Raw genomic sequence first — 72,089 nt, 5'->3', positions numbered from 1 at the left:
TGGCACATATACACCATGGAATACTATGCAGCTGTAAAAAAGGATGAGTTCATGTCCTTTGTAGGGACATGGATGAAGCTGGAAACCATCATTCTCAGCAAACTATCGCAAGGACAGAAAACCAAGCACCGCATGTTCTCACTTATAGGTGGGAATTGAACAATGAGAACACTTGGACACAGGAAGGGGAACATCACACTCTGGGGACTGTCATGGGGTGGGGGGAGGGGGGAGGGATAGCATTAGGAGATATACCTAATGCTAAATGACGAGTTAACGGGTGCAGCACACCAGCATGGCACATGTATACATATGTAACTAACCTGCACATTGTGCACATGTACCCTAAAACTTAAAGTATAATTAAAAAAAAAAGAAGTATCATTCTAGTGTTCAATCCAGGACAATTTTACATAACTTGAGTGATAGCAGAGCCAACTCGATTCATCCAGAATTGATTTCATCCCAGGCTCTGGAAGAAATCTAATGCTCAGGCTATGTCCTCAGAAAGACCTTCATTTTCCTCCTGCTTTGTCGTAAGAGCTGACCTCTACCTCCTTCCCAGGCCCTCCCTTGACACTGAGTTCCAGAAGCCAGGTCTTTGTCCTGCCCCCTCACTCCTACTCCCTACTTCATTCTCTCTCTGGGTCCCCAGTCTGGAGAGCATTTCCTCTGGACTGGGAATCACTAGCTGGGTCCTCTTTTAGCCTCTTGGGGACTACAGCCCTGCCCAGGGTTATCTCAGGTCTTTGCCTGCTACCAGCTTTCTTGGACAGTACCCACCTGTCTGCCCACTGAAGCCAGGGGGTTGCAGTGATAGAGAGCCCACCGGCAGGCTACTGCAGGAGGGGGCCAATGACCTCTATGGCCTGTCCCCGCATTGGAATCATCTTGGATTTCTGCGTGATGCAGACTTATTAAGATTTCTGAAGTCAGTTACTTTTAAGAAGGGAGTTTTAGCCATCATTTCTTGAACAACTACTGTATGTCTGGGTACACCACTAGACGCTTTCCTTATGTTATCTTGTTCATTTCTCACAACAGCCCAACAATATATGCATTTTTGAAACTGTCACTAAGATATAGCATTCAGTAAGATGCACAGATTGTGACTGTACAGTCAGATAAATTTTGATACTGTATGCACCTGTGCAACCCACAACACGGTGAAAATACAGACCGCTTTTGTCACCATAAAGGGTTCCTTTGTGCCCCTTTTTAGTGAACTCTCTCCACCCTAGAGGCTATTACTATTCCGATGTCTATTCCCATAGATTCATTTGGCTCTTCTGGAAGTACATATAAATGGAATCATATGGTATGATACTCTTTTGTGTCTGGCTTCTTTCACTCAACATAAGGTTCACAAGAGGCATTCATGTTGTGTGTATCAGTAGATCCTGCTGGGGTATTTTAATCCCCATGTCACCTGTGAGCAAGTGGAAGACTGGAGAAATTGGCTAACTCATCTTGGTCATAGGAAAAGGGTCCAGGTCAGTCTGACTCAAGAACCATCTCAAACTCCCCTTCAGGTTGGATCTCACCAAATAGTTTAGATTGTATTTTTCTAAATGAATCCCACTCTATTATCCTCTGCATTTGGAGATTCTCTCTAATTCTTACTGCTGGCTGCCCTGCCCTGGCTTTTGATCATGAGTTTCTGTTTTTACCTGGATGACAGTGCGGGGTCCAGAGTTGAATGGAGCCTTCAAAAGTGATTTCATCCAAGCATCCTTGGGAGGAAGTGTCCTGAGTAGAGTCTAGAACAGAGTGAAAGGGGATCCCCTCTCCTGTGGTCCCTCAGAGGTGAAAACCTCCCCCTTCCCCTTGGGGTGAGATTAGGGAATGTGATGGGGTTAATTTTATGTGTCAACTTGAATGGATTGGGGTGCTCAAATATTTGGCTAAACATTATTTCTGGGTGTGTCTGTGAGGGTGTTTCTTGATGAAATTAGCATTTGAATTGGTAAACTTCGTCAAGCAGACTATACTCTTCATTGTGGCTGGGCATCATCCAATCTACTGAGCGGCCAAATGGAACAAAAAGGTGGAGGAAGATTTGTTCTCTCTCTGCCTGAGTGCTTGAGCTGAAACTGGATTTCTCCTGCTCTTGAGCTTTACACCATTGGCACTCCTGGTTTTCAGGCCTTTGAGCTCAGACTAGAACTACACCATGGGCTTTCCTGGGGCTCCAGCTTGCAGCCGGTAGATCATGGGACTTCTCAGCTTCCATAATTGCTCCAGCCAATTCCCTATAATCTCTCTCTATATATATACATACACACACACACACACACACACACACACACATGCACACACATATACACACTATACACATATACACACACACACACACACACACACACTATTGGTTCTGAGTCTGTGGAGAACCCTGACTCAAACGAGGACATTTGAATGTCCTGTTAGTTATGCCCCAATGTTTCACTAATATTTCCTGCAAGAAGGCCTTTATCTGCTAGCAGAGAACCAAAATTCCTACACCCTGTCCCTCACAGACCTCACAGGCTGATCAAATGCAAAAGGAATGTGAAATGATTTGTAAACTGTAAAGTGCTCTATAAAACTAAGGTGTTGTTGCAGCTCCTCACTCTTGGGTTCTGGGTTGCTTCAAAGTGAAACTTAAAAAGTGAAAGCCAAAAGGATAAACTTCCAATCCCCCATTGGGAAAGAAGAATTTGACTATGATGCTGTTGCTATGTAATTTCTTTTTTCACTCTTGGGGCTTTCTTTTATGAATAGAAATACATTCTATTTTATTGCTTTTACCTCCTAGAAGACTTTTCCCCCAAGATACCCTAGCCAACCAGTTTGTTTCAGTTTTTCTTTGAACACTTAAAATGGAAAAGATAGAAATGTAGAATAATTAAAATAGTTATTACAGAATTAGTTATACAAAAGAATTGCTACCAAACCTAATTCCAGGGAGAGAAAAGAATAAGAATAATCTGGAACTTGGGTTGGGTAGAAGAAAATTTTCCTGACAGAGCTAATTATTTAACTAGAATGGATTCATATTAGGAGCATGCTTAGCAAATTTTTAAAATTTGCAATAGTTGATCATCTCCAGTAAGATTAAATCTGTAATTTCTTTAGAGATAATTATTAAATTATTCCTATTTTCCTTTTTGCCTATTGTAAAACTCCTAATTTCTTTCACTTCCCTTCATAGACTTTTTTAGTTAGACTGTTCAATCATCCCTATAACTTTTTGCATGGCCTTTCTGAAATTTTAAATGGTAGAATTCAGAAGAAGATACTTTACAGTGAAAGGATTATTTCAGACCCTGTGTGCAATACTCCTGCTTATATGATCTCTCTTGGACCTTGATTAAATGACAGAGTTACTCAGCTAACATGTTTAGAAGTTAAGTCTGCAGGTGTTTTAGTCATATAAGGCCATGGCTATATTGAGATTTATTGTTTTGAATTTATTTTACTGTATTGAATCCCAGCAATTCTCTCTGTTAATCTCCTTCCTCTTAATTTGTGGCTTTTTCCCCAGTTTTATTAGGGGATTTTGATAGTGTAGTACCCCGCTGCCATGGTAGCTTCTTCCCTGGCTTCCTCCATGGCTAGCATGCCATTATGTGTAAACATGGTAAGCAGACTTACTGTTCATCTTCCCAGGTCACTAATGGAAAGGCTAATATCAAATGGATCCTAAACTGACCTTCAGAGCATTGTTCAAGTGTGAGGGTTCATACTGCCTTGCCAATGGTGGTAGAGCATAGCTGTTAAGAGCACTCACTGTGTTTATTTGTTGAGCTTTGGGCAGGGTATGGGGTGGCTCTTGATGGTCAATTTAGATAAAGATGCTCTATAAATGCCATGCCCTCGTGCCATTTCTAAAATGTCATGAGCAGAGTAATATAAAGGCTTGCATGAACAGACCTAGGCTTTAAAGGCAGGTTCTGCCACTTACTAGCTGAAGAACCTTGGGCAAGTCACTTATCTTCTCTGAGCCTCAGTTTCCTCATCAACAAAAATTGAGATAATAATGGCCACTTCACAGAGTTGTCAGGATTAATGGAGTTTGTAAAGTGCTTGGCATATTCAGGAGACCACTATCTGGTGACCACTCCATTCGTAATGGATCTCTGGGTATAAGCTTTAAGCCTGTGCCCTTTCCAAAAGTTGTGTGGTTTGGAGTACATGGATTTCTCCAGTTTACTAATGAATTTGTCCTTTGAAACCAAATCAAGAGTTCCTTAAAGTCAAGAGTGATTACACACATTGCCTATGCAGTGATTTAAGATTGGAAATTCTGCTGAGTTAATTTCTTACAAAGTTATTAAGTTTCCTTTCCTGTAGCATTTTCTTCTCATAACTTAGCAGCTTATCTTGCTCCAATTTTATTCCTGTATTTTTCAAAACACAGAAATCACATACAGTACTCCCCCCCTTATTTGCAGGGGATATGTTTCAAGACCCCCAGTGGATGCCTGAAGCCGCAAAGAGTACGGAACTCTATAAGTACTATTTTTTTTAAAAAAATCTAATAACTGAGATGGCTACTAGGTCATTAACAAGTGGGTAGCATAGACAGCATGGGCCCGCTGGACAAAGGGGGAATTCATGTCCCAAGCAGGATGGAGTGGGACGGCATGAGATTTCATCATGCTACTCATACGGTGCATAATTTAAAACTTATGAATTGTTTATTTCTGGAATTTTCCATTTAATATTTTTGGACTGCTATTGACTGTGGGTAACTGAAACTGCAGAAAGCAAAATCATGGATAAGGGGGACTATCGTATAAAGTTCTGTTATTTCTCAGGCAATCCCTTTTCACTTTTGTTATGTAAGATTTATACAGGCACTTTTATGATTGTCCCACACAGCCTTTTCAGTCCAGACCTCCTTCCGAGTGGTGGGCCAGTCATTTTCCTATATGTGCTGGAGTGAAGCAACAGGTCTGGCCAACTCCCATGTAACCAGAGCTTCTACAATGAGCTTGCCCGCAAAACCACAACACGTTGCTGTCGCCTCTACATTTCGGGCATGACCTGTCCTTGTTTTCAGTTCAGTGGTTACTCATTCATGGGTAGCTTAATCTACTTTAGGTCATTAATAAAGATGTTAAATAAGGACTTATCTGACAGTAAAGCCCCCTGCCCTCACCCCCACCATAGGTGGCTCTGTTAGAAAGCCCTGGAATGAAGAAAAAAAGGACACTTTGTGTTATCACAACAAACTATCCCCTTTTAGTGAATTATAGAAACCGTGGATCCAGTGAGTGTGGAACATGTCACATGTTTAGTCTTTAATGATCAGTTTGTTCCAAAGACTAAGAGAATGTTTGTATTCAACAAACTAAATTTGGTTTGAATCCGGACTTGGAGGTTGTCCCAACGGATTCAAGCAGACTGAAAAGTCATGAACAAAGGGATGTTGGGATAATGAAGTGTCCTGCTTAAGCTCATCCTTCCATGGCTTTCTAATTTGTGAAAGAGACATCTAACAGAGCCACTGGGGGACACCTTCAGATGAGTCTTTATTTACCATCTCTATTAATGACCTAGAATATCAGCTTGCAACAGGAAATTAATAGATCTAGGCATTGATCATCAATGGTTGGTAACATCATAGAGAGGCAACAAGATATTATGTACTTCTGATAGAAGAACACACCCACCACTTACGAACAAAGTGCAAATCCAAATCTGATCAACCTCTAGATCCTGCTACCAATTTACAGGAAATAGAAAATAGAAAGACAGAGAACATGTTAAATGGTACCATGGAGGTACAATCAACGAAATCCAGACTGTAGGGAATCTGTAGGACAAATAATCCTGTTTCTTTACAAATTGAAGGAAAAAATAGTGATAGAGGAGCCACCTACAAAATTAAAGAGATTCAAGAGGCAAATTATTCCCTTAAAATGTGTTGACTTTATTTAGATACTAGTTCAAACAACAAATAGTTTTAAAAAGATTTATGAGATAAGTGGAAATTTGAGCACTGACTGGGTATTTGATGATATTAAAAAATTATTAAATTTTAAGATATGATAATAGTATTGAGTGTATGTTTAAGAGTCTTTATCATTTAAAGATGCATACTAAAATATTTACAGATGCGATGATCTGATGTCTGTGATTTGCTGCAAAATAACACGGGAGAGAGAGAGAAGAGAGTGAGGGTATAGATGAAAGAAGATTGGTAATTGTTAAAGTTGGCTAATAGGGGCTCATTATACTATTCTTTTTACTTTTGTAAGTGTTTAAAGTTTTCCATAATAAAAAAAGGTAAATCAAGGCACTGTGAAATCCTAAATCTCAAGAGAGAAAGCAAAATCAAGAAATATATGATGGAAGTATGCAGTAGTCTGAAAAGCATTGTAAATTATATTCAATATTCTATATATGCTTAGACAAAGTGGTGGATTAATTCATTTTAGAAAGAATCTCAACAAGACTTGAAGGATCTTGCTTAAGGTTCTGAAACTGATGGTAGAGTCTGACTCTGAACCCCTCTTTCTGCTTTAAGATTTGCACTTTAACCCTCAAGCTGTACATCTTCTGTGTCCAGGTGTAGGAGAGGCAAAGGATGAAAAAAAAACAAACCACCAAAAACACCGTATTTATTAGCTGGTGTTTTTGTGCCAGGCACTTTATATATGGATAATCTCATTTTAATCCTAACTTTAAACCTATCTCAATGCCTTGAGGTCGGCATTATTGTTCCTAGTAAACGGATGGTGAAACTGAGGCTGAGAAAAATAAAATAACTTGCTCAGAGTCATATAGCCAGAAATAAAGAACCCAGAAAGTAAACTACCTGGGTATTTGCCTAACTCAGTCTGATGTCAGAACATCCTGATATCCTGAGCAAACTAACGCAGGAGCAGAAAACCAAATACTACATGTTCTCATAAGTGGGAGCTAAACAACAAGAACACACGAACACAAAGAGGGGAACAACAGACACTGGGGCCCACTCGGGGGTGGAGGGTGAGAGGAGGGAGAGGATCAGAAAAACTACCTGTCGGGTACTATGCTTATTACCTGGGTGACGAGATAATCTGTACACTAAACCCTGTAACACACAGTTTACCTATATAACAAACCTGCACATGTATCCCTGAACCTAAAATAAAAGTAAAAAAAAAAAAAAGGCCGGGCGCGGTGGCTCACGCTTGTAATCCCAGCACTTTGGGAGGCCGAGGCGGGCGGATCACGAGGTCAGGAGATCGAGACCAACCTGGCTAACACGGTGAAACCCCGTCTCTACTAAAAATACAAAAAATTAGCTGGGCGTGGTGGCGGGCGCCTGTAGTCCCAGCTACTCGGGAGGCTGAGCCAGGAGAATGGCGTGAACCCGGGAGGCGGAGCTTGTGGTGAGCCGAGATCGCGCCACTGCACTCCAGCCTGGGCGACAGAGCGAGAGTCCATCTCAAAAAAAAAAAAAAATCCTACTCTCCGGACAGTGGAAAAAGAAATATGCATAAATAGTACGTAATAATTAGTGTGATCACCTCATAATTGACGTTTGTGTGGATGTGCTGCCTTTAAACGGTGGAGGAAGATGATAGCTTCATTTATTCAACAAACTAGGGATCTCCAAACTTTTGTTTTAACATAGTCCTTGCAGCAAATGTTTTTAGTGTTCCATACCACATCCCTTGCGGCAGATAGTTTCCACACACATTGACAGAGTCTTACCGCAGTGTCAGCCGCTTCCGCCTGCTTTCAGGAACTTAATCCTCACAGGGCACACAGAAGTGTGTGTGGGGGGGGCAGAGTTAACACTTCTGAGGGCAACCCTGCACCAATGAGGGGTGGCGGTCAAGAGATAAATGCCCCAGATTTCCATCTTTTGAAAGAACATTTCCGAGGCACATTTGGTAGTTCTTCAGCTGGTCCCTAGCAGGACTAAGCCTCAGTTGCACACAGAGGTAATCAGCTCAACAATGCCGTGACTTTTCCTTCTCTCCTGTCTCATACTCCTTGTCTCTTAACTCTTCTTTCTAGGATTACCAAAGAGATGAAATTTCTGCATCCAGGTTCTTGCCTCAGCTCTGCTTCTGGTAGAACTCGATCCCCTCTCAATTAAAAAGAATCCTGAGCTCACTCCTAATGCATGCATATTTATTTGTTTATAAATTATACTCATGGCAGGGCCTGGTGACTCACGCCTGTAATCCTAGCACTTTGGGAGGCCGAGGTGGGTGGATCACCTGAGGTCAGGAGTTTGAGACCAGCCTGACCAACATGGTGAAACCCCGACTCTACTAAAAATACAAAAATTAGCCAGGCGTGGTGGCAGGCACCTGTAGTCCCAGTTACTCGGGAGGCTGAGGCAGGAGAACCTCTTGAACCCAGGAGGTGGAGGTTGCAGTGAGCTGAGATTGAGCCACTGCACTCCAGCCTGGGCAAGAGAGCAAGACTCCATCTCAAAATATGCATATATATATATATATACACACACACACACACACACACACACACACACACACACATATACATATTATATATATACTTATGATTACTTCATTACATATGCTATAAAACATACACTAAGAAATTCTGAAAGGGTGAAATAGACATAAAATAAGCAATGTTTGTTTAAGATTTATATTTTGTTGCAGTGTACAAAATAGGATAGTATAATTATATTTAATACTTAACAAAACATATGAAAGATACATATGCATTTACTGAGGATGCATACTCTAAATATTTTGCTGATGGGCTGAACATAAAAGAATTGAACAATCACTTTCTTAGACTGTCTGTGGTCATTCTGTTTCTTTAAAGTAGACTTTATTAGGTTCACAGCAAAATTGAGTGGGAAGTACAGAGAGTTCCCACATATCACCTGCCCCTACATAGACAGCCTCTCCACTATTGATATCTTGCACCAGACTGGTACATTTGTTAACAATCAATGAACCTACATTGACACATAATTGTCATCCAACGTCCATAGTTTACATTAGGGTTCATTCTTGGTGTTGTACATTCTATGGATCTTGAAAAATGTATAATGACAGGTATCCACAATTACTGTTTCATACAGAATAGTTTTGTTGCCCTAACAAGCCTCTGTGTTTCACCTGTTTATCCCTCCTTCCATCCTAACCCCTGGTAATCACTGATCATTTTACTGTCTCCATAGTTTTGCCTTTTCCAAAATGTCTTATAGTTGGAATCATACAGTATGTAGCTTTTTCATATTCGCTTCTTTCACTTAGTAATGTACATTTGAGGTTTTTCTATGTCTTTTCATAGCTCGATAGCTCATTTCTTTTTAGCAATAAATAATATTTCATTTTCTGGAGGTACCACACTTTATTTATCCATTCACCCCACTGAAGGACATCTTGGTTGCTTCCAAGTTTTGGCAATTATGAATGAAGCTGCTATAAACATCTGTGTGCATACATGAGTGTGTATGCACATTAGTTTTCAACTCATTCGGGTAAATACCAAGGGGTCCAACTGCTAGATCATGTGTTAAGAGTCTTTTTAGTTTAGTAAGAAATTGTCAGACCATCTTCCAAAGTGGCCATATTATTTTACATTCCCACAACAATAAATGAGAGTTTATGTTGCTCCACCCCCACCAGCATTTAGTGTTGTGGTTAGTATTTTGTATTTTTGCCATTCTAATGGGTGTGCAGTGGTACCTCGCTGTCGTTTTAACCTGCAACTCCCTAGTGACATTATAATGTTGAGCATCTTTTTGTATGCTCATTTGCCATCTGTGTATCTTTGGTGAGGTGTCTGTTCAGTTCTTTTGCCCATTTTTAAGTTGGGTTGTTCATTTTCTTATTGTTAAGTTTCAAGTATTCTCTTTATATTTTGGATAACAGTTCTTTATCAGATATGTCTTTTGAAAATATTTTCTCCTAGTTGGTGAATTGTCTTCTCATTCTCTTGACATGTCTTTTTAAAAATTAAAAAAAATTAATGAATTTAATCTCATCAATTATTTCTTTCATGGATTATGCCTTTGGTGTTGTACCTAAAAAGTCATTGCCAAATCCATGGCCAACTAAATTTTCTCCTGTGTTGTCTTCTGGGAGCCTTATAGTTTTGCATCTTACTCTTTGGTCTATGATTGATTTTGAGTTAATATCTGCAAAGGGTATAATGCCTGCATCTAGCTTCATTTTTCTTGCACGTGAATGTTCAGTTCTTCCAGCACCATTTGTTGAGAAGACTGTCTTTCCTCCATTTTATTGCCTTTGTTCCTTTGCCAAAGATTGGTTGACTGTATTTGTGTGGTTGTATTTCTGGGCTCTCTGTTCTGTTCTATGAATCTATTTGTCTATTCTTTTGAGAATATTACACTGTCTTGATTACTGTAGTTGTATAGTAAGTCTTGAGGTCGGGTAGTGTCAGTCCTCCAACTTTTTTCTTCTTTTTCAACATTGTATTGGCTATTCCGAGTCATTTGCCTCTCCATATAAACGTTAGAATCATTTGTCAATATCTACAAAATTACAGGCTGGGGTTTTGATTGGGTTTATATTAAATCTATAGATCAAGTTGAGAAGAACTGACATCTTGACAATATTGAATATTTCTATCTGTGAACATGGAACCTCTCTCCATTTGTTTAGTTCTTCTTTGATTTCTTTCATCAGAGTTTTATATTTTCCTCAAATAAATTTTGTACATGTTTTGTTAGATTTATACCTAAGAAGTATTTCATTTTTTGAGGTGTTAATGTAAATGGTATTGTGTTTTTAATTTCATATTTTACTTCTTCACTGTTGATATATAGAAAAGAGATTGATTTTGTATATTAACCTTATGTCCTGAAACCTTGCTAAAATAACTTAGTTTCAGGAGGTTTTTGGTGTCAATTCTTTCAGATTTTCTACATAAGCAAACATGTCATCTGCAAATAAAGACAATTTTATTTCTTCCTTCCAAACCTGTATTTTTCTTTACTTTCTTTTCTTGTATTATTGCATTAGCTAGGACTTCCTGTATGATGTTGAAAAGCAGTGATGAGGGGAGATGTCCTTGCTTTGTTACTGATCTTAGTAAGAAAACTTAGTTTCTCACCACTAAATATGGTGTTAGCTGTAGGTTTTTTGTAGCTGTTCTTTATCAAGTTGAGGAAGTTCCCATCTATTCCTAGTTTGCTGAAAGCTTTTAATGATGAATGGGTGTTAAATTTTTTCAAATGCTTTTTCTGCATCTATTGTTATAGTTATGTGATTTTTCTTCTTTAGCTTGTGGACATGAATAACATTAATTGATTTTTGAATGTTGCATGCCTAGAATAAATCCTATTTGGTAAAAATATTTTTGATTCTTATTAACAAAAGGGCCAAAAACCTTTTTCATCTTACTTTTTTATTTTTTAAGTGAGAGCAATGTGATTAAATGTATTTTGTGCTTTTGGAAAATCATAGTTTAATACTTTGTGGAAGTGTGCTTTGAATGTCTGGTTTCAGTTTCAGTTTATTTTGATAAAACTTGGTTTTAATGGCTTGACATGGTTAGCCAAGACATAGATAAAGATATGTAGATTAGATTATTGGCTGCATTGAGTAATCATAATACTCTCTTTTTTGAGCAACATATCAATTGCATTAGTTAGGATTCTCCAGAGAAAGAACCAGTAGGATATACACATATACAGATACAGATCTATGTCCCTTAGTGTACATATACTTATTCATTACAAGAAATTAGCTCATGCGATTATGGAGGATGAGAAGTCCCATGATCTGCTATCTGCAAGCTGGAGACCCAGGAAAGCTGCTGGTGTAATTCCAGTCTAAGTCTGAAGACCTGAGAACCAGAGGAGTGAATGGTTCTTGGATCCCAGTCCAAGAACAGGAGAGACCAATGTCCCAGCTCAACCAGGCAAGCAGAAAGGGGTCAAATCCTCTTTTCCTTTCCCAGTTTTTTGTTCTATTTAGGCCCTCAATGAATTGTTGGATGCCTATCCACATTGGGGAAGGCAGTCTACTGAGTCCACCAATTCAAATGCTAATCTCATCCGGGAATACACTCAGACACATCCAGAAATAACGTTTAATATAAGCATTCTGTGGCTCAGTCAAGTTGACACATAAAAATAACCATGACATCGATTATGTAAAGATTCTTGTTGAAATGAGGCTAGTGAATTTCCATCTTTTAATGTCAAACTGTTCTAATAAAACAAATAGAAGATGCAGCATTTTGAAGATGATTTCATTTGGAAGATACTTAAACAGGATTGAAGATTTCATGTCTATGTTTTCTTTATAAATGTGCAGATATGAAAGTTTTGTTTCATAGTTTCACAATTTTTATTACTTCAGTCAAGAAATGTAGTAATTACATTGTGAAATTTCACTTTCTAAAGGAGGTACATTAATTTATAATTGCCTGTATTGATTTCAGAACTCAATTTCTGCACTCTGCACATGCATTTCTTAATCTATAAATGTAATATATAGAACAACATATTCCAGACATAATACGTTCTGCAGTCTGTAAAATCAGTTAATCAGTTTATAGTCAATGACTATTTTAAATTAAAATCTCTTAACTATCAATCATTTATCTATACAATGCAATGATTTTCTATTTGAACTCTACTTAAGAGATAAAGCAAAATTTAAAAAGTATAATATTTATGACACATTTCTAATTGGCATTAATACAAGATGGAATCTCTATCCTTAAAATTTATAGGAGAAAATCCTCATCAGCATAAGCCAGTCTAAAATATACAAAAGTATGAAATACACAAAAAAGTTCTTCTTTCCTGTAAATGGTCCCTAGAGCACTCAACTGTGCTCTTATAGCTTTCTTAGTCAAACAAATATACAATTTGGAAGAATTCAAAAATATGTTGTGACTAGCTATAAGACAGAGAAACTAAAAAACAAATACTTCAATACTTATCTATATATTTGCAACAAATATTCATTTGCAAATGAATAAGAATACTTACAGAGTCAATCTTTCATAACTTCTTACAAGAATAGGATTGAAGTTTCAGTTACTCATTTATTCTATGTCTTTCACTGTTTATGGAAGAATATATTGATTTCTCCTAGAAATGTGAAAAAACAATCCGGAGCTTAATTAATAATCTCCATGTTTTATTCAAAGTAGTGATGAATATTGATCACTTCTAATATATTTATTTCCCCTTTTTCCTACTTTTTTCTTTTTTAAAAAATTTCAACTTTCGTTTTAGATTCAGGGGTTGCATGTGTAGGTTTATTACATGGGTATATTGTGTGATGCTGAGGTTTGGGACACAAATGGTCCTCACCCAAGTAGTGAGCATAGTACCCAACATGGAGTTTTCAGCCCTTGCCCTCCCCTCCCTTCTCCCTGCTCTAGTAGTCCTCAGTGTCTACTGTTTCCATCTTTATGTCCATATGTACCCAATGTATAGCTCCCACTTACAAGTGAGAAAATGTGATATTTGGTTTCCTGTTCCTGCATTAATTTGCTTAGTATGATGGCCTCCAGCTGCATCCATGTTGCTGCAAAGACATGATTTCATTCTTTGTCATGGCTGCAAAATATTCCATGGTGTATATGTACCATGTTTTCTTTATCCAATTCACCATTGATATGCACTTAGGTTGATGATAAGAAAGTCTTTATACACACTCTTCTGCAACAAAAATAACACAATGAAGGAAACTTCCAGACATCTATGTGCTTTTCATGGCATAGATTTCTTTCAAATAGTAGTTAATTTCTCACTCATTTAAAACACATTAACTTTTTATTTCAAAGGGGTAGATTATGTGCTTTTACAAAAAGTTTCTGCTAAATGCAAAAGTTAGGATCACTTGTCATCTCAGAAAAGGTCAGCACATTTGGAACCCTTATTTAATGTAAAAGAAAAATTCAGGCCGGGTGCGGTGGCTCACGCCTGTAATCCCAGCACTTTGGGAGGCCGAGGCGGGCGGATCACGAGGTCAGGAGATGGAGACCATCCTGGCTAACATGGTGAAACCCCATCTCTACTAAAAATACAAAAAATTAGCCAGGCATGGTGGCCCGTGCCTGTAGTCCCAGCTACTTGGGAGGCTGAAGCAGGAGAATCGCTTGAACCCGGGAGGCAGAGGTTGCAGTGAGCTGAGATCGCCCCACTGCTGCACTCCAACCTGGGCGACAGAGCGAGACTCCGTCAAAAAAAAAAAAAGAAAGAAAGAAGGAAAGAAAGAAAGAGAGAGAGAGAAAGAAAGAGAGAGAGAGAGAGAAAGAAGAAAGACAGACAGAAAGAAAGAAAAAGAAAGAAAGAAAGAAAGAAAGAAAGAAAGAAAGAAAGAAAGAAAGAAAGAAAAAAAGAAAGAAGGAAAGAAAAATGCAAAAGTCATCTGTAAGTGTCAGCCAGTGGAAGCCTCCCGGGGGCATCTCACAGTCTTCCTCTGAGATTTGTTTCCTTCCCTCCCTAGAATGCAGATCTCCTCTATTTCCCCGTAGCTACAAAACGTGGCCCCTTCTGGGTTTCTCTGGCTCTCTGTCCTCCAGGGTAACTGCCTTAAGACACTCCCCCTCTTTTCCCATAGCCCCAGTGTCATGCCACATAGTCAACTTGAGCTCTCCTGCCGCAAGCTTTCTCTTAGGTGAGGAAGCCCAGAGTCTGGTTACCAGCTAGAAATAGAAGAATAAAAGGAAAAATATTTGGGGAAAGGGAGAACATAAATTAATACCTCAAAAATTATCTGGTCACATTAAGATGGAACTAGAACAGTTTGCCTGGCAGAACCATCCCTATTCTGGGATGTGGTAGTAAGTATGCTTTTTATTTTTCAGGTATGGTAATCAGTTCATTACTCTTAGATTCTTCATAACATCCATTATGGAGGAGCCAGTGTTTACTTGTGACAGAACTGCCAATGTTGGATGAGGACAGCCTTGAGTGTGAGCTTGGGACATGGGCTAGGAATGTACAACGCCCAGGCTTGGTTAGAAGGTTGCTCAGAAGAGGAAGTGAAGCCTCACGTATGTTGGCCCAGATTTGATTCTGAGAATCCATGTAGGGAGGCATACACTCCATCACTTACACAGGATGAGAGAGAGAAGAAAGTTCTGGATTAATTTCTCCCAAATCTCCTCCTCTTCCATACTACAAGGCAGTCAGGGACCTCTTGTAGGAGTCCAAGCCAGATGACAGATTCAATTTGCCCTGAGGAGGACTTAAATCACCCTGTGGTCTGGAGTAATCTCTTGCATGGGTGATTCTGGAATAATCTAGGCACTTTCAGACTGTCCTTGGACCATCTCTACTGAAAGCTCATTGAGGTTAGGCCTGGTTCTTGGCCAGCATTGTCTTCCTCATGCTTTGCACAGCACTTGGCATATAGGAGACGGGTAAACAATCTTAGCTAAATGAAGAAAATAATGAATGAGCATGTAAGTGTGACACAGAGAGTAAAGGTGTGTTTAAAAACACAACAATCAAGATAATCTCACTACCCATGGGGATGCTGTTCATCACCAACAGCCCTCTCTCAACAGGAACAGAAGAAAATTTAGTCCAGAGCTCGTGTTCATATTGGGCAACATTACAGCTACCCTGACCTGGCATCTTTAGAGCAAGAAGAGTAGTCCCCAGCCTGGTGGAGTCCCAGCTCTAAATCTCCACCTCTTCCACATCCTGACAATCTTGGCTGATTTATTCCCCTTTGGTTTTATGATCTGAGGCTTCTCACATTGCTAATACATTACTCATTTTAGCTGTATAGACAGCAGGGTCAAACAAATGACGTACTGGAGCTCAGAAGTGACTGACAGCCATGTAGACCTGACTTCACTCAGAGAGGTCACCTGCTGTCTTGCTTTCTTGAGTAAATTTATAACTTTGAAAAATTCCAATTTCCACCTCACTCAACCCCCCACCCCCAACCCCCAGCACCCACCCTCTGCCTCACCACCACCTCCCCTGGCCCCACCCTGGGGGCTGGCTAAATTATACTGCCTACTAATTGAGCATGCTGCTCCTACAGCTCAGTAATGAGTCAGAGGGATTTGGCTGTGTCTGCTCTTCTGGCTTACCCCTCTCATAAACATTCAGAGTGACAAACTTTTTCTTTGGCTTGGGGTCATAAAGAGGAAAAAAACTTTAAATTTTTTTTCCAACTTAAGACTTCAGTGAAATATTTTCCAACATCCTCAGCAAGACATAATGCTTCTTGTCATGAATAAGTTAATGAGAAAAATATGGATGCCCCCCAGTCTCTCAGGGACCTGCTAGGCATTTTGCCCCTCTGAGGACCAGTTACTCTCTAAGCCTTTTGGGCTTTCTGAGAAGTCTCTGGTTTGGGTCTGGTCCCAAGGTACTGGAGATTAGCTTGTCTTTCTCTTCAATGGTCTGCTGGTGCATTTACCATAAACTTGGACACCCCTCCCCACTGAACTACCCTTAGAGCCCCCCGGGAGCTGTCAAATGGGTGAATGGCCCATAGTATGCATGGCCAAGTGTCAACTACCAATTACTTCAATATGGCCCTTTTCATATTTTATTTCATCTCTAGGTCAAAAATGTGCTTACTTAAAGAAGAGCATCCAGACTGTTAGCTAGGCATTTAGCAGGTTCTCTACCATCTGGCCACAACCTGCCTTGGCAACCTTATTTTCCACAACCCCTTTCCAGCTCTAAGCAAACAGTACTACTGCTATTGCCTGAACTCTCTTCCTGCCTAAAATGCTCTTCCCTTCAACCAGTCTAAATCCTTTCCCTTTAGAGTGAGTTGTGAGGACAACAGGTTAATCATTTGGTGCTTTTTCACATTGATATCCTTTAAATGTTTACTCAGCGTTTTTTTAGTGTGTGTGATGGAGGGAAAAGTTAGTTTTTTTATTAATAAAAATAATATAAGGAAACAGATTCACTCTCTAATTCCTTTCCAAGGGCTCAACAGAGTCAATGTTCTGAAAAGTCAACAAAACCTTTCTGTCTTTTAAGTCGTTTTTGTTCTTTCTTTGGTTTTCTTTTATAACTTCCCAAGTCACATAACTTTTTTGGAGGCATATTATGCAGCCTAAAATACAGGTTATTAAAACTATCACTCTTTTCTGGTAGACGATCCCCAGCAAACATTATTTGGGTGAGGAAGTTCATTTGATTATTTGTTCTTTTGATTATAACTAGTCTTAGGTGGTTAGTCTGTGGTTGTTTGTGGAGACTAAAGCAACTCCATCGTTGATGCTAATCCACCGTGTTGACTTCTGATTAACACCAGTTCCGTGTATGCCTCGAAGATTTCTATTGTATCTACTGTTCCTTGTGTAAGAGCATGTACTTACAGTAAATCCTGCCCTTGGCTCAAAACAACCTAGATATTATTGTACTTGCCATAAATCCTGTCATCAGGCAAATTCCCTATGGTATATAAGCCCTGGGTCTGCCGGGTAATGGTTCAGGGACCCACCATCTCCTCTCGCAGCTGTCTAAGACATGGCTTCTGTTTGTAAGTCCTTATTAAATGTTTCTTTCGAAGAAATTGGATTTGTCAGCCTCTTTCTTCAGCCTCCCAGCTTCCTTTAGGGGTAGGTTTGCATATGTCTACTCACAGCAGAACGTGGTTGTACTTCCATGTTTTGATCACAAAACATTCAATGGAAATAGATCAGCAAGTTACTTAACTAATATCATACTAAATGTGTTATGTACATATTAGGATCATACCTTCTTAGGTGGAAGCAGAATCAATTTACATTTTACCAATTTAGTGAGAATGTGAGTGGGCAAAACTGAATTAAGGGCACCATGTTTGTAATTCACGCCAGGATTCTTTCGGGCTCCTGATGGGGCCATTGTAAGTGAGAATCCTTTGTTGGCCTTTGGCTCTGCTAGATGCGAATTGCTCCTAATCTGCATACTTCTTGACAGTCTCACCTTCATTATCTCCCTCACCTTTATGTTCCTACACAAGACTCCAGTATCTTCCACAACTAGAACTTCGTTACTCAAAGTGTGGGCCACAGACTAGTGGCATTAGTATCACCTAGGAACTTGTTAGAAATACAGACTCTTGAGCCCCACCACAGAACTTCTGAATCAGAGGTGATTTGTATGCACATTAAAGTTAAAAAGCTCTGGACTAGAACATGCTGTACAATCTGATGTGCTTTCTTGTCATTTCTCTTGTGTGACTTGTAGATTTTAGAGAGCAGTCACCAAGTCTTCTGATTCTTTTGTCTTTCCCACAGCACTAAACTGGACACACACACAAAAAAAGTGTTAGGGACACTTTCATTGCTAGACTGTTCGATTTTTTAGTTAAATCTAGCCCTGGAATAAAAGAAACAAGAGGAAATATTCCTTTCTTAGCTCTTGCTGTGGTTCAAACTTTACAAGTTCAAGTTTGAACTTTTTTTTCCAGGAAATAAAAGAGCTATTTTTCCTTCAAGGCCTATGATTTCTATGATTCTGTAATTGAGCCCCAAAGGCTGTTTTTAATTTGACCTCAAGTGCAATTCACGAAGACAACTTTGACAATACTCATTCCCCTTTGGGCAAAAATACTTCCACTGGAAATCCAGAAAGTGACCTATTGAGTAAAATGTTTCTTAATTCACTGTAAAAAGTGTATTTAGAAAAGCAAATAGTCTATGACAGAACATAGAATTGTCCACTATTATGAAATCTGATGAAGAAGAAAAAGTAAACTGACCCCTTCAGATTTTTTTAAAATAATAAAACCAACAGCACTCAACTTCCTTGGTGGATCTGTTTGCAGCATGTATCAAATATAACCATGCAAAGAGCCTAATCTGCTATCTACCTTCAGAAATCTGGACTTTCAGGGTAAGACTTTAGTTCTAGTTGCGTGAGAGCCTCATGGCCTCCTGGGATACTAGAGTTAAGGATCAAGACAAAGAGGAAAGAAAGCTGATAAATCTCCTTTTAGATTATGTATAAGGAATTAGGAGTTGTAACTGGGAACTCACTCCAGGGAGGGACAGAGCTGAAAAGTATATAGCTTTCAGATATTTGTCGGTCATTACAGAAATGCTCTCTGGACCTGAGAGTTTGATGGTGGAGTGATAAGGGTGACTTTTGAGGACCTAAAAAGAGTTGTGGTTAAATCATCCAGGCTGGATAAAAACTATGATAATTTGAGAGGGAAATATTTCCCATCTTTGAGGGTAAAACAAAACAGAGACCTGCTCCTAAGAGTCATCCTCAACATGGGTGGGAAGGTGAGCTGGAGCTTTGGAATAAGGATGAAGGCAGCCAATAAGGAGGTCTATGAGCCACTTATGAAAGGGAGTGCCGTCTGGGGCATGGGTCCCTAATGATACTGGGTGGACTTATCACAGATTCCAATGCCCTAGTAACCCCAAACTTTGCCCAGAGACTGATGAGAAATGATGAACCAAGGGTAATGAACATCCATTCATTCATGAGAACATCCATTCATTCATGGAAAAAACATACATTCAGCAATGAAAACAAACATTCATTCATGAGATACCTGCTACACAGCAGGCATTGTGCTAGGTGCTAGGGATAGAGAAAAGAATAAGACACCATCTTTGCCTTTGAAAAGCTCCCAGTTAATGGGGGAACCCAGAAAACAGACATCTAGAAGCTAGTGAGCAAGTACTAGTGTAGAAGCATATCCAAGGGATTATGGCACTCTAGGTGTGGAATTTTAATTTCTTGGGGGAATCATCAGGAAATACTTTCTGATTATTGGTCCTGATTCCTCATCTCTCCATACAGCTATGCCTTTTGTCACGTGACCTTGCTGTTCTTCCCACAGAGTGTGTATTTCCCCCCAGTTTGGTTTAGACTTGCCCATGTGACATGTCTTACCCATGCGATGTTAGCAAATATAACTTAAAATGTGGTTGCATGTCTGGACTTGCACTATTGTGCTTCAGATACTTCCATGAGAATAATATGCCCCAACTAACCACAGGTCTCAGGAAGAAAATGAGACACACTTGGAGCTCACTTGAACCAGCTGCACCTGCAGCTTGAAATGAAGCTTAGCTCTTTTGCTGACTGTTAGCCCTCCCTGCCCCAACCTAAAAGACACATGAGCAAGCCCAGAATAAGAGGTAAAGAAATGGAGGATGAGTTAGGCACATGCAATTATTAAACACTCACTCCATGCAAGGCACTATATCTTAGGGTCCTAAGCATGAGAACAGTAAGAATAGGATGCTAGATCAGAGTATGGCTTATTAATAATAGTACTCACTATAGCTACCATTATTGAGTGCTTCCTTTGGATCAGTCTCTGATACAGTTTGGATGCTTTTTTCCTCCAAATCTCATGTTGCAATGTGACTTTCAATGTTGGAGGTAGGCCTAGTGGGAGGCGTTTGGGTCATGGGGGCAAATCCCTCATGAATGGCTTGGTGCTGTTCCCTTGGTAATCAGTGAGTTTTCATTCTATGAGTTCATGCAAGATCTGGTTATTTATTTATTTATTTATTTATTTATTTATTTATGTATTTTTGAGACGGAGTCTTGTTCTGTTGCCCAGACTGGAGTGCAGTGGCGCGATCTTGGCTCACTGCAAGCTCCACCTCACGGGTTCACGCCATTCTCCTGCCTCAGCCTCCCGAGTAGCTGGGACTACAGGCACCCGCCACCATGTCTGGCTAATTTTTTGTATTTTTAGTAGAGACAGGGTTTCACCATGTTAGCCAGGATGGTCTCGATCTCCTGACCTTGTGATCCACCCACCTTGGCCTCCCAAATTGCTGGGATTACAGGAGTGAGCCACCACGCCTGGCCAAGATCTGGTTATTTTAAAGAGCTCAACACCTTCTCTGTATCTCTCTTGCTTGCTCTCACCACATGACACATTGGCTCTCCTTTGCCTTCTGCCATGATTGTAAGCTTCTTGAAGTCTCACCACAAGCAGATGCCAGTATCATGCTACAGCCTGCAGAACCATGAGCCAAATAAACCTCTTTTCTTTGTAAATTACCCAGTCTCAGGTATTCCTTTATAGCCGTGAAAACAGACTAACACAGTCCCTGTGCCCAAAATTTGGTATTTTCTCATTTAGCTCTCACAACAACCCTTCAGTAAAGACCACTATCGTCCCTATTTTATAGATGAGAGATCTGATGCTTTGCACATTTTGTGACTTGCCTGGAGTCACAAAAAATATAATAGGAGGAATTTGAACCTGACTTTCTAACTCCAAAGCCCCAGCTATTAACTACTTGGCTACAGACAAGTGAGGATGAAGGCCCGAGCTGGTACTTTGCCCAAGCCTCAATAGGTCTGTTGGTCCCTGCCAGCCTTGTCCCCACTTATGTGTGGCCTGGAATCAATGGAGGCTTGGCCTGAAGTGGGAGCTCCCTCACCAATAGTGAGAAGGACTGAATCTAGCCTCTTGTTCTATAAGTAGACATGCCAGGGGGAGATCATTATGTGCCAGGCAATATTCTAAGCATCGTATGTATGTTAACAAATGCCATCCTACCTGTTAACAACTACTCTTTGAGACAGATGCAACTATTATTATACCCATTAGTGTTCTCACTTTGTCAACTGGGGAGCCTCAATTATTTTGTTCATTCCAAGTATTGTTATTGGAAGTATTACCTAATGTGTGGCTGGCCCTGCCTTGAGCACAGAGCACTATATAAATAAGACAGATGGAGCCTTTCATGGGGCTTACAGTCAAAAGTACTTTCTGCCAGCCCCATAAGCCTGGTCCCATTTTCTAAGCTCATTCATCATTAACACTACTGCTTGGGAGCCTCATCACCTCCCTGCCCTACGTTTGGACACACCTAAGTTTGCTATGCCCATTTAGATTTAGAGATTTACCCTGATATACTTTCCCTGGAGAGAGGCACATTTGCTGGCCCCAGGGAGTTTTGTCCCCAATTCCCACTTCAGCCCTTCTTTGCTTGCTCTTTCCTCATGACCAGGAGTTCCCAAAATGCTCTGGGGTGGGGCCCTCTGCAGAGATGGCAGAAGCACAGTTTATCGTGCTTCCTTTGAAAGTGGTGTTCCTCTTTTACACTGTTGGCGGGACTGTAAATTAGTTCAACCATTGTGGAAGACAGTGTGGTGATTCCTCAAGGATCTAGAACTGGAAATACCATTTGACCCAGCCATCCCATTACTGGGTATTTACCCAAAGGATTATAAATCATGCTGCTATAAAGACACATGCACACATATGTTTATTGCGGCACTATTCACAATAGCAAAGACTTGGAACCAACCCAAATGTCCATCAATGATAGGCTGGATTAAGAAAATGTGGCACATATACACCATGAAATACTATGCAGCTATAAAAAAAGGATGAGCTCATGTCCTTTGTAGGGACATGGATGAAGCTGGAAACCATCATTCTCAACAAACTATCGCAAGGACAGAAAACCAAACACCGCATGTTCTCACTTATAGGTGGGAATTGAACAATGAGAGCACTTGGACACAGGATGGGGAACATCACACACTGGGGCCTGTCAGGGGATGGGAGGCTGGGGAAGGGTTAGCATTAGGAGAAATACCTAATGTAAATGACGAGTTAATGGGTGCAGCACACCAACATGGCACATGTATACATATGTAACAAACCTGCACGTTGTGCACATGTACCCTAGAACTTAAAGTATTTAAAAAAAAGCAAGTAACTAATACACATAATTTCTAAAATTATGTAAACTTACTAGTAATCAAATAAATGTAAATTAAATTAAACATTAAACATATTTTTTAAATATTAAAAAAAAAGTGGTGTTCCTGGGTGGAACATTCTGCTCCATTTCATTAGTTAAATTCAGCCCTGGAATAAGAGAAAGAAGAGGAAATATTCCTTTCTTAGCTCTTGGTGTGGCTCAATCTTTACAAGTTCAAGTTTGACTTTTCTTACAGGAAGCAAAAGAGCTATTTTTCCTTCAAGGCCTATGATTTCTATGATTCTGTAATTGAGCCCCAAAGGCGGTTCTTAATTTGACCTCAAGCGCAATTCATAAAGACAACTTTGACAATAGTAATTCCCTTTTGGGCAAAAATACTTCCATTGGAAATCCAGAAAGTGACCTACTGGGTAAAATGTTTCTTAATTTACTGTAAAAAGTAAGGTTGCACCCAGATGGTACCCGTGTGGGAGGACAAGTTTCCCCCACTTTGAGTTGACCCACATTCACCATACAAATGGAAGCAAAATAGATTTCTGTTCCTAAACCCACAGGAAAGAAAGTCACTGGCCTCCACCAAATGCCATTTGGAGTGTAAGAAATATGTACATGGATGTATTCTCAGAGGAATCATAATGTATTTAATGTGCCCTCTAGACCAAATTCCCTTAAAGTAGCTGAATTGTGAGGACTTTGTAATGGTGTCCCTTTTGGAAATGGCTGCCTGCCTCTGATTCACAAGACTCCTCAGAATATTTATATGAGCATGGGCTTTCTCAGAGTTCTCAGGAGCCAGGGCTCTAGGTCACATTAACAGAAAAATGTAGCCTGATCCACAGACTGCTGAATCTAGCTGTTTTCATGAGGAATAATTTAATATTCAAATAAGCAGTAATTAAGGAGCAGCTCTTCCTCAGGCTCTTCACCCTGTCCTCCCTGACCCATCTCGCTGCTAGAGGCAAGCCATGAATCCTGCAATTGTGAGGCTGAGTGACGGACTTCATTGCCAGCGCAGTTAAGCCAGGCAACAGAGAAGAAAGTACAATACGGCTCACTGGTTCATAATACCTCATAAATCAAATCGATTTTTCCCATAGTCAAATGGTTATGCCACGTTCCGGTTTCCAGTTAGATTTATGAGTATGTTCTCCTCATGAGAGACATACCATGATGGACTAATTGGCACAGAACACAAAGAAACAAAGAGCACTTAGGAACTAAACTATAAGGAGCATGTTGACCCCAGTCAGGCTTTCTTCCCTGACAAGTTAGTTCTTTTGATTCCCATCTGGGGACGGCTCAGGTCACTAATAGCTTCTCAGTGCCCTCATGAAATCAAGGGAGGGAGAAGGCACCCAAGTTGTTGGAGCTATCTTCCATGTGATTTTCTTCTTAGAAAGTGGTTTTGGCTGACTCAAGAAAAGTTATTCTGGCCTTCATTGAATAGTCTGGGCCAATAAGGAGAACACAGTCAGTGAGAAGAGAAAATAAGAACACAGACAGTGTGGCTTTTAAGCATGAGCTGAGGATTGCTCGCGTAGCGATCCTGTAGGCTAGTCAGTGTCTTCCTCACCTCCGGGAGAGCCCAGTTCTTGCTTCACACAAGTGCTGTGGGGAGCACTGGAGTGACACCCCATAGCCTACCTGCCAGGATGAGTCAGTACTAATCCTCATTCTACTTAGAGTTCCAGGGATTTTATGAAGCCAGAGATGTAAAAATGCTTTGGGGGTAGGGGCAGTATAAAAGTAATTTGGAGAAAATAGGTACTTTTCTCTTTGAGCTTCTTGAGTGTACATCAAATGCAATCACTATCAAGTTGGAGAATTTCTTTAAAACAAGAAGAAAAAGGAAGAGGTTTAGATGCATTTAGTGACATATCGGCATTTGCTCAGGCTTTTATAATCCTTTGTGTCTTATCCTATGTGTTTCACTGAATGCCTTTTGCTGTGTGCTTTTGGCTCCAATTAAAAAAAATAAATACAGAAAGCCTGATTTAACCCGATCCTGGGAAGCAATTAATAATGCATTATAGGATTGTGACCCATTTTGGATTTACAGCAAGGCCACCATCAATCATACGGCTGTACATTTTTGCTAAAGGCTTTTGTAGAGTGAGGTATTCCAATTTAACCAATTTACTACTTTATGGTTAGTCAGGTAACTTCCTGTGCAAAATTTTCACAAAGAGAAGGATTTGAAGATCTTTGGATAGTCTTCTAGGATGTATCATATATCAAGCAGTACATGATAGAATATGACCTGAAACAATACAGATGACTCAGAGGCAGGGGGTTTAAACCCTGGGACAAAGTATACACTCCTTCCTTCCATTCTTTCTCTACCTTCTAACCACAGCGTTTTTATTAACTTAAAATGAGGCTAAAGTAAGCCTCAAATGGCCTTGAAGTAGATGAAAACCAGAAAAAAGCCTGCCTTTTGGAGGGATGTGCCCTGGGGGAGGGTCAGTATCACTAACCTGGCTTTGGGCATGAGTCATGAGGAGATGGCATAATTGCCTGTGCCTCCGTTTTTAGCCCCGGCTGATAGAGCTTCCTCCTTCTGCTCTCCTCTGACATCCCCTGAGTCTTTCTAGTGCAAGGGGTCCCAGGCTGTTGCCCCCACTGCTCTAGGACTGGCTCTGTTCAGGCTTCTCTCATAATCAGAGAAATCTTTCCTAAAATCACTTTAAAAATAGGAAGTTCTTCTATTAGAGTCTATCTTTTTATAGGTGATTTATGCACCTGAAATAGACTCATGTGGCCCCAATACCCTTATAGAAATTAATCACTTAAAACATTATCTTGTTGTTTGTACGTGCAGGGTATATACAACAAGAAAAATCTGGAAGAACTCATCTGTTTTCCTCAATCTCTAACATCTGCATGGCCACTGAAAGGACAAGGTCTAACTGGTTTGTAACTTTTACTGAGTCCACATGACCCCAACTGGATTGAACATTTTCCAGAGACATACAATAGAAAGAATGATATGTTCATTTGGAAGATTAACTGCTCTGTTTATGCAGTGTTTCTGTGAGAAAGGAGGGTTTGCTCCACTGCATCTCTGTAAATTACCGTCAAGTCACAGAAAATAAGCAAATGTTAATGTAGCTGGATGCATATTTTTTCCTCATTGTTACATAATCTAGAAAATGCAAAACACCAGAATATAGGGATGTTGCAGGCAAGTCAAAGGAATTTTACAGGATCCCTGAGGGAGTTGTGTATACCCTCATAAACAACAGGATGACGAGTCTTTTATTAGAACCAGGGTCTGTGCTCACTGGGCCAGGGAGATGATTGGCTGCCTTGCTGATCCATATCGTCCATGTTTACTCCTACTAGGCTGGAATGCTTCTAGAAGCCAAGATGTGCCTGTAACTTTTCATTAGTTGGTGATATTCTCCAAACCCTCACACATGCATTTTAACTGTTTTCTTATTTGTTGATCATAATCTTAAGAGAGTTCATTCTTCCTTATTCTTTTCACTAGAAAATAACCTCCCTTGAGATTTTTTCATTGTCCAAGGTCAGATTCTCCTCTTCTTGGTAAGATAAGCCTGGTGTTAAATGTCGCTAGTTCTCTTCGGCTGCATCTGGCTAACCTGTCAGTCTCTCAAAGGCAGCTCCTGGAACCCATGGCCCTTGTTAGATCTGCCATGCTCCTTGAGCAAATGTAGGTTGGAGATTAAGACAGAGGACCAGAGACTCTTGGCATTCCTTCTTTGCTCAGCCACCACATCCCAGGATCTTCCTGGGTAAGTAATTTAAACATTTTGCTCCTCAGTTCCTCCACTATCATAGAATTATAATCATGATGGTTACTTGAGAATGAAGTATTTTGTGATCTTGAAATGAAATCAACCATTGTAAGTGCAAAGCCATATAAAGTCTCCAACACTTTAGTGACTTTATATTCAGTGAATAGTCTTGGTCAAAATACTCCTAAGAAAAGAAAATATGGATTGAACTATACCATTAAGGGGACTTTAACATGTTTTTCCCAATTCAAGAAACAAAACTGTCATTGAGGCTAATCCGAATAGTCTCTTCTGCCAAGGTGTCTTGCTTTTGATGAAGGATGCAGGAAGAGGAAAAGGCTGTTGCAAATGACCAAGATGGTCATTTCCACTGTGCAGTTAAAATTTGTACCTTTCATCAGCATCATAAGAAAAGGCAAAAAATATATAAATAAATAAAATTTGTGCCTTTCAGTGTATGTACATCAGACCTTACACACACAAAAAGAACTAAAAAAAATGTGAGGGTGAGGAATGGGTTAAAGCACATATAAAACAAAAATAGCACTTGATTAGTAGTTGCTGATGTTGGGTCAGAGGTCAATTATACTACTTTGTTTATTTTGTATATATTTAAAATTTTCTATAATAAAACACTTGTATAAAAATACTTTTAAAAGGATGGTCATTTTCATCTTCATGAGTGAAAACTCCTAAAGCGTACACAGAGGATGCACAGGTAGGTCTAAATGAAAAGTGGTGTTGTGGCAGGGTGCAGTGGCTCACGCCTGTAAATCCCAGAACTTTGGGAGGCCGAGGAGGGCGGATCACCTGAAGTCAGGAATTCGAGCAGCCTGGCCAACATAGCGAAACTTTGTCTCTACTAAAAATACAAAAAAACTAGCCAGGCGTAGTAGTGGGCGCCTGTAATCCCAGCTACTTGGGAGGCTGAGGCAGGAGAATTGCTTGAACCAGGAGGCAGAGGTTGCAGTGAGCTGAGACTGCGTCATTGCACTACAGTCTGGGTGACAGAGTGAGACTCTGTCTCAATCAATCAATAAATAGAAAAGTGATGTTGTGCAGCCATTATGGAAAACAGCATGGTAGTTCTGGAAAAAAATTAAAAGTAGAATTACCTTATGGTCTAGCAATTCCACTTCTGGGTATATAATCAAAAGGATTGAAAGCAGAGTCCTAAAGAAATGTTTATATACTCATGTTCATAGCAACTTGATTCACAATAGCCAAAATGTGGAAGCAACCCAAGTGTTCATTAACGGATGAATGAATAAGCAAAATGTGGTGTGACCATACATTATCAGTCAGCGTTAAAAAGGAGGGAAATTTGGACACATCCTACAATGTGGGTGAACATTGAGGACATTATGTTAAGTAAAATAAGTCAGACACAAGAGGACAAATACTGTATGATTCCACCTGTCTGAGGTACCTACAATAGTCAGAGTCATAGAGACACAAAATAGAGTAGTGGTGATCAGAGGCTGGGAAAGGGGGAAATGAGGAGCTGTTTTTAAAGGAGTATAGAGTTTCCATTTCGCAAGATGAAAAGAGTTCTGGAGACTAGTTGCAGAACAAAGTGAATGTTCTTAATGTTACTGAACTATACACTCAAAATAGTTAAGATGACAAATTTTATGTTGTGTTTATTTCACCACAACATTTATTTTTAATTTAAAAAATGAAAAACATTAGAAATAAATGGAAAGTCATGGTGTCAGGGGAGCCTTGGGATTTTCCGGCCACAGTGCGCATTAAGTATATGTCCCGCACAGTCCAAGGCATTGCTCTTTCTCAGAGCAACATACTAAGGGTTAAAGGCAATTCTTACAAACTCCAGGGAATTTGAGAATTGACCACAGAAAGTGTTTTTGACAAGACAGGCAATCCAGCTTCATCTCAGAAATTCCTGAACATTCTTAGGTGCCATCCCATGTGATAACCCAGAGTTATCCTCTTCTAATGGAGAAGAAAAAAGGGAAGTCCTCACTCTAAGACCTGAAGGGATAGACAGTTGACTCTGTTAACTTGCTTGCTGACTATGTGAAGATTTCAGGCCCTGCTGGAAGCCTCAACAGTGCCAGAAAGGGCACTTTGTTTTTTTCACAACTTTATGAGGAGAAGGCACCCAAACAGATGGCTTCCTACTCCGATGGTTGCTAGAGTGAGCTTCTGATTTTTCTTCTGAGAGGGTGAAATGAAATGGAATTCCTTGAAGATCCTCATAAAAAGCAGAAAATAAGATTTTATTACTCTCTTTCTGGACAATTTCCTTTGTTTCCCCCAAAGAGAATCAATTCCGGGGTTGGCTGAAAGGTCCTCAGCATTCCCCCACCCACCCCACAAAAAACACATAAAGAAATTCTACTAACTTATCCTAATTAAAAGGAAAATCAAACCAAAAGATTTCCAAGTAGGCTGAGCTCTATAAGACGCCCTGGGAGGGGAGTGGGGGTAAAGGTGGGCAGTTCTAATTTCTTTCATTACCACCTTTCTGAGCCCTGGAGGCAGATGACTCTGTAATAGTGTGACACAAGCATCAAACAAAACCTTTCCCATGGTTCCTCTAAACACAGTCAAGACAGACTGGAACTCTTGCAAAAGCTTTATATAATTCTAAGGAAAAACAAAAGGAAATAAGCATAGATAGTGGTACAAGGTTCACAAAATAGTTTTTTGACCCTAGTTTGGGCCGTGTGTTTCCAGAGCTTTTAGGCCATATTGTTTTTCACGTGCTGTGTTAGGATTTGTGTCCTCAAGCCAAAATTGTCAAGCTCCTGTCTGCCTGTTTTTTTTTCCTTCAACTTTTAAGTTCTGGGGTCATGTGCAGGATGTGCAGATATGTTACATAGGTAAACGTATACCATGGTGATTTGCTGCACAAATCAACCCATCACCCAGGAATTAAGCCCAGCATTCATTAGCTATTGTTCCTGGTGCTCTCCCTGCCCAAGCCCCAGCCACCTGACAGGCCCCAGTGTGTGTTGTTCCCTCCATGTGTCCATGTGTTCTCATCGTTCAGCTCCCACTTATAAGTGACAACATGTGGTGTTTGGTTTTCTGTTCCTATGTTAGCTTGCTGAGAATAACGGCTTCCAGCTCCATTCATGTCCCTGCAAAGGAAATGATCTCCTTCCTTTTCGTGGCTGCATAGTATTCCATGGTTTCTGTGTTTCTGTTGCATGTGGCTGGTGCCGTCATGAAGCCCTGCCACCAAGGGCCTTGTCTAACCTGTAAGACATCTGTGTGTGAACTTGACAAAGGTGCCCCCTCTGGACAGATGCAACCCTGTAGGTTCTTGTCTTGGGGAGCAAAGAGCAGCATGGATTTCAGCTTCTACTTACTCCCTCAGCCAGGCACTCTTGTGCAGTGAACAACTTTTTCAATTATATTTGGTGGCCTTCCCCATCACTCAAGACTTTTCAGGATAACTTGATCTTTGTATAATGAAGATCATACATACCAACGATCTTACATACCAAGTTTCCTCTACCTACCTAGGAACTTAGCATTCAGATCTGGCTTCTGATCTAAAGAAATTCTTCTTGTCTAAGTAACTGCCACTAGAAATGACATCCCAGGATTCCACACCTTATAAAGACCTCCTTGCCAGTCTACCAATATGTCTTAGTGCAGTGACTATATCACTTATACCATAACCACATTTTTGGAGTCATAAAGGGATTGTTCCTGCATTAAGGGGATTTTTTAAAAAAACAAGTTTAAAAGTCATTGGATAAGAAACAGTTGAACTCAGTTTAGACTTCTAAAGGGCAGATGCCCTTCCAACAACCTGGCTCTTCAGCTAAACAGCATTCACAGTGAGCCGATGTGGAGTCCTCGTGTTGATTGCCATCCAATCCTGCAAAAGCTCAGAAATATGTTTTTTTGAGCAAAACAGATAAGCTTTGTGTCTAGGATCAACATACTGATTTTCAGCAAAACATACATCCTGCTGGGTCTTGCTGTACTTACTCTCCACATACTTTGAATAGACTATCTTACAAAAGCAAAGTGTTGTTTCTTTGTAGAAAAGCACACGCCCCTTGAAAGGGCTATGCTCTGACTGTGTTTGTGTTGGTGTATACGTGGTGCTTGGGGTCATCTCTCCTTGCCCAGGCTCTCCTGGAGCTAAAAAGGACACTGAGGGACAAAAGAAGCCCGTAATTTAAACTACTTGATCAACGACATAGACAAGGAGTTCTACATTTGCAAACAGGCTGTGCTGTACAATATTCTCCTATAGAAGTAATGTTATTAGACTGTTCAGGTTTTTAGATTAGTCCGCATCTTCCTCCGGCCCCCAAGAAAACCCCAGCACCCATAATGTACATTTTAATTGGAATTATGTTGGAATATTTTTAGCAGAAAATTTTTAGTGGGAATATTATTAGCATAAATAATCTACAGATAGTTGGAAACAAAGCTTTTGCAAAGTGTTAAGAAAAAAATTTAAATACATGTTTTTAATGACTAAGAATGCTGAGGTTTGGAGTGAATGCATGCTTGGAAGCATTTGAAAGAGTAAAGGGTGATTAGGAGTCTTCCACGCTTGCTTAAAGGGCTATAGGAGTTAATTATAATGATTTTCTCTTTTGCTTTTTTTCACCTTCTGTCTCCCTCATATTGATGCATGACTGGTGTGAATGGGTAGAGAGAGAGAAAGGAGGAGAAAGATGGGAAGAATAAAGAGATTATGTGAAGTAACAGAAAAAGACAAAGCAAAGAGGAACAAAGAAGAAGAGTAAGGTGGCTCAAGGTGGAATGAATTGAAATGCACATAATCTCAAAAACAAGAAAGGAGGTGGCGGGAAAACACTGTTGGCCCTGGTGTCTGTTACATCAGGCCCTCCTTCATGCCAACTCACTGCACTTACTAACCAGAGCAGTCACAGGAGGTGAGCAAGCAAAGGGAAAAGAAAGGAATAACTAACTGGTTGTTTACACGTACATGGGTTTCTTGAATCAGGTGTTTATGGCTGGGGAATCCATTTTTTTTCCCCTAAACAAGTCAATTGTCTGAAAATACAGAGCACAACAGTTTATCGGTACTAGTTGACATTTATAAACCTCTGATCATGAGCCAAACACTCAGCTAAGTGTGGAACACACTGTTTCATTTTTTCTTGTGACCATTCTGTGAGCTTGGTGTTACCACTCTCCTCAGTTAGCAGAAAAGTAAGTTAAGGCACAAAGAAAATACACAGCTGGTCGCAAAGTTACAGAGCTTGTAAATGAAGGAAGTGAGTTCAAAGCAGGGAGTCTCAGTCCAAAGTCATATTATACAGTCCACATGGAAATGCTAGATGGCTAATGATGGTTTGTAATCAAAGTGATAAAATAAATTAACACATTTAAAACCGCAACAGTGCTTTTGCGACTCCAACTGCTTAGCTGTGTTTTTTGGCGGAGGCAGCTTGAGGACGGTAATTCAAGGTCCATCTCTCACTCTTTTTCTCCCTCCCTCCCTGCTTCAATCAATAAAGACTTATTAACCCCCTTTCTCTGTGTTAAGCACTGTGCTAAGCACCAGGGATATAATGGTGAAAGGGCTCCAGGACCTGCTCTCAAGGAGCTCCCAAAGCAGTAAACAGACTCTTAAAACAGAATGTTATCTGGACAGGAGCCTCAGAGTTGGAGGAAAGGAACCTCACTTAGCTTTAGCGTTGGGGATAAAGGAAGACTTCTATACTTCTATATTTCTGAAGGTTGAGAAGGGCTGAGCTGAATGAAGATGGATAGGGAAATGTGTTTGAGGTAGACGAGCCAGTGTGAGCAAAAACCCAGAGGGTTGATCTGTTACTTTTCTTCTGAAACAGAAACTGGCCAGTTTCATATCTTTCATGGACTTGTCCCATGCGAGTGGAGTGCTTGGGGTTGGAGGAGAAAAGGGTTATACTTGGCTCACTGGAGCCAGCTTCACATTTCTTCCTAACTCTGTCTGCAGTGAGGTCAGGTTGGTAGCTTGAAATTGACTAGAGTGGGAGTATTTATACCATGAAAATTGGCAGCCGTTACAGATCAGGGTTTTGAATTTCCTGGAGAGCTGGTTGTTAAGCATTTACCAACATACTACTGGACACTGGTTCCAGAGACCATAGCACTGCAAATATATGCCTGTGATGTGGCTTTACTTCTGCTTCTCATCTAGAACGGAACATATTTTTCCTGATATTCAGTAACACTCACAGGCAGCTGCTCTTGAGCTGAAAGCAGGATGGAGATCAGCAACAGGATGCCACTGCAATAGTTTCTTCACCCAGGTCTTCTTTGACTGCAAATCTTGCCATGTTCACACGTGCTAACATCCTGTGAGTTTTCCCACATTCACAGCTTTTAAAGTCAAACATATGTTAAAAAATAAACTGACACTGTTTCCCTCAGACATTAATACTCGTTAACACGCACCTAGATTCCCACAACTTCATTTTCATACCTGTAATTTGATTTACATGAATAACTAAATCTTTGCTTATATCTACATGAAGTTATCTAGAAGAAGCTACCATTTCACTTTCAGAAGCAGAGTCTTGTGGCATAGACATCAGCCTACTCAAAATATTATCAGAGATGAATAATACATTCAAGATCTATCTTGCCACAGTGACCTAGTTTCCATGGCAAAGGTCATGGGCTATGATTGTATAGGAAATAAGGACTAGACCAGGGGTAAACCAGGTTTAGCATATGACACTTTGTCATTTCCAGTTATTTGACCTCCTCCCTGCTCCCTGTTTATTGATCAAGTATGGATTTATATGCCCAGAGCAGACTGGGCAAATTCCCTTATGCCCTGTGGATGGTGTCTCTCTGTGTCCCTGGAAAGAAAGACAGCAAAGATAGATCAAGTCATATCCACATGGTGAGTGGAGCAGGTTAGAATTGAATTGTCTCCATCTGAGAGGTAGAGAAGAAAATTCAACCTAGTACATGGAATGCTGGGAGTTTGTTTCTTTTTCACATTCGATACAAATTTGGATTTTTAAATTTTATCCATATGCTTTTTCAGCAAGAAGTGGAGCTTAAGCTTTTTCTTCCAAAATTTTTACCAAATATGTTGGAGAACTGCATGAATATCTATACTATTTATTTTTCCTATAGATTTAGATGTTAATGCTTTGATGCCCAGGCACTAAAACCATTTCTCAAAACTAATTGGAATGAATCAAAGCTTTTCCTTTGTAAGAGCCCATCAAGGAATGAAAAGATGAAACAGAGAGATGTGGTTGCATTACCCACCTAACCTAGTGGGACAAGACTCCCTCTTCCAAACCTACCGTTTTTACTCCGAATTAAATTTTTTTTTTGGTCTGTAGTCAACAAGCCACTATTAAAACTAATATAGAGTTGGAGTTAATATCAGTAAATAAAATAGAAGGATTTTTTTTTTGAGACAGGGTTGCTGTTGCCTATGCTGCTAGAGTGCAGTGGTATGATTTTGGCTCACTGCAGCCTAAATCCCCTGGGCTTAAATGATCCTGCCACCTCAGCTATCCCCACCTCCCAGTAGTTAGGACTACAGGCACATGTCACCATGCCTGGCTAATCTTTGTATTTTTTGTAGAGACAGGGTTTTGCTATGTTGCCCAGGTTGGGATTTTTTTTTTAAAGAAAATGTTGAAACGTTTACATAAATTAACATTTTTTAAAATTATACTTTAAGTTCTGGGATACATGTGCAGAATGTGCAGATTTGTTACATAGGTATACACGTCCCATGGTGGTTTGCTGCACCTATCAACCTGTCATCTACATTAGTTATTTCTCCTAATGCTATGCCTCCTCTAGCCCCCTACCCCCTGACAGGCCCCGGTGTGTGATGTTCCCCTCCTTGTGTCCATGTGTTCTCATTGTTCATCTCTTCAAAAAAATCAGTGAATCCAGGAGCTGTTTTTTTTTTTTTTGAAACGATTAACAAAATAGATCGCTAGCCAGAAAAATGAGGAAGAAAAGAGAGAAGAATCAAATAGACAGAATAAAAAATGATAAAGGGGATATCACCACTGATCCCACAGAAATATAAACTACCATCAGAGGATACTATACAGAATTAACTAGAAAGTCTAGAAGAAATGGATAAATTCCTGGACACATACACCCTCCCAAGACTAAACCAGGAAAACCAGGAAGAAGTTGAACCCCTGAATAGACCAATAACAAATTCTGAAATTGAGGCAGTAATTAATAGCCTACCAACCAAAAAAAGCTCAGGACCAGATGGATTCACAGCCAAATTCTACCAGAGGTACAAAGAGGAGCTGCTACCATTCCTTCTGAAACTATTCCAAACAATACAAAAAGAGGGACTCCTCCATAACTCATTTTATGAGGCCAGCATCATCCTGATACCAAAACCTGGCAGAGACACAACAAAAAAAGAACATTTCAGGCCAATATCCCTGATGAACATTGATGTGAAAATCTGCAATAAAATACTGGCAAACTGAATCCAGCAACACATCAAAAAGCTTATCCACCACGATCAAGGTGGCTTCATACCTGGGATGCAAGGCTGGTTCAACATATGCAAATTAATAAACGTAATCCATCACGTAAACAGAACCAATGACGAAAACCACATGATTATCTTAATAGATGCAGAAAATGTCTTCAATAAAATTCAACACCCCTTCATGCCAAAACTCTCAATAAACTAGGTATTCATGACAAGTCCACAGCAAATATCATGCTGAATATGCAAAAGCTGGATGCATTCCCTTTGAAAACTGACATGAGACAAGGATGCCCTCTCCCACTACTCCTATTCAACACAGTATTGGAAGTTCTGGCCAGGGCAATCAGACAAGAGAAAGAAATAAAGCGTATTCAAGTAGGAAGAGAGGAAGTCAAATTGTCACTATTTGCAGGTGATATGATTGTATATTTAGAAAACCCATTGTCTCAGCCCAAAATCTCAAGCTGATAAGCAACTTCAGCAGTCTCAGGATACAAAATCAGTGTGCAAAAATCACAAGCACTCCTATATACCAATAATAGACAAACAGAGAGCCAAATCATAAGTGAACGCCCATTTACAATTGCTACAAAGAGAATAAAATACCTAGGAACTTACAAGGGAGGTGAAGGATCTCTTCAAGGAGAACTACAAACCACTGCTCAAGGAAATAAGGGAGGACACAAACAAATGGAAAAACATTCCATGCTCATGGATAGGAAGAATCAATATCGTGAAAATGGCCATACTGCCCAAAGTAATTGATAGATTCAATGCTACCCCCATCAAGCTACCATTGACTTTCTTCACAGAATTAGAAAAAACTACTTTAAATTTCATATGGAACCAGAAAAGAGCCCATATAGCCAAGACAATCCTAAGCAAAAAGAACAAAGCTGGAGGCATCACACTACCTGACTTCAAACTATAATCAAGGCTACAGTAACCAAAACAGCATGGTACTGGTACCAAAACAGATATGTAGACCAATGGAACAGAACAGAGGCCTCAGAATAACGTCACACATGTGCAACCATCTGATCTTTGACAAACCTGACAAAAATAAGCAATGGGGAAAGGATTCCCTATTTAATAAATGGTGTTGGGAAAACTGGCTAGCCATATGCAGAAGACAGAAACTGTACCCCTTCCTTACACCTTATACAAAAATTAACTCAAGATGGATTAAAGACTTACATGTACAACCTAAAACCATAAAAGCCCTAGAAGGAAACCTAGGCAATACCATTCAGGACATAGGCATGGGCAAAGACTTCATGACTAAAACACCAAAAGCAATGGCAACAAAAGCCAAAATTGACAAATGGGATCTAATTAAACTAAAGAACTTCTGCACAGCAAAAGAAACTATCATCAGAGTGAACAGACAATCTACAGAATGGCAGAAAATTTTTGCAGTCTATTCATCTGACAAAAGGCTGATATCCAGAATCTACAAGGAACTTAAATAAATTTACAAGAAAAAAACAAACAACCCCATCAAAAAGTGGGTGAAGGATATGGACAGACACTTCTCAAACGAAAACATTTATGTGGCCAACAAACATGTGAAAAAAACCTCATCATCACTGGTCATTAGAGAAATGCAAATCAAAACCACAATGAGATACCATCTCATGCCAGTTAGAATGGGGATCATTAAAAAGTCAGGAAACAACAGATGCTGGAGAGGATGTGGAGAAATAGGAATGCTTTTATGCTGTTGGTGGGACTGTAAATTACTTCAACCATTGTGGAAGACAGTGTGGTGATTCCTCGTTTCCTCAAGGATCTAGAACCAGAAATACCATTTGACCCAGCAATCCCATTACTGGGATTTTGGGTATTATCCCAATACCCCAAGAATTTTAAGTCATTCTACTATGAAGACACATGTACATGTATGTTTATTGCAGCACTGTTCGCAATAGCTAAGACGTGGAACCAACCCAAATGCCCATCAATGATAGACTGGATAAAGAAAATGTGGCACATATACACCATGGAATACTATGCAGTTATTAAAAAGGATGAGTTCATGTCCTCTGCAGGGTCATGGATGAAGTTGGAAACCATCATTCTGAGCAAACTAACACAGGAACAGAAAACCAAATACGGCATATTCTCACTAAATTAACTTTCTAAAAATGCCAGTTGCTTGATTCCCACCCCGCAACACATACATTTTTTTCCCATTTAGAAGGCAGTGTAGAGTTGTTGAAAAAGCATAAACCTATGCTCAATTCCAAGCCTCACTACTTTCTGATCATGAGTCATTAAGCATTTCACTGAATCCCTCTATGCCTGTTTTTTTATTTGTAGAACTGAGGTAATAATATCTATTGTCTAGAATTACTGCAAGGATTCAGGGAGATAACGTACGTACAGTATCTGATCTATAACCACATCTATTAATATATATTTAAAATTTCTTTTTCAGTGTCCAGGTTGGGAGTTCTAATTTGTAGTAAGGACATATTTTAAAAATAATGATTTAAGACCTTATGAACCCCAGCACTTCGGGAGGCCGAGGCAGGCTGATCACGAGGTCAGGATATCAAGACCATCTTGGCTAACACGGTGAAACCCCGTCTCTAATAAAAATACAGAACATTAGCCAGGTATGCTGGCACGCGCCTGTAGTCTCAGCTACTCGGGAGGCTGAGACAGGGAGAATTGCTTGAACCCCAAAGGCGGTGGTTGCAGTGAGCCGAGATCGCGTCACTGCACTCCAGCCCGGGCGACAGAGCGAGACTCTGTCTCAAAAAAAAAAAAAAAAAAAAAAAACCAACCAAAAAAAAGACCTTATGGAAGTGATTATGGGATGAAGGAGGTAGTGGGAGTAGAGTCCTCTTACCCAATAACCCAATATTCAAGCCCATTTTCTTTTGCTATGCTGTTCACTGGAGAACGTGGCCATGTTTTTAGAGACTTATTTTTTGAAACCTCTCTATTCAAAATATATTGTATTTTTCCAACAGTTTCTTCTTTTCTTCTTTCCTCTTTTCCTTCCTTCCTTCCTTCCTTCCCTCCTTTCTTCCTTCCTTTCTCTCTTCCTTTTAAAGGTGAGAAAGAATATATTAGAGGTATTATCCTCTCATCTATCCTAACATTTAACTACTAGCATCCTTTCAAATTTTCTGTAATGTAACTCTGCATGTTACACTTGAAAGTCATAGCGAAAAACAACCTCCAGAAATTGAAGTTATCTTTTCCCATTAACCACCCATAGCTAGACCTGATTATATCATTGATTTCAACTGAGATTTAGAATTTATACCCTCTAGAATGGCTTGTGCCTTGCAGAAGAGATTCTAGGTAATCAGCTATGTATTTGTAGAATCTTATTTTATGTGAAGGAGATTTTTAAATAAAAGCATAGACATTTCCATAACTGGAAACATTGTCAACAAAGTAGTTCTCCAAAATCCACTCAGCAACCTTCAGGGATCCAGTCCCATCACATTTTCTTTCTCAAAATTAAATTTAAAATGAATGAAGAGGCAGATTGGCAAGGGGCCCAGCATCCTTTACTTGTGTCAACTATCCCCCACACCCCATCAGTTGCTTACAATCTGTCCTCTTGGACACCTGAAGGCCACTCCTGGTGTCAGTCAGCTTGCTGCTGCATAGCTGCCATCCCTCCTGGACTCCTCAGAGCCTCCAAGGGCCCTGGTCCCCTCTGTCTGCCTGCTGTTGTTGGCTGTGTTCCAGTGAAATCTTGCTGGCCCTAGACTACTGTGACCTATTGGAAGAGCACACTCCCCCAGCTAGCCAGGTGAGGTTCAGGCATCCACCTCCCTCACGGAACTATAAATCCCACTCCTCTTCCCAGTCCTGGGGACTCCATCTCAGAGATAGAGGCATGTCCTCTTCACTCCTTGAAACAGAAAGAAGTGGTCATTTTGTAACTTCTACCTCATTGTGCTCCTTTGCTTGTATGGGTTGGGGGAGGGAAGGTGACAGGGTCTTGTCTGTTGCCTAGGCTGGAGTGTGGTGGCATGATCACAGCTCACTGCAGCCTCGACCTCCAGGGCTCAAGTGATCCTCCCACCTCAGCCTCCTGAGTAGCTGGGACCACAGGCATGTGCCACTACACTTGGGTAATTAAAAAACATTTTTTTTAAGAGACAGGGTCTCACTATGTTTTCCAGGCTGGTCTCGAACTCCTGGGCTCAAGTGATCTGCCTGCCTTGACCTCTCAAAGTACTAGGATTATAGGTGTGAGCTAAGGCACCCAGCCCTCCTCTGCTGTTCACTGGAATGATACCAACTTAGCAACGGGGCTCTTGGCTTTATGTAGGTAAGAAGATATTATTAACAGTTATGCATGTCTCTAGTAAGAAATTGAAAATGTCTTTACAATAAGTATAATTAGTTAGTTAGCATTTTTATCAGTCAAGGTCCTTGAGGAAACAGATGTGACCAATAGGTTACAGATGGCACACTCAAGGGGTGATTGATGAGAAAAAGATCCTTTTATAGAATTGTGGACAGGGTTAATGGAACCACCAAGGTTGGTGATGCACGCCAGGGACTAACAAAAGTAGGAATCCATTACCACCCAAGGTTTAAAGGGGCAGGGAGAGGCCACCGTTACTAGAACCTAGAGAGAGCTCTTGCTGTGGGAGAGGGATTACCTGTCCATAAGGGAGACTGTGACTTGTAGGAAGGTAGGGTGGGGCTAGGATGCACTTCCTGACTACTCTCCTCTATTCCTCTGATTTCCTGCGAGTGCTGCCCCTTGGCCCAACTCAATCAGAAACCAGGGTTCTGGTGAACCCAGGTGCTGCATTACCACAGAGGTCAACCCAGGGCACAGAGAAGGAATGAGAAAGGAGAAACATGGAACTGGAAGAGCAAACTGAGAAAATAGTCAGCAGAACATCTTTTAACACAATAGAAAACACTAAATGGATGAATCAACTGAGTGAGTGTTAAGGGAAATAAAGGCTGGATCCTGGTCAGTAGAAAAGGTAAAGGAGAAAGAGATGAATTAAGGAGTAAGGGATCCTCTCTTCTTGGCTGCTTCCCAGAGTGGAATTCTAGAAGTTGCAGAAAACTAAGTCCTCCTTTAATTATACCTGTATAAGAAGACATGCTTCCCCAAATAACCTCATCTTCCAATCCACAATTTGAAATGCAGATGAAACAACATATCTCAGGCCTTCAGATGCTTAAAACCAAGCAATCAATTTTCAAATGTAAAGACAATTGTTTTCCACTTTCTTAATTTGCTGCTGGGGAAGAGAAGGAAGTGTTTGACTTCTCTTCTGCTGCATAACAAGTCACTCTAAAACTTGGTGTGAAGCAACAATTTACCATTTCTAATGATTCTCAGGGTTGATGAGGCTCAGCTCAGGCCACCTTATGCTTCACATCATATAGCTGAGGTCACACATGTAGCTGAATTCATCTGGGAGCTTGCTTAGGTGAGAAACATCCAAGCTGGCCTCTCACCCTCTAGGATTTCTCTGTCTGTGGCCTCTCAACACTCAGTAGCTAACCTAAGCTTCCTTATACCACGGCAAGAGACTTCCATTGAGTTCTCTAAGAGGACATGTCCCAGTGTGCAAGCATTTACTAGGTCTCTGCTTGCATCATGCTTGCTAATGTCCTATTGGCCAAAGCTGGTCACATAGTGCCTGGTCAAACTCAGAATCATTTCGGGAGGGAACTACATGAAGGCATAAGTATAGGGAAATTCAGGGACCACCAGTGTGCCAATCCACCACCAAATAGTAAGAGAATCCGGTCTCTGAAGAACAGGAGGGTTCATCACCAAAGTGAAATGGCAGAGAAAGGAATCCAGATATCAAAACTTGCTAAGATCATCCTGTTACCTTAGTTTTATGAAGGCAAATCCATGTTATGCTCAGAAGTTTGTTGCTGAATGTGGGCATGGAGTAGTAATGCAGTTCTCTATCCAGGAGAGTCATTACCAGAGAGGTATTGTTACCTGAAAGGGGTCCAGATCCAGACCCCAAGAGAGGGTTCTTGGATCTTACGCAAGAAAGAATTTAGGGCAAGTCCATAGAGTAAAGTGCCTGATTTCAAGCTATACCATAAGGCCATAGTCACCAAAACAGCATGGTACTGGTATAAAAATAGGCAGGTAGACCAATGGAACAGAACAGCGAACCCAGAAATAAGACCAAATACTTACAGACAACTGATTTTCGATAAAATAAACAAAAACATAAAATGGGGGAAGGACACCCTAATCAACAAATGGTGCTGGGATAATTGGCAAGCCACATGTAGGAGAATGAAATTGGATCCTCATCTCTCACCTTATACAAAATATCAACTCAAGAGGAATCAAGTACTTAAATCTAAGACCTGAAACTATAAAAATCCTAGAAGATAACATTGGAAAACCCCTTCTAGATATTGTCTTAGGCAAGGATTTTATGATCAAGAACCCAAAAGCAAATGAAATAAAACAAAGATAAATAGCTGGGACTTAATCAAACTAAAGAGATTTTGCATGGCAAAAGGAACAGTCAGCAGAGTCAACAGACAACCCACAGAGTGGGAGAAAATCTTCACAATCTATATATCTGACAAAGGACTAATATCCAGAATCTACAACGAACTCAAACAAATTAACAAGAAAAAACCAAATAATCCCATCAAAAATTAGGCAAAGGACATGAATAGACAATTCTCAAAAGAAGATACACAAATAGCCAACAAACATATGAAAAAATGCCCAACATCACTAATGATCAGGGAAATGCAAATCAAAACCACAATACAATACGACCTTACTCCTGCAAGAATGGCCATAATCAAAAAATTAAAAAAATAATGGATGTTGGAGTGGATGCAGTGAACAGGGAACACTTCTTCTACACTGCTGGTGGGAATGTAAACTAGTACAGCCACTATGGAAAACAGTGTGGAGATTCCCTAAATAACTAAAATTAGAACTACCATTTGATCCAGCAATCCCACTACTGGGTATCTACCCAGAAGAAAAGAAGTCATTATACAAGAAAGATACTTGCACACACATGTTTACAGCAGCACAATTCGCAATTGCAAAAATGTGGAACCAACCCAAATGCCCATCAATTGACAACTGGATAAAGAAATTGTGGTATACCTATACGATGGAATACTACTCAGCCATAAAAAGAATGAATTAATGGCATTTGCAGCGACCAGGATGAGATTGGAGACTATTACTCTAAGTGAAGTAACTTGGAAATGGAAAACCAAACATTGTATGTTCTCACTTATAAGTGGGAACTAAGCTATAAGGATACAAAGGCATAGAATGACACAGTGAACTTTGGGGACTCCGGGGGAAAGGGTGGGAAGAGGGTGAGGGATAAAAGACTGCAAATTGGGTGGAGTGTGTAGCTCAGGTGATGGGTGCACCACAATCTCACAAATCACCACTAAAGAACTTACTCATGTAACCAAACACCACCTGTTCCCCAATAACCTATGGAAATAAAACATTTTTTAAAAAAGAAAGTAAAGGAATAAAAGAATGGCTACTTCACAGACAGAACAACCCTAGGGCTGCTGGTTGCCCATTTTTATGGTTATTTCTTGATGATATGCTAAACAACGGGTAGATTATTCATGCCTCCCCTTTTTAGACAACATAGGGTAACTTCTTGATGTTACTGTGGCATTTGTGTATTGTCATGGCGCTGGTGGGAATGTAGCAGTGAGGACGACCAGAGGTCACTCTCATGACCATCTTGGTTTTGGTGGGTTTTAGCTGGCTTCTTTACTGCAATCTGTTTTATCAGCAAGGTCTTTATGACCTGTATCTTGTGCTGACCTCCTATCTCATCCTGTGACTTAGAATGCCTAACCGTCTGGGAATGCAGCCTAGTAGGTTTTAGCCTTATTTTACCCAGCCCCTATTCAACATGGAGTTGCTGTGGTTCAAATGCCTCTGACAGTATCAGGGTTGTAGGCTTGCTCTTTAGGTTTGAGGAAAGGGAAAGAGGGGTGGGAGTGGGGAGGGGAGGCCAGAGGAAATGGAAAAATGGAGCTTGAGGTCATTTTGCACAGACTCAAGGTTCAGCACAGAACTAGTGCCTAGCCTTTCACCTCTTGCCCTGGGCCCAGGAAAATAGAGATTAATGGAAATCAGTTACGCTAAGTTTGACAAAATTGAAGGCATTTATTTCACAAGTATGAAGCTCATAAACAGTTTATAATCCTGAGGATTGTGAGTGGATGGATCCCCAGAAAACTATTCCCCTATTTGTGATGTAATGTCTCTTCCCCTCCCAACCAGGTTAAGGTTAGTGGCTGCGGGTTTTCCTCAGATTTCTCTCAGCTCTGAGGAGGTTCCTGGGTGTGGATGTGGCATGTCAGTCTCATACTGACTCCAACCGCAAACCTTAGCGGGGTCTTAGATGTACAGTAGATAATCCAAGTGCATGCTGCTATAAAGGTATTCTGTCTGCTTGTGAGAGAAAGTGTACTCTGGAGCCCACTTGGGGGATTCTGGTTCTTTCCTCAGTGCCTCCTTCTGTCTCAGCATGCCCCAACATGATCTATACTTTATATTTGCCCTGGAATATCAGATGTGGAGGAAAAAGTGTAAACACATAAACCATAGCTATGAAGGAAGCAGATTGAAAATCTTCAGATAAGTACCAGGTTTTAAGCATCCAAATGAAGGTTAAATCAAAATAATCCTTTTTAGACATTGCCTTTGAGGCCAATTTATGAACTGCATAAGGAAATCAGTCTTTTTATTTCATGCTTACAAAAACCAACACTAAAAACAACATTACCGATCTTGATCACTAACCTTATTTATTTGAATGACTTTTAACTATTTCCATTATTCAAATGGAAAGAATGTGACTTAGGCACTTAAGGCAACTCTGAAAAATAATTTTAAAAATTAATTTGAAAAATAATTTGAGTAGAGGTGGCATTATTAGAACAGTTAGAGCCTCATAAATTGCCTAGCTCAATAGGAACCATATATTTATGTTCTAAGTTCTAGTATGTTTGTATAAATATTTTTTTCTTTATCTCAAGCTGTATTTTATTAAATGGCTAAAAGAGCTGTCAGCCAACCTCTAAACTGCCCCATAATGATCTCTGTCTTATATTTACATCCTTGAGTGGGGCTGGACTTTGTGACTTGCTTCTCAGAATACAACAAAGGTAATGGAATATCACTTCTGAGATTAGGTTACAAAAATCTGACTTCCTTTTTGCTTGTGACCTCTTATACACCTCCTTTCTGTCGGAGACCTTGCTCTTGGGGAAGCCAGCTGCCAGGTTGAAGGTTGCCTTCTGGAGAGGCCCATTTGGCAAGAAACTGAGAGAAGCCTCTCATTAACAGCCAGTGATTACTGGAGCCCCTCAATCCAATAATCTGTGAGAACCTGAATTCTGTCAACAACCATGTGAGTGAGCTTGGAAGCAGACTTTCTTTAGTAGAGCCTTCGGATGAAACTGCAGCCCTGGCCCACACCTTGAATGCAGCCTTGTGAGACATCCTGAGTCAGAAGATCCAGCTAAACCACACCCAGATTTCTGACCCACAGAAAGTATGAGATAATACATGTTGTTTTAAGCCACTAAGTTTTGGGGGTTTTGTTACCCAATAGTAGATAATTAACACAAGGTCACTAGTATGACACAGGAGTAGATAATTAACACAAGATCACAAGTATGGTATGATCAAGGAAAGAAGCATTTATTTCTACTGTCATCTCCCTATGAAGAACATTATTCCAATACATCCATATACAATTTAAAATAATAAGATTTTACATAGTTAAGAATTCTAAATAGTGAATGAATAAATCTCGAAAAGGAACTGACTAATCAATGGGAAAGTTTCTTCCAAGACAGTTCTAGTAGAAGTGAGTATGATGGTCACCCACAATACCCATTGTTAGTATCATAGAATGTTAAAATTAATCTTTGGGGCAAAGATTGACTTTGATTGGGCATTTCCCTTTTTAAATCTCCATTTCCTCTTGAAAGGGAAAGTTGTTTTTTACTGATTTTATCTCATAACATTAAAAGTATTAATTTTCATAAGCAAAATATACTGGAATGGCTTATGGAGAGGGTATTAATTAAAGCAATTACATAAACAGAATCACATCTCTGCTCAAGTCTTATTTCATGCATGAGCTCATTTCATATCCTTTGAAGACAGCTGCTTTTCCAGGAGTAGCTCTAAACCTGCGTCACTATTGAGAGATGACCAGGTTGGCCAATGGCCAGTAGCTTGTTGATAGGAGAGTTTCTCCCCTTTTCTGGCCAGCAAGATCATCTGACTGAAACTGTCTTGTCTGAAAGTGAGGCAGCTGCATGAAGTCATAGCTCTAATTCAGCCTGGAAACAGCTCATGATGTTTTCTTACAGATTTGGTGAATGACTGTCCACAGAAGGGAGGTCTCACCATCTGAAGAAGGTGTATTTCTTGGATTGAGACTTGGAAGAAAGATACAAGTTCAGCTTCTTCTCTCCCATCCTTTCTTTCACTAATGGCTCCTTAAATAAACTGACTTGTTAGTGACATAGTGACTTCCCTGAGGGTCTTAGATTTTGTCAAAAACACCCAATTTATAAACCTAAACCAAGTAAGTTTACATTATGGGTGTATGTATTGACAGATTATATGTAAAAAAATTAAAATTACAGCCATGAGTTCCCCTTGTACAGTCCACAGCTAAAGTTCAGATTATGCCAATATTTCCATTACAACCCATAATTCTAAGAGTCAAAATGAGAACAAGGAAGAGAATGCCCCACAGGGGTCTGAGTATCTCTGAGAAGGGTAGCTTGGTGATTTTCCTGACTCAGACTTGGATGCAAATCTTCAAGCAAGTCAGAATGAAGATCAGATTTCAAGACGACTCAATAGATCTTGAATGAGAGATGAAATTCCTGATTTCTGTTGACGCAAGTCTGGTAATTTGCATTTCTGGCAGTCCACCACCCTGCTAGGCCTTCTGGGGCTGTCACTGAGGAAACATCCACAGTTTTCTATTGAATCTCTTGTATGAGAACTTTAGAGAAGAGCTAAGAAATGTGTTTTACTGGGGAACTTAAAGACTGTTATGGAATTATTTGGGGCTTCATCAGGGTGAATAGAATGTCTCAAGACAGCTCTCTGCTGTCCTGAATGTTGATGAATGAGGGTCCTCAACAAATGCCCATCTGATTCAGACCACTGATGCGAACTCTGCGCTGTCTTGAAGTGACTGGCCAAGAGCAGGGTGCTTCCTCTCAGACAACCAGTAGCTCCTTCTCAAAGAGCTGTAGCTCTGCTTTGCAGGTAAAGTTCAATGATGAACTTTACCTTTACTGCCCTATATGAGGACAGGAAGGGAGCATACCAATCAGAGCTGGAGAGTTGAGAGATTATAGGCTATGCTCAATGGCCAGTGGGATAGCAGATTGGATTTATGTTCCTAATTCTTAATTTCTTTCTTGTAATAGAATTATACTACCACATCCTTTGCCATGTGACTTTGCAGTGCTTCTCAAGAGAGTAAGCAGATTATATACCCTGATCCATTGACTTTGGTCTTGGTCATGTGACTTTGTTCAGCCAAGGAAATGTAGGTAGAAGTGAAAGGGTGTCAGTTCCCAGCTGAAGCCTTAAGAGATATTGTGTATTTCTTCTCGCTCCTTTCTTTTGTATTTCTGCCATCAGCCATGAGAATAACATGCTTGGGTAGTTTCTGGTCCCAGATTGAAAAGAAATATGGAGCAAATCTGAACCCAAGTTGAAGCTTAGAGCTGAGGTCAGCTGAGCCCAGCTGAGTTACAGGTGATCTTCAGATCCTTGAGGTAGAAATAAATGTTCATTGTTATAAACCACCAAGTTTTGAAGTTATTATGGAGAATTATTTCAGCAGAATCCTGACTTATACATCTAAGACCTTCCATCTTCCCATGTTCAGATAATAGGGTTATCGTTTTAGCTGAAAAAAACATTATTTATCATTTATCTCTATCCCTTCATGAGTGTACCAAAGCCCTGGTGGTAAGGTGACAAACCCCTGTGGTACAAGTGTTAGATGGCAGAGTCAGGGCCTGGCCCCAAATTTCTATATCTCCATGTCATGATACAGCAAAAATCCTTACTTTGCTTAGAAAATGCTTTTCCAATCAAGTAATAATGTTCTATATCTGTCTAAACATTAGATATACAGTGTAATAAAATCTAGCCAAGATGATCTATGGATAGATCAAGCTGAGGAACCAAAATGATTATATACTAGTTTTAGAAATTCTTCCCAGGACATTTTCTCATCAGCCTAGACACTATATATACACATTAAACATAAGGCAGGTGTCTAGTTCCTGAATTCCAATGCTGGATGGGCGAGACAGGAAGAAAAACATTCTATTAGAGACTGGATGTTGATCTGGTCTATCCCATAGTCACCCCTTTTATAGCTTCAGTTGCAAAAATAACTGTTAACTCTTTATATCTGTTCTAATGCAGACTTCAAGGGTAAGTTGAAGACTGTTTTTATCGCCATTTCCCTGAAGAACTTCTACAGTAGGTAGGGTTCAGTGGAATAAACGTGGTTTTCCTTGTAGGTGGCGGGTTGACACAGATGATCTTTTGCAATTCTTAATGCAATATCATTAAGAAAACATGTATTACTATTAGGTAATTTGATGTTTCTTCATTTAAGTAAATACATGGGCAAAGTTCCTGTTTTTAAACACCATCTCTTTACCATAAACATATCATCCTATAATTTTTTATTGCTTGACATTTTCCTACAGAATTTAAAAGATTTTGGGAAAACCATTCCAAAGGACACTCACTTCTTACTCATAAAGATGGCCTAAGGTACCCTTCACAAGGAACTGTGACAATGAGGGGCCTTACAAGCTCAGGCTATAGTTCCCTGAAAGGGACATGAAGTGGGAGACTGAGTTCCGTTTTCTTGGCTCCATGTCCAGCAGCTTCTCTCCACCTGCCTGTGGAATAGGCAATAAGTGCACCATGATGGTGGTAAATTACAAATTGCAAAAATTTGACTATCTCTCCCTGCCACACCCCACCAGCATCCCCCAGTCTGGAACTCAGCCCCAAAACTCCATGCTGATGTTGTGAGTGGTTGCCACCTACCTTTTACTGCATGCACTGCCTCCTAGATGTTCTACAGAGGCCCTGAAAAATGCAGACATTCTATCCTATGGATGCATAGGTCAGGGTTCTAACAAAAAACAGTTGACACGCTCAAAAAAAAGGATAATTAGAGGAGGATTTATTGACAAAGTTAGCATAGGAGAAACACAAAGGAGAGTGCAGTTATCTGTAACTTGTAGCAACCAGCTTGTTACCACTCAGGCTTGACAGCTTGTGGGGAGGGAATGGTTGCTGGAAGAGGGAAGGAGCTGGTGAGTCTTTGAGTTGTCATACAGCCTGCCGCCTGGAAAAGGTGGTTGAGGGATGCCTCTAGCCTAAGGCAAAACAGCAGGAAGGGAGCCAGAGGCATAAATATCCAGATCCCAATTTCCTCTGTCTAACTGATCTTCTGCAGATACTCTTTATGGGTCAAACACAATTGGAAGCCTGAGGGCATGGGGGCCTTGCTGATGCAGTCCAGAACTGCAGTGTCCTGGCAGACAGCAGGGAAAAGAAGTGTGGAGAGAGGAGTTGAGGGGACAAAGTAAAGATATCTAAGTAATGCATTCATTGATGCATCCTGACTGTCCTCGGATCCTTGGAGACATTTGAGTGCATAAAATGCTTCTAAATCACTCATGTAGAACACATATCCGGTAGTAAAACTTTTTGTTCTTCAATGACTGACACTAGTGTAAGTCCTGTGGATAATTCCTTAGCTCTTTCAAATATATTTATTTGCAAATCTCTGTACCTTCCCTCCAGATAGTTAACAGTTGGGGGTGTGTAAGGATTATGTAGCTTAAGGTGTGAAACGTGGAAGTCTCTGCCAGGACCACAGTGTAATTCTGTAACTGACGGGCATACCAGGGAACCGTGTCAATCTCTTAAATGTACTAAGATTTTCACTGACACTGCTAGGGATGTGTGTTTTGTGTTGCTGAACCTTGAAATAATCATGAAAACTTTGCATACAAGTCTTTAACTTTAGATTTCACTTTTGTACCTAGATGTTATATTCCTTCTAGATAACCACACAAAAACACATTTAGATGTCTCACCTACTGCTTTCAATGAAAGCTTAATAAATGTGGGGGAAGAAACCCTCAAGTGTCCTTCAAAAATATCCGGGAAACAAGAGCTCACACCCTTTTCTGAAACAAAGTCGAGTAAGGCACACATCCAATTCTGTTCCTTTCACCTGCTGAACTACAGCAATACGGCCATATCCCTGAATGGCCCCCTAAGAAACTCAACAAGTAACAGGCAAGCTCTGCCATGTTTATCACCTACAGTGATAAATATGCTACCGTAAGGTGATTGTCCCTTGTTGCCTTGCTGCAGAAGTTCAGGATTACTAGGTGATGACATCAGCAGAAGGAATCAAATATTGTATTCAAAATTGGAGTTGGAGTAGGATTAAACTGGATGAAGATAACATGCAAAAATGTCACATTCTGCACATACATATGGTCCTAAGGCACTCTCTGTATGCGTAATGTCCATAATGTCCGTAGATATCAGGCATCATCTAAGAAAAGATTGTTAGTGTTGTGGGACATTCAGATTCAGAATTCTGATGACAGATAATGTGTCATTTGTTCTTTAAGCATGTATGGAGTACTTTTGTCCCCAGCATTGTCCTATCTAACAATGGGAAATGCCAAAGAAGGAGACTACATTTGCTCTAAGGAGACAAGGGGTAGATTGATGGTCAGGAAATATACTCTCAAAACACACGGAGCAAAGAAATAAATGCATGTGGGAGATGCAATCTTTCCGGCCTCAGAAATGTAAAGTCAGTGTGAGTGAACTAAGTCAAAAGAAGTATTGAGAACAGCAGATATGGATGAACACAATGTACATGGATGGAAAGTGGTGGTAGAAAAATGTGTGTGTGTGTGTGTGTGTGTGTGTGTGTGTGTGTCTTTGTATGCATTGTATAAAGAATAGGAACTAATAGAGGGCCCTGGGAGCCACTCCCCTTGCCATTCTTCTTCATTGTTTCCTTACAGTTCTTTCAAATAGGCAGCCCCAGTGCCACACTCTCCATGCAAAAGGAAATTGAGTATAACAAGAAGATTAAAGGCTTGTTTGTTTTTTTAAAAAAGGTTCCGGATGGCCATATTCTTTCCTTCATGCAAGCCAAAGGAACATTTCTCAACACTTACCCCTATGCCAACCACAAAGTCCTAAATTTAATTTTCCCCTGAATCCAATTTTTAAAGAAGAGCATATCCAAATGTTACTTAGAAAGTACCAACAAGGTGTCAGCCTGTGGGGTGGCTGGATCACAGAACTTCAGCTTCTCATATCCTCTAATACCTTGTGAGTAGGCCTTAAAGCAAGCAGGAAAACAGTTTTTTTAATTTGAAAAATAGACACAAATGCCAATGCTATGGTAGAATTTGAAAGCTAAAAATAGATGACTAATGTACATATGTATTGCTTTAAAAGATATACATTTTAAATGAAAATTAACACTTAAATAAAAAATATTGCTGCTTTTTGTATATGATATTGATGGTCTGGCTCTTTAATCTAAGTTAGCCAGTCCAAGGATTGGGATTCTTCAGCAAATAAACAATCCAGGGTGGTATAACTAGAACCATGTGTAGAGTCTTTTACTACACATGGGGTGCTTTCTGTTTAATGATTACTCTCCACTGATAGCAGAACTCTCGAGATCACAGGGTATCTTTACTGGCAACGAAGGAAGAAAAGTACTCAGTTTCCCAGAGGATTGTTACACATAGAATTTAGGGAGAAATAAAATGGCGGGTATGTTTTGTATATTATTTGTAATATACAAATAATTAATATTGTTCACTTTCAGTTGCGAATGGACATTTTTAGATGATGTCTTAGTCTGTTCAGCTGTTGTAACAATGTACCATAGACTGGGTGGCTTAGACGGTAGACATTTATTCCTCACAGTTCTTTAGGCTGGGAATTCCAAGATGAAGGTGCCGGCTGATTTGGTTCCCGGTGCAAGCCCTCTTCTGGTTGCAGACAACCATCTTCTCATTATATCCTCACCTGGTGGAAAGATGATGCGTGCTATTGGGGGGAGTCTCTTTTATAAGGGCATTAATTCCTTTTATGAGGGCTTTACCTTCATGACTTAATCACCTCCAAAAGGCCCCACCTCCTAATAACATCATCTTGGAAATTAGAGCTTCGACATATGAATTGGGGGTTGGGGGGAACTCAAACATTCAGTCTGTAGCCTATGGAAAATGAAAGGGAAAAGGTACAAACCAAGTCACTCTACTTAATAACACCTTGTGTATTAAAAAATAATTCTCCCTAGAAATTTGATGGCTTTTACTGATTAGGCTTTCTTAAATTATTGGGACAGAGTTTCTAAAGTTAAGACAGCAAATGAGTGCCTTCGGCTGATACAAAATTGGCCTGTGGACAAGGTTAGAAGTAGGTATGCATTTATAAACATATAATCAGATAAGAAGCAGATAACGTGTTTCCTTCATTCAAGAAGCACATTCCTAGGAAGAACTAGGGCACCACATCCCATACGTACTCAGAGAAACAGCTGTGACAATTAACACTGAGCCAGGCAGAAATGCTTTTTGTGAGGAGTCAGCATCTGGCAATTTACCAGTCTCAGGCTAAGGTTAGAGACCATAATCATTCAAACACATGCCTTAGTTGGTTTCTTGTCCACAAGAATCATGGGCAATAAGATGGCTGGGTGTTATACAAGTGAGATTTCAAATGCAGACATTCCTCTAAACTTCAACTTTAGAAAAGTCGATCCTGCCCTCTGTTCATTCCAGAAAAATGAGTCCCCAATAATTATTTGATAGGACTCAGCAAAGCAGCCAGAAATTTTGATAGGGAGAGAGATGAGTGCTTCATATGAAAAATCATGTAGTGGTAATATTTAGATAGTTTATAGACTATTTCAGTGTTTCCATTTCTATCTTATTGTTTTGAAATGAATATTTAGCCCAGGAATTTCACAGCATGGTTATGTGCTCCTCTACCTTCCCCCCTACCCCCCACCCCCAAGGTTTTTCTCTCACAGATCTGAAGCTCTTGGCAGAAGATCTTCTGAAAATTTGCTTCTGGGAATAATCAAGAGGTGTACTTCAGGTACTACCCATTTGAAGATTCCCAAAATTGTCTCAGGTTATAATACCAGCCCTCAGACTTCCATATTTTACAACTCTGTGTTATTATTATGGGCTTTCAGAAAAGTAAAGGAAGCTTGGGCTGCAGTTTATCAGAAGGTGGCTTTCCTGTCAACGGGGGACCTGCTTGCCACATCTGAAGTTGTGTCATAGGCTGTACAGAACCAGTCTCTGCCCACTCGTTCCCCTGGGAATTTTGGACTTATCTGTAACTAAGTAATATGCTTTTCTTGGATAAGGAATCAACTAATTGCTTATTTTCCTTTGTGTTTTGCAAATCTGACTAATGTTGACTCAGGTAGAATATTATAAAGTTATTTATGCTGTGGGTGATAATTACTTGCAAATACATTTATAGTTAGAGTAAAGCTTCAGCAAGTTTACACAATTCAATTATTGAGCCCCGGGTAATGGCTTCTCCTCCTTCTTTTAAAAAATGTTATTAATTGTTCTTAGTTTACTGTTAATGAAGATGGTTTCCTGAGTCTTACCTCTTCAGCTCATTACACAGATCATCAATGTGGAAAATAGAGACAAGGGTAATTTATATTTCTTTGTGAAATGTAAATCTGTGATGGCTTGAATCTTGTCTTTGGAATGATTTATGTGTAGAATATATTAAATAGCACAACATTTGGTAGGAAGGTAATTAAAGAAAATAGTCATTATCTCACCAAGCTCAATAGCTACTTGCTGCTTGCTTTAGATACTTTCAGTGAAACTTAAAAATCTGGCAGTTCTTTATTTAAAAAGCTAAAATTTCTAGAAAAAGAAAATCATCTACAATTTGTGAATGAATTTATTAGTGATTTTTTTTTTTTTTTTTTTTTTTGCCAGTATACGCCAGCTACTATTGAACATGCTACAAATTACCTTTGGAAAAGATACAAACTTTAATCTTGTCTTTTCAAATGTTAATACGAATTAATTAACTTTTCTTTGGGTAACAGAGAATTAGATTTCCCCACCCAAGTTTTGTCTTGTTTCTCAAAATATTTTAAAATTGAGCTTTACCATCATTAAATGACTGGTGGTAAACAGGTTTATTTGGGAGGTATGTATTACTTGAAATAGTATTTCCAGGGAAAATTACTTGGGAATGTATGTGAACAGGTTTCACTGTTGAACAGTCAAACCTTTTTTAGGGGGAAAAAGTTTCCACAGGAAACTACCTCTGTGGTAATATAACCCAAAGCACACATTTTTTTGTACAATACTACCCATCAACATTGATTTTCATCTACCTTTTTCCCCACTAACAGGACTTGAAATAGTATTTCCTGGGAAAATTACTTGGGAATCTATGTGAACACTCAAACCTATGATATTTTTAAGTTTTATGAAACCTAAATTCACATTCCTTAGACAGAAACCTTAAGGCTTCTTAACATTAATGTTATGCCAGATTCCTTCAGTGTAAAACAAAAACAAAAATGTAACTGGAATAAAAAGTGCAGGGTGTGTATGTGTGTTGGTGGGGAGAGAAGAGGGTTAAGGAAACCATTTTGGTGGGAAGGAAAAAGACGTTACAGCTATTAGCTCTCTTCCTGGCCATGGCAAACCATATATTCCCCAAAGATGTCTGAAACAGTATCTCCCATCTCACGCACTCTTCTACAATGTGGTTTTGACACTCCTTCCATCATGGAGGGGTGGCCATGTCCCCTCTCTGTGAAACTGGGTGGGCTTTGTGGCACTATTCAACCGATAAACTATGACAGAAGTCACACAATGAGACTTCTGAGGTTAGTTCATAAAAAGCCACTCAACTTTCCACCTTGCTCACTGTAACACTAATGCTTGGCATCCTGGGTCTCCCTGTAAACAGTCTAGTCTCCATGCTTTTAGGAAGTCCCACATGGAGGGACTATGTGGAGAGGCCCTGTGACTTCATGAAGAGTAAGAAAGATGCCCATCCAGGTCCTGGTTGCTCCAGTCCCCCACCTATTCCAGCTCTAGTTACTACCTGACTGCAACTGCAGCAAGAAATTTTATGCCAGAACCACCCCAATAGAGCCCTTCCTAAATTCCTGACTTGCAAAAGCTTGGAAAGATAATACAGTGACTGCTGCTTTTTTAAAGCCAGAATTTTGGGGTGATTTGCTATGCAGCAATAATAACTTGCACACTGACACGCTGGCTGGGGATGAGGCACTGAATGGAGTGGGGATGGAGGTGGGGGTGAGGGAGGTTCATCTCTCTGTCTTCCCTATTTTCACCGTATTTCCTCAGGGCTCTTCTTCCTCCGCACCTAGTTACTGGCCATCTGCTCCCATAAAGGAAAAAAAATTCCTAAACTGTGGCATTTTAAAATTAAAAAGGGTCTGCCCTACACTGGCTGGGAACCTCTTCTCCTGGGTGTAAGGCCAAAGTGATAATATCTCTGTAATCCTCCATGAGGCCTCAAGTTGCAAAGAGCCTAAGAGAACCAGTTGAAGTATGCACATGGTATCAAACAGCAGGGGCAACTCAACACAAATTCCTTGAGAAAAAAAAGCAGCCCCTGCCTTCAAAAGGCTCATGGTCCTATTAAGAGAAATAGATGTGTAAAGCGTTAGTTGCCTTGAGGGGGAGTGCTAGATGGGAGTATGTACAAAGTACCATGGGAACATAGAGGAGTTGGGTACAAGACAGCTTGACTGTATCCTGTCCTGGCCTAGGCAGGTTGCCACAGTTCTCTCTCTTTCCTCCTCCTCCTCTAGCCACTAATTAAATTGCTTGTTCCCTAATATGGAGATTCTCTTCAGAATCTCCAAAAAAATTTCAGAGATCTAATATAGAGGCTATGTCTTATTCTCAAGCAATCGGGGCAAATGATGATCAAACATATATTTAGTGCACCAAATAGTCATTTCTCAGCTAAGATCAACTCATTTCTGATTTTTTTTTTTTTAAATCTCCTTTCTCACCACAGGCCAGTCCTATTTCCTGGTGCAGGCAACAATAAATGGTTGTTGAACTGAATTAATCTTAGAAGTAACTAGTATATTTCCAGGGTTTCATGATCCCTTAACCATAAAAGACAAGCATATGATTATGAAAATAAGGTTAGAGCTCTCACAACTTAGTTTATATGAGAAGGAAAGGCAGCAGATGTGATTGATGATGGTAGGGAGAATGGGAGAGAATGTGTTTTGAAAATTAAAATATATTCCAAATTTTTGGGCTAAGAAAGTTAAATACAAATCAGGCCTTTTCGTGCTAAACTTTGTTTGCACTGGGTAAAGTGCAACTTCCTGTTTTGAAGATTAAGTTTTCGTAGGTTCATAAGGTCTCTTGGGGACTCACTCATCTCCTATCAACATAACATTTGAACCATTTTAAATGTAAATTAGGGAAAATATGGATTGGATTTCATTTGCAACACAACCTAAATAAGAGAAAGAAAAAAATAGATTTGGAAGTTATTGCAACCATTTGAGAGCTCCACATCCTGGTCAATTTCCATTCTCCTCAACCAGCAGGAGGCCTGCCAGGCCCAGCAGCTAAGACTTCATTCCTCTGTCAGGACAATGGGCATCAGTTTGACCTCTTGGAATCACTAAAAACAAACACTAAGTTGTGGTTCATATCCCTGAATTCATTGGGGAGATGCTTCTATGAAACAGTGAAAGAGTTCAAGAACAGAATACTCAAAAAGAACGACAATTCTTTCTTTGGAGTGTAATTAAGAACACTGAGGCATCTAACAAACAGCCGTTTTCTTGTGCAGTGTTCTCACACTTAAGCATGCATCAGAATCCCCTGGAGGGCTTATTAAAACAGGGACGGCTGAGCCCCACCACCAGAGTGTTTGAGTCCGTAGGTCTGAGCTGCGGCCTGAGAATTAGCATTTCTAACAAGCTCCCAGATGCTGCTGGTCTGAGGACCACATTGAGAACCACCATTTTGGTGGGCAGACACACAATTGTGGGCCTTCTTCAAGGGGGGTAGGAAATCTGCATGCTTTGTATTCATTTATTCACTGATTGATTCAACAGACTGGGCACATAGCCACTCCATACCCACATAATGGGTCGGATATGATTGGTTTACAATGAATGTGCCAAGGTTTCTTAAAACAATTATTTTGGCTTACTCAAGATGAAATACCTTCACCCATTCTTGTTTATGCTATAGTAATTTTCTTTTCTTTTCTTTTCTTTTCTTTTTTTTTTGCCTTTTTCAGAGACTTTTATTTGAGTGGTTCTTACAAAGATTGTTGCAATATGAAAGTCATTTATTTGATAGAAATATCAAGCTGTCTTGTCAAACACACTGAAGTAACCCAAAAATATACTTCAGAGCTTACAGAGCTTAAAAAGAGCAAAGATTATATGCAACCAGACAAAACCTATTTCTGCATTTCCTATTTCTTTCTCAGACTGCTTTGCTTACCAGACTCTCACTGAACATCTTCAGGAAATGCAGGGATCATTTTGTTTGGAATTTTAAGACACACCAGAACGCATAGTATTTACAAAGAAACTTTTACAGATAAATTAATTGAAAAGATAGCATCAAGAAATATTATAATTTTGAAATCCCCCTTTCTTGCCAATTGATCAGAATGCAAGATGAGATGCTAACCAAACAGCCCTTTAGCTGTCTTGTATTCCCATACACTAAATGTGTATTTCAGAAACCTGCTCAACCATTAGCCAAATATCAACATTGGTGAAATGTGAAATGTAACTGCTGTGTAAAAAGTTAGGCTTCTGAAACATTAAAAACATTACATCCTGGTCTGCCTTTTTACAGAAAGCACATTTGTTCTCCTAGAGCTATTCCTATAGTTCATTAATTTTTTTACACGAACATTTTAAAAGGCAGAACAAGAGAACAGTTTTGTATACAGTGAGATTTGCTCTTTAGGGAGAATGAGCACACTGCATTCCAGTTAACATTTTTATTTTTTCAAGGTAACGGGAATTGTATACAAATGACAGTAGATCCTTGCCTCTTTATTTTTATCTAAATAAAAGATAACTCAAGATGAATTCTCAAGAAAGAAGAAAAGCTATATACATAAGGGACTATATCTTCCTTCATCGTCTACTTGGAACCAGTAGTTGTGTTGCTGTCATAGAATCAGGAAACAGGTTGTGGTAAGTTGGAAGAGGTACATATGCTGCTGTTATCATTTTACCAGCAAACCACCTGCCATGCAATGCATTGACAGCAGCAATAGCTGCAGCAATTGATGAGCACTTCACATAGACATTGCCCTGAGCTGAATTTTTGTCAACATAAATATGAATAATTCCTCCATGTTTATTACATTCCTCAATCACATCGTCCTTAATCTCTGTATCCCATCCAACTTCTTCTGTTTGAGGGTTAAACATGTTAGAGAGTTGGAAACACTGTGTTGCAAGTGGCTGAACAGAAGCAGCTGCAGCTAAAGCTGAAGCTTCAGTCTGCTGGGAAAGTCTTGTTTGCAAATCCATAACAAAAGAAAATTCTGCCACAGCACCAAATGCCAAAGAGCCACTCATTTGTAGAGCTTGCTGTGCTGCTGGTGGAATCTGCAAACCTGTATCCTCTGCAAGTCTTGCCACTAACTGAAGACGACCAGTTGTTCCCAAATCAATTCTAGTCCTTTCCAGTTCATCACTGTCCAAAAATGAACTAGTACTCGAAGCATCAGCACGTTCAATAACATGACCAACTTTCATTGGCCTCCCTGCTAGTTCAAATCCATTAAATTGTTCCAAAGACTTTTTGGCACATTCTGAATCAGAAAATGTAATAAATCCATATCCCTTGGATCGACCAGTTTCACTGTCTATCGTCAGCTGGATACTTTCAATCCTTCCGAAAGGCTCAAAGAACCCACGAAGCGTATCTTCAGTTATGTTAAAAGTGTAATGAGTCCACCTAAAGCCTCTTAGGTCCAGCACTTCCCTTTTGTACATTGTTTGCCATGGCTGCAGCTCTGTTTTTTTCTGCCTGTGATGCCTGTACTATGATTGGCACTCCTAAAACTCGTTGGCCAGTTAATCCTATTGTTAGAGGCACTGAACTAACACCCACGAACTCCACGTAAGCAATTCCTTTGGAATGTCTTGAATTTCTATCGGAAATCATCCTCACGCCTCGAGCCTTTCCTACTGTAGAGAAAAACTCTTCCAAATCCTTTGGTCGAATTCCTGCCGCCAGCTGCATACAGAAGACTGTCCTTGCATCTCTTTCCTCAGGAGTTAGATTATCAATAGGTTCCCTCACAGGGCTCTTGTCTTTTCTGAGTGGACTTTTGCTTCGGGAACGTCCTATGCTTAATTTGATACTATAAGGCAATCCAGTCTTTCCTCAGATGGCACTGTTAAATTTTGGTCCGCAGTAAGGACTTCTGTAGCGGCCTCTAAATCTTCAATCTCGACTTCTTGAGCGGCTCCGTCGCCTCTCTGCTTCGACTTCGCTTCCTTTCACGGCTTTTGCTCTTTTTCCTTTCTCGATCTGTACTTTGCTTCCGTTCCTTACTTTTGCTTCTCTTTCGTTCACGACTACGACTTCTGCTCTTGCTTTTTTTCCTTTTTTTGCTACGTTCTTCATGGCCGTTGGCCCTGCTCAACTTGTTCTCATCCTACTTGTAAGGAGCCTCAAGCATTGCTTCAATATTAATATCGTCTGCCATTTTCTCTAAACGCCTCTGTCGGCTTTCGGGCGCCTGTGGTGCTCGTGTTTGGGAAGAGACTGCGGCTGCTGCCACCGCCGCTGCTGTTGCTACTGTTACGCCCCTACGCCCAGGCCGCGGGACCGCCCAGCCCGAATGTAGGGCTGCGATGACAGCTAGGCCCAAGCGAATCTCAAAACAACAATGGAATTAGAGAAGCCCACGCGGGGCCGGGCGCGGTGGCTGGTGGCTCAAGCCTGTAATCCCAGCACTTTGGGAGGCCAGGGCGGGCGAATCACGAGGTCAGGAGTTCGAGACCAGCCTGGCCAATATGGTGAAACCCCGTCTCTACTAAAAAATGAAAAAATTAGCCGGGGGTGGTGGTAGGCGCCTGTTATCCCAGCTACTCGGGAGGTTGAGGCAGGAGAATTGCTGGAACCCAGGAGGCAGAAGTTACAGTGAGCCGAGATAGCGCCATTGCACTCCAGCCTGGGTCACAGAGTAAGACTCTGTCTCAAAAAAAAAAAAAAAAAAAAAAAAGAAAAAAAGAAAAAGAAAAGAGAAACCCACGCGGAAACAGCAGGACGGCAGCTTCGGCAGCTCAGGATCCACCCCTGCGACGGCGTTGGCAAGCTCCCTGGAATGGCGGCCGCTGCTTCACGCTGTAGTAATTTTCTTAGCACATTCTTTCTTCAGAGAAAGTGCAGAGGTAAACGTCAGCTAAATTAAATTTAACATCAGCTAAATTAAATCATCATGCATTAATGTACTCCCAATCAATCAAACCTTACTGCATTTAATGCAACAATTTTGTATGTTTCAATTTAATTATCTGATGTTGACAGCGCTTTACTAGTACAGAATTCTACTAGTTAAATAATTTTCTCATGAATTCTTATTTACACTCTTAGATGGTCAGCATTAAAATGCAACCAAGGGTCAGTTATTCAAGGGATTACCTTCAAGCTAAGAAAAGGCAATGTAGGACTCTCTACTATAACAAAAGTATACTTCTGTCAACACAGAGAGATCACACCGACTCTCATTAAATAGTTACTGCACAGGATAACATAAAATTATAAGGATGAAAAGATTCTTCCTTCTCAGATCTGTACCTTTCCAATCATTTTGACACTCTGGACAGGAGATCTCATATCCACCTACTTTTTTCATGTGTTCAGTTCATAAACACAAGCTTGTAGGACAATTGGCTGCCACTCTCTCCGTGAAAAAAATCTCATATTTGATACTGATGCTTTGAGAAGGTTTCAGCAATTGAGGTTCATGTAAAATGTGAATGTGACGAGGCAGCAGGAAGTAGTAAAAGGAGCATGGGATACGGAGTCAAAAAGGTTTGAACTGTACCTCTGCAACTTTCTTTCCTGACCTTCTCTGACTTTTCACTTCATCATCTTTAAGAGTAGAAAAAAGAAAAATAGCAATCATAAGGGGTTCCTGTGAAGTTTGGAAAAAAATTTAAGCAAAAACTACAGCAAATTATGCAAATTCTATTACAAATTATATAGGATATATAAATTCTGTTACGTGTGTTAGACCTTGTCAATGAACATGTTGCTTCTATTATTTTTGATTGATGGTTTTGGACTGTACCTAGCCATATACTGTATTCAGATAGGTCTTCTTGGTTTTATTTTCAATGATTGCTGTTTGACCATGAAACAAGGTAAATCTCATGTGACCTGTACCCAGAAAGAACTCCTTGGCCCTAACCTCATTAGAACCATGCTTTATGGGATATGTCATCCCAGGTTATATCCAAATGGACCTCAGAGAAGACAACAGGTTACATCTGTTGGCACAACTTACACTAAACGGAAAATTGATGTTATCTATTGATTGGGACCTCCATTCATATGTTTTGGTCTGCTAGGGCTGCCATAAAGCATAACAGACTAGGTGGCTTAAACAACAGAAATCTATTCTTCCGCAGTTCTGGAGGCTGGAAGTCTGAGATCAAATTATTGACAGGGTTGTTTTCTCCTAAGGTCTCTGTCCTTGGCTTGAAGATGGCTACTTTCTCCTTGTGTTCCCATAGGGTCATTCCTCTGTGCATATCTATGTCTAAATCTTCTCATAACAGTTCTACTGGATTAAGCACCACCCTAATGACCTTATTTTAACTTAATTACCCTTTTCAAGAACCTATCTCCAAATACAGTCACTTTTTGAAGGACTAGGGGTTAAGATGTTAACATATGAATTTTGGGGGGGACATAATTCAGCCCATGATATGATATATACACCTATTACTTCTTATTTATTGTATGGGATATAGATAAAAATATTCTTATGTGAGTCCTTTTTATACTTAAATAAATATAGTGTTTTCCAGGCCAAGGTGGGCAGATCACGAGGTCAGGAGATCGAGACCATCCTGGCTAACACAGTGAAACCCCATCTCTACTAAAAATACAAAAAAATAGCCAGGCGTGGTAGTGGGCACCTGTAGTCCCAGCTACTCAGGAGGCTGAGGCAGGAGAATGGCATGAACCCGGGAGGCGGAGCTTGCAGTGAGCCGAGATCGTGCCACTGCACTCCAGCCTGGGTGACAGAGCGAAACTCCGTCACAAAAAAAAAAAAAAAAAAAAAAAAAAAAAGTGTTTTCCATGTATGCTACAAGTGGTTTTGACCACCAGAGGGCTCCTGTATTTATGCAATGAAACACAATTATAATACAATGACGCTTTCAAGATTAAATATAAAGTTGATTGTGAAAGTTAAATACTTGATATCTGTGTATCTTCAGTGAATCAATCCTTAAGCATCCCAATGCCTAACCTGATGATGATAATGATGATGGTGATGATGATGATGGCTGCATTTATTGAGTAGCAACCGTGAGCCACCCCTGTACCAGGTGCTTTACATAATATGATCTAATTTAATATACTGAACTTTCCTGTTACATTCAATGTTTTGTATTATTTCAGTATTATAAATAAAGTATCTATGACTTGGAGAGGTTAAACAACAACACACAGCTAGCAAGAGGCTAAGTGGAAATTTGAATCACTAGCATCATCATTAGCACTAGTTTCATCATATAGCCTTTAGAAGACAGTTCCTAATTAGCTTCAAGGGGTTCGTGACCCTCCTGAAATACTATACAAAATATGCGAGTATGTGTACAGTGCAGAGACGAAACGTCCAAATTTGTTGTTTTGTTAAGAAGCTCAGCTCCACTCTGAAGTCTAGGAAATGTAGATAGCATGGCAGTCAAGGTTGCTCTAATCTACCCCCAATCCTTTTTGTTTTCATTGCTTGATTCATAGTCCCTACAATCCCTCCTCTAAAAGGTTCTCTAATGGATAGATGACTTCTATTACCCCTTTAGTTTTATCAGTTGTTTTGTCCTGAATGTATCTGGCTGAGTTTTCTCTCCATATTATCTAAGACTCCTAGCTGCAAATAACAGAAACACAACTTGTGCCTGGGAAACACAGGAGGGGAGCTGGCCCCAGGAACACCCTAGAACCAAGGATTTCAACTCCAGCAGGACCATGACTCATCTCCTACTACAGACGAGCTTTTTCCATCTGATGGTAGCTTGGTGTAAATGTTTTAGGCTTATGTCCTCACAGTCTTGGGGCCAGAAAAGGAAAGAGAGCTCTTCCCTGTCAGCTCTATTTAGAAAAGCCCAGGGAAATGACTGATTAGCCTGGCTAGGAGCTCACACCCATCCCTTGAGTAATCACTTTTCACAGGAAAGTGGCACTATGGAAGTCCAGGCTTCAGTTACATGCTCTCATCTCTGATCAGGTGGGTGGGATAGCATTAAGGGCAGCTCCCTGAAATCACATGGATGAAGTTAGGGAGGAGCGGCCTCCCAAGGAAGAAACATGCTATTACCAGAAAAAGAGGGAAGAGGCGATGGGCCCACAAACACATTGAAGATCCACCATAGCAATGACTTTAACCACAAGAGGCAATCCCTTCTCCTTCCTGCCTCAGAAAAGAGCACAGCAGAGCTGGTGGTTTGCAAGAACCTGAACCTATAATTAAGTTCCAAGTTGACCTTGGCTCCTACATTCTCAGAATTTTTTATTTTTTATTTTTATATAGAATTTTTTATATTGTTATACCTAGCAAAATTGAGCACTACTATGCATTTCAGCATGTTGTTTATTTTGGTACTCCAAAGTGCAGTTGTTAATGATATAGAACACTTTTTGTTCTACGATCTCTCTAAACATACAAACATCTATTATGTATTGATGCAAGTGACTGGTATGGATGGACTTATTTTGTTGTCGGTGCATTCTTGAGTCCCTGAAGGTTGCATGTACACATGCCCATTGAGACCCACTTCTCCAACTGAAGTGATTGTGGGGACTTTGCAACAAATCCCTGGACGTAAACATTCTTTGGGAAAGAAGTTAGAGGAAAGAGGGGAAACCCCCGTGTGGGGTTCTGCTTTTCTTTGTCTTCCAGATCTAAAGTTCTCTCTATTCCTTCTCCTCTTTCCACATCTAGTTTACAATCTCAGATCTTAGCATCTCCTCTGGGAAGCCTTCCTGGGCCCTCTGGGCCTGTATTAGGTCCTCTTCACTATGCTTCTGGGGGTAGTGGAGATACTAGAGAAAGAGGTTGGAGAGGAGCTGCTAGAGCTTTCAGTTTTAGCTTTGATTCTTGCCCCTTGCTTTCCCATATGCTTTTGGTCAAGACAGCCTTCACTTCAATTTCTATAAAGATAGAATTAGGTAAACAATAAGGCAACTCTTCTCCAATGTTTACTGTAAGTATACATGAAACAATATTTGTGATTTCATAGGGTGCTAGGCTGTGTGCATGAGGCTCTCAACAAATGCTAACAGGAAATACATGCCGTGGTAGAATAACACAGAAGAATAACCACTTATTGAAAAGTTGTATGTCAGCATTGTACTAAGTACTTTATATGCATTATCTCGGTTGAACTTCACAGCAACCCTAAATAATACACATTATTATTTTCATTTTACAGACAAAGTAACTGAATGCTCCACATCATTCAGCTAGTAAGCTGCACAGCTAGGACTTGAACTCAGACCTCACTGATTCTAAAACCTTAGCACATAGCAAACTGTTAAGACTTCTAAATAAATTCAAGAACAGTACAGCCTCATTATAAAGCTCTTCACTGTCCTCTGCATTTAGTTACGTTTGGAATCTACTCGACTTGGCCTTCTCCTCTGTGTATTTTGTGATCGTTGGAAAATATTTCCCACTTTAATCCAGGATGCTTATTATTTAGGCCTTTTCTTTTCTTTCTCAGTAGAACTAAAACTCAAGTCTATTGTATCATTATTTAGTATCTCATCTTTTCTGCTACAAGTCTTCCAAACACATTCTTGGATGTGTGAGGAAAATAATTAGGTCCAGGCAGACTACAAACTAGCTTGGTTTAAAAAAATTTTTGGAACATTACCTTGGATTAGGAGTTGAGCACATACATATAATATGCCATATTCAGTGTGATGATGACCTTCTATGGGAAATGACTGAGTCCACCCTGCCTTGTTACACTTTCTCCTACCCCATCCTAGCTGGTCCATGCTCTAGATTTCAGGCCTGAGAGTTAAGTCTCTCCTTTTCCCCAGGGTTCTGAGCTGGTGATCACCCAGCCTTGTCTGCTGCATCCCTGGATCTCCAAAGAAAAAGGGTCAGAAACACTTCACTTTTTAATTTCTTTTTAAAGTGGTTGATGCTACATTTCTAATGGCAACTTTCATCCATTATGAAAGTACTGAACCACTGAGGTAACATGATCTCAATAGCAGCTATGTATTTCATTCACAAGATGATCTTTGCCTAAGTCAAAAAGCTTGAATAATTCCCCCCTCCCCGATCCTATTTTCATGATGTTTAAGTTTTGGCTTCCAAGAACTTCAGACAAAATACACAGACAGGGTGGCATATCGTATGGCAAAATGAGCCACAGGTCATGTATGCCAGAAGTCTGAGAAGAAAAAAGTCAAATGAAAACAAGTGTGTTGGGCCAAATAATAAGAAATAAACAGAAGTGAAGTCAAATCACAAACCAAGCCAGAAAAGAAACAGTAACCCCATAAGAAAACACACTTAAGGAAATCAGCAAAATGCGTAGCCAAAGGAACATCAGGAAGGTTGTTCCCAGATGGCCATCTCTCCTGGGCAGTCTCCCCTTGGGGATGGAAAGTCTTTGGCAGGCAGCCAGACTAGGTGGCTTGAGCCCAGAGCAGGGCACTACCCGTGGAAGGATCTGGGCCTTGTTGACCTTTGGCAGCTTTTAGTAAGCAGAAGTCAAGGGATTCTTTCCTCAAAGCCCAAACCTTCTTAGGCTGGGCTCAGTCCTGAGGCTCCAAAGTGAAGGGCTGGGGAAATGGGGTATGGAACAGAGAAATAAGGAGCCTCCTCATTTCCCAGAGAAACCCAGATACCAAGGAGGAAAAACAGGTTGTGTAAAGACCATGTACTTTGTAGTTCCACAAGGCTGGGTCTGAGTCCTACTCCTCACTCATTCTGTGACCTGGGCTGATTCATTTTCCTTCTCTGAATCTCACTTTTCTCATCTGTGAAAGGGGAATGATAATAGCACTTATCTAGCAAGGTTACAGTGGAAAGAAACGAGATAATATATGTAAAATGCTTAGAATTGTGCTCAGAATGGCATGTTAATGATTGGTAGGAGAGCAGGAAAGGGATACGGGGTTAACCAGGGAGTAGCAGAAGTTCTATAAGGCAATGAGGGAATAGTGGCTTGCCCAGGAATCTCTGCTCTTGTGAACATTTTAGTCATGGTTTTCTTATTCAGAATTTCTTGTGAGTGCTACATCTCTCTGACGAGTAAGTCCTTTGGGACCTCCCAGAGAACGAATTTGCCATTCCCAAATACCCTCAGAATTGTCTGGAACAAATTCCTCATGCAAAGATCAGGTGTGGTGTGAGTTCTCTGTGACGGACCCCAAAGATCCTGGCATCTCTGGAATTTCCTGGGTATCAGGAATTGGGTCCAGGGAACCAGCCACCCAGCATGGCTGGCTGCAAAACAAATACATGCACCAAAGAGAGAATGGAAAACAGCCACCACTCCTGTGGGGTTTCCCTGAGCTTATCTGAACCTTCACGGTCTCTAATGGCTGAATCAACATGCAGCACATGAATATAGGAAAAATAAAGATAAGGTAAAGAAAATAAATATTCACTCTGCCTTAATCTCAGTCAGTTTCCAAAGGGTCTATTTGCATTATCTATCTGTCTCAATTGTCTAGTGACAGAGGGGACACAGTTCCCTCAAACTGGGTGACTCCATCATTGGTGGAATATCAGAGGTTTTTTCCATAACATTTTTTCTTCCCTTCCTTTTATAGCAACATGGCTGCTATCTTAGCCAAGTTTAGTCTATTCTCTGTCAAGTAGGAATATTACTGCAGGGTGTATGAACAGTTTGGAATCCAAGTTTTTAAAGTTCCACATTGCAGATCCACCTTTTTTGTCTTAGAGGTTGTTGGATAATCAAAAATTATTTTATATTGCACATAACATGGGTCACATGGACATTTATCTTCCAACTATAGCATTCCTAGTAGCTCTTCATGGTAAAATTGTTAGGTAAGTGAATTTTTTTGACCCGTTTATACCTTCTTTTTGGTGTTTATTCCCTATCTAAAGCTTACATCTTCCTCAGAGCCCCCAAACAGACCCCCCACACTTGCACCCCCAGCTCAGCTAGGCTTTCTCTACCCAACCTCTTTGTACACTCAACAAAAATAAGTGGGACCTGAGTTCCATTCCCTCAATTCCAGGAGGTATCTTGTTTGGCAAAGTGACAACTAATTTGATCAATGAATCACTGCTAGCATGTGAATGTCCATAATGGATACGTGTATAATCTCTTTTAGGGAATAGATTTCCATTTTAACAAGAGTTTTCTGAGGTCTTAATGTCTTCAGTTAACCCAAAAGAGTGGAGAGAAGTCTGTGTATACATTCGGGGCACTGACTATTGCCTTCACGATGCTGATTGTTTGCAACCATCAAACATCATAATGTGTCTTGAAAAAGCATCAGTTAAATCCTTGAATTGGGAAGGTGCATGTGGACAGCATCAATGGCAGCCTGGCTATGCTACAGAAATACTCCAGAAGCTTTTGTCTTTTCAGGCTTGAACTATTTTATTTATACTGTTGCTGCTATAAGGGTGGCCTTGAGGATATTAACTGAGTCACCATTAGAACTGAGAAATTCAACCCTGCCTTTGTCATCAGCTAGCTTTGTGGTCCTGGGAGAGTCTCTTAACCTTTCTGGGTCTTGGTTTCCTCCTTTTATACTTGGAAGAGTTGGACTAAATAATCTCTAACATCCTAATAAACTTGAAAGTTCTATAATTTTAAAATCCATCGGTGAAGCCTGCTAGGGTGTTGACTAAGTGTTGAACACTGACGTATTCTCAGTGGGGTTACTTTAGGGCATTTTTATAATATCTCACTGGGGACATTGTTTTTTGTCTGCAGATTGCTATCTTGCCACAGAGGGTTCTTTTGCATTGCTCCAAGTGCTGAGTTGCAAACCCATAAACAGTGTCTTAACAGTTTTATCTATCCAAGAACAATTGGATGGCCAGTGAGTATTTCTTCTACATGTCTTCAGTGTACTTATTTTAGCTGTACTTGATTCCAAACTGAAGTTTTGGGTTAGAGTATTTGTCTCTATACTTATTTTGGTCAGCAATTTTGTCTCTCCAGTTCAGAAGGTCATATCGTTGAACAACTGCATGGGAGACACTTGAACTGTTTCAAACTTAGTGCCTCCACTTTACTTCTTTTACCTCTCAGACTCCCAAGATAGTCTCCTGACAATTCCAAACATCATTTTATCTCCCAACGTGGATCAATGTGATTTAAAATCATTGTTTTCTCTAGATATCCCACTTCTGGATATATATCCAACATGATTGAAAGCAGAGTCTCTAAGAGATATTTGCACACCCATGTTTGTAACAGCATTATTCACAATAGCCAAAAGGTGGAAGCAACCCAAGTGCTTTCCAACAAAATGTGGTATATACATGCAATGGAATATTATTCAGCCTTAAAAAGGGAGGAAGCTCTGACATACGCAACAACATGGATGCACCTTGAGGACATTATGCTAAGTGCGAAAAGCCAGTCACAATGAGAAAAACGCTGCATGATTCCACTTATATGAGGTATCTAAATTAGTTAAACTCTTAGAAACAGAAAGTAAAATGGTGGTTGCCAGGGGCTGGAGGGAGGGGAAAATGAGAGCTGTTTAATGAGTACAGAGCTTCAGTTTTGCAAGAAGAGAAAGTTCTGGAGATTGGTTACATAACAACAATGTGAATATACTTAACACTACTGAACTGTATGCTTAAAATGGTTAGGATGATGAATTGTATGTGTTTTTATCACAATTAAAAGTAAAATAAAATTTAGAAATATAATTAGTTTCTGCCACTACTTCAGGTTCAACAAATCTACCACTGAGGCTCACTAGGTTGCTGTTTAGGCAAGCTGCTAAGAGCTGTGTCTGGTCACCTTGTTCTGTCTGTAGCATGTATGTCTGTAATAAGTCTCCTGGGTAATATATTCTGAATGCCAAGTTGAGCTCATAAGTTAGTGTTAAGTCTCAGCTTCAGAAATCTTGTATTTTCACCTGTTTACCTCAAGGGAATGCAATTTTGGGTATAAATCATACCCCAAGAGTGCTATCGATATTCTCTTGCAACTTTAGGCATCATCTCAGGAGCTAAGCCGATAGCACTCCTATTGGAAACATCGACATAGCAATCACCCAAACAGCCCCCAAGAGACTTGAAGGATGGCACGAGTCTCATACTCTGTCTCATTCACTTTTCACACATACGTGATGCTTAATAAATGTTGAAGTGTAAAGAGATATATCTCCCAAGGCTGGCTTCAAGGGTGTGAGATCTGTGTAGTCATACAGGGGTCCACCCTCAGAAGGGCCCTGCACTTTGGTTTTATGTCCTGCTGTCATTTTCTTGAAATTCTTAATAATTTTACTTTTGAACTTACATTTTGTTAGCGAGGGCTGGTTGGACAATGGAGCATGAACATGGGTAGTGGAGACGCGAATGATATATGTGTGTGCTGTTCCTGGCTGCCTCATTGGCATATAGAGTTTGCAATGCCTCTGAACACAGAATTTCAGTGGAACCATTGTGTGTGTGAATTCACAGAGACTCACTCAAAGGGTGTTACAGCTACACCTGAGTAGGCAGGGGAGCTGGCAGCCCTGAGAAGCCACACTTTCCATTTGAACTGGAACTTGCTTCGATTTCAGAACTAAGGCAATGCCGTTCTAAGAAACATGGAGGACCAAGGAACCCCATCATATTCTTTCTTAGTTGTGTTACTTCCACATGTTAGCCAACCACTGAAAATGGTGCAATAGAAGGAAAGAGAATGACAGAGCAACACATTCCTTTTCCTTTTACCTCTTCCTTACTTCTCAGGAAGCCAAAGACTGAGTGTTGATGGAATGTGTGCATATGAATAAATGAAATAAAAACAGTTGAATTAGTTTTGTGCAGCATTTCCACTCCTTTGGTAAGAATAAAATACACATAAATGTATGAATGATGATATCCAAATTGTGTAATTTCTGATGTTTCCACATATGGGTCAAATGCTCTTATATTTGCATTTATAACTGGCATCGTGTAATATAAGATGAATGGTAAATTTATGCTAATAATTTAAAATTTTAATTTTTCTTTACTTAGAACGACATTAAAAAGCAAATGAGAAATACCATGACAATTCAAGAGAGAAACCTCAGAAGAAAAGAAAAAGCTTTATGTATTTATGCCTTTAATGGCAACTTTTTTTCCTGTTTTTTGAACAAGAGGACCTGCATTTTCATTTTGCACCGGGCCTTCAGATTATATAGCTGGCTGTGATGTCCCTGCAGCATTTGGCTAGTGAGATTTCCAGGGAAGTGGTGAGAATTGTAAAAGGGCCTCTGTATTTCAGGGGCCTTGAAATTAAATTCATGTCCCTGGTTCCAAGGACTAAAAAAACCTCAAAGACACAGTCCTTGCAAGCTTGTTTTTTGCTTTTGCTCCTCACCCACACTGGACGTACTGGACGTATGGTCATGCTAGAGGGATTTGAATGAGCCACTCGCATCCAAAAGGTTACATGACAATCAATTTGCTTCTGTAATATTAACTAATGACACCTGTGCTAATAGTTACATGTAAAATTAAGTCTGGAACAGATGGAGTTCTAAGGCCAACTGTTGCCAGTCATGGAAAACCTGCCCTCCTTAAATAGCCTCTGGTGTAATTGTCTGCCTACACTCTGCCCACTTTTCAGGTTTAAATACAAGGCGACATTTGGTATGCATTTCCTGTAATAAAGAACCATGTGATGATTATTCCCAAGATGTTATTTTTAAGACTATTGTTAACTGCGGTCTGTCTTTGGTTTCTCAGTTAAGGAAAAAGCAACTTGACTGAAAGCATCACTTGATTCAAGTTGGGCAACCACAGGAGAGCAAGCTATTGTGACCAAAGTCCCTGAAGGAAAATGAGTGAGGACAAAATAACCCCACACTTTGCAGACACTGAGGTATGGCACGACTTGGTGACTCCTGGGAGAGATCAAATCTTACAATGCTGTGTAAAACACTGGGTATGCAACTAACACATGAGGTTATCTGCTTTTATAACAGTCATAAATACCTATTTATTACATAATGATTTGAATATACCACCTCGTGGATGGGCAGTCAAGCCTTGATTTTTCTTGCTTTTTTGGTTTCTACTTTTATGATTAAAAATAACTTGAAAAATCAATCATGTTGAAAGGTAATAGTTTATTTTTCTTTCAACATGAAAAAAGAAAACACAATGTAGATTGAAATTGAAAGAATGAGACACATGTACATTTAAATTGAGAAGGAGTTTGTGATAGAAAAGGAGTCTGTCCTCATAAAGTCAGAACATGGCCAAGTTGGATTCATGCTCAAATCTTCTGTCTTGTACCCAAGAGGTTGGCACCAAAATAAGCAACAGGGATAGGTCAATGGACGCTAGTACTCCTGGGGGAATGCTAAGTAATGCCTCAAAATCTCATGCCCAAATTAAGGGTAAGGCATTAGTAGTGACATTAATAGTAACATAAAAAATGCAGGTTCCTAAAGGGTGAAGAAAGACCCAGAACCAGTTATATTTCCCGGAAGGCTTTGTTTGAATCTACAAAAATGATTAAGATCCATTTACTTAGTCTTGGAGTGAACATTCCGAGATAAGTGTGTTTGACATTAAGTGCAGTTTATTTAAGAAGGTATCTGGCTGAGGTTAAGAGTAAGGCAGGGCCTCCTTAAATCTATATTGTATCTATAAAAACTTTAAAAGTCAGCCAAGTTTATAATTAGTGTTAGGATGAGCCATATGAAAATGCGGATGGAGATTTCATATGGTCTAACTTAAATATTTATGCTTGTTATTTTTTATAAAAAGATACATTGTATATGCAAAAACAGAAAATGTATTTTGACTGTGCTTTCATCCTGCTGTCCCTGGGTTAGTTGTGTGGAGTAAGAGAGTCAGTTGTCATCTGAAGTCCTACCAAGTTTCATTTGGTTCTGTATCACCCTTTCAGGCCATTCCAGTGTGTAGTGATCGGTTGTAGGACACACTGCAAATAATTTATTATTAATAGTAGCTAAAGTTGTGACGTTTGTGGATTTTTTAACTTATTAAAAATAAACCAGTGCAGAATCAAGGTTATGCCTATAATAATGATATCATCAACCAACTGCACAATAATAGGCTTTCTTGAGTAGGGGAGAAAAGGCTACCCTGGGAGTGATACCCATGGGGCAGGGCCACAGATGTGACCCTTCTATGACAAAGGTCATGGCAGAAAATTATTGGAAACAAATACTCAAAAAGAGCAGTATACACTTAATAGCAGCTTTCTGTATTGGTTATAATGCTTACTTAGAAAGTTGGTTCTCAGGTTTTTGGATCTCGAAAATTTGAGAACTGATATCAAGTTGTCACTTTTTAATTTTTTCAAGTATGGTCATTAGAAATAGAACTTCCATATATTATAACTACCATTTAAAAAAAGAAGAGACATGTTGACATTAAAAACAGAGTGATTTTAGTTGTGGGAAAAAGCATATTGCATTGGCTTCAGTTTTCTCATTTTGCTACAAATTTAGAGAAAAATATTAGACTGGCTGAGGTCCATGGGCCAGTAGCCCAAGAAAGGCTAATCCTCCTTTTTTTTTTTTTTTTTTTGAGACGGAGTCTCGCTCTGTCCCCAGCCTGGAGTGCAGTGGTGCGATATCGGCTCACTGCAAGCTCCGCCTCCCAGGTTCACACCATTCTCCTGCCTCAGCCTCCCGAGTAGCTGGGACTATAGGCGCTCGCCACCACGCCCGGCTAACTTTTT

At 40.1% G+C, this 72,089-nt stretch overlaps 1 pseudogene; it reads right to left on the bottom strand.

The window, feature by feature from the left end:
- Positions 1 to 56,892: 56,892 nt before the first annotated feature.
- Positions 56,893 to 58,876, bottom strand: RBM39P1 (RBM39 pseudogene 1; annotated as a pseudogene).
- Between the last annotated feature and the right edge of the window lie 13,213 nt (positions 58,877 to 72,089).

The sequence above is a fragment of the Homo sapiens genome, chromosome X (genome assembly GCF_000001405.40).
Source record: "Homo sapiens chromosome X, GRCh38.p14 Primary Assembly".
In the NCBI taxonomy this organism is placed as follows: domain Eukaryota; kingdom Metazoa; phylum Chordata; class Mammalia; order Primates; family Hominidae; genus Homo; species Homo sapiens.
Note: the sequence above shows the minus strand (reverse complement) of the source record. Positions and strands in the feature narration are given on the sequence as shown.